Source organism: Citrus clementina, unplaced genomic scaffold (genome assembly GCF_000493195.1).
Source record: "Citrus clementina cultivar Clemenules unplaced genomic scaffold, Citrus_clementina_v1.0 scaffold_4, whole genome shotgun sequence".
Taxonomy (NCBI): Eukaryota; Viridiplantae; Streptophyta; class Magnoliopsida; order Sapindales; family Rutaceae; genus Citrus; species Citrus x clementina.
Window position 1 is genome coordinate 12,156,278 of NW_006262274.1, and position 61,775 is coordinate 12,218,052.

The following is a 61,775-nucleotide window of genomic DNA, read 5'->3' on the forward strand; positions in this document are numbered from 1 at the left end:
CAGCAAAACAAGTAGCACAAGATAATTTAAATGCAACAACTAAACAAGCTATGAATACTCCAACATCTACTTTAAGTCGATAACTATGAATATTGCTTCGGTTCCTACTCCCTTGCATGCATGACTTTCACGTCCTGTATGCCCATGTCACACGTCTAGACCCCATCTTTCATTCTTGGAATTTGGTTTTGTCACCCTTGTTATCTTTCATGGGTCTTCAGCCTCATTATAATCACTTTTATAAAGCTAGAGTGTCCAGTAATACAATTCTTGTCTTTCATCGGCTCGCTTAACCATAAAGTTGTTCTTGTAGTTCGTTTATACAAAACATCTATTGAAGCCCAGAATTGCCTTTCTAAACTTTATGCCATTCTTTTGTTCTCCAGAACTATGGGATTGGCAGAGCAACTTACTCTTATTAACAGAGGCTCCCAACCTGTCACTGACTATCTTACCATTGCTGATGAATTGGGTTTAATTGGAACCCCAGTTCCAAATCAATATCTTATCACCTATTCTCTTAATGGTGTGGCAACTGAATTCAAAGAAGTTGTAACTGCAACATGGGCATAAGATATTGTGATTAGTTTCAATGAACTTCATGAAAAACTTGTTGAATATGAGCCTTTTCTCAAACATGAACAGCTTCACTCTAGTTGAAATCTTGGCAATATTACAGCCAATGCTAGCCGTTTTACCCTTGAGAAATGGAAACAAAGCCAACAAAAAAATTTCCATAATAATGAGGGAAATCAAGGCCAGCATCCTCTTAATTGAGGCAATAATCAGGGAAAAAACTTTAACAACTAAAATTCAGGCAACCAGCATTCAGACAAAAATTACCAATGTGGTTTGTCAATTTTGTGAGAAACGGGACCATATTGCTCAACAATATAATTCTATTAAGAAGTTGTTCTACCACTCTTTAGCATCCACTGCCAATCCGACCACCATCAATAATTCCTCACCTAATTGGCTTTTAGATACATGAGCATCTCACCATGTCACATCTAAACTCAATAATTTATATCTTTCACCATTCAAACCTTTTTTCTTAATAAATATAAATACAAAATTTATACTTGCATATAAGAAAGGCAAGGAAAACTATGCATGAGAAAAAAAGGTGCAATTACTTATTTTCAATTTTTTTCTTGAATTATGTTTTATGTTTGTGTCATGTTAAGCCCACATTGGCATTTATTATATCTGCATATAGATTGGTGTTAGCAACTTAAATTGCACCAATCAACTTAAGTGGTAACCTAAACTTTCATAAATAAATAAAACAAAAATTAACTTATTAAAAATCTCAAACTAATAGGTGTAGCTTACACATATTCACCGATGAATTGAAAAATGATAACTTGTTTGTTATGCACACATATGTATATTGAGTTATTACTATTGTTATTCTTTTGTAAAGAAGCATTTGAAATTCTAGTTAAGCAACCCAAGAGGGGGTGAATTGTATTTATAAAAGTTATTAAGCAATAAGTTTAAAATTCAATACAAATTTATGCTACAAACTTAAAATAACATATTTAATAACAAATAAATTTAAAGGAGATAAGGGAAAGAGAATCGAACACATAATTTTTATGTTGTTCTGTAACATCTCCCTACGCCCATGCCTCTAAGCTAATCGAGCTTAAGAATTTTACTATTTAAGCCTTTACAACCCGTGGCTTGAAGATGCTTACAATTGACTTCCAAGATGTTAATAAAACCTTTACAATCTGAGATGATCTCTTATCCCTTTTCCAAAATATTTCCCACACTTACAATCACGCAATTTTGATATTGAAATTAAGATTACATAGATTTTCCCTCACATGATGTATATGTTTACAAATTAAAGCTCAAAGTGTGATTTTATGAAAGAATAAATAAGTTTGAACTCAATATAGTTTGAATATGTAAAAGCAAGCTCAATAACAATTGTTGAAATTCGCCTAAAATTGAATTTGATTGAACCTTTATAGTTGCAGAAGAAAACTAGTCTTTGTTGACATTCTAGCATAATCAGATCATTATTAACAGAAGTCGAATTGTTGTTTTGACTTTGTGCAAGTTACTATTATGTAGAATTTTAAATTGTCATATCACCATTCCAAGATGCTAGTTAGCCATTTATTTCCAGAGAGTTCACTGGTTAAAGTCGACTTGCTGCTTGTACGTAAAGACTTGTTGTTTGATTCTAAAAGCTCACCTATTCAAAGTCCGGCTTGCTGTTTTCAAATAACAATTTGTTGTTTTCAAATAAATTCATTTTTGGAATTTATCGATTAGCCATTTACTTATAAACGGTTAACCATTATTTTTCCATAACCTATTAATAACTCATACATACAATATTTGTTTGTTGTTTCAAGATCAATGATTATCCGTTTGTTTTCAGAAACTTAAACTGATCCAAAACATCATACGGCCTAAGAAATTATCCAAAATTAAAGACTTCAACATTTTTAACCTATGAAACATATGGTTTGTTATTGATAAGATTCATTCGTTAATGCCAAAAGATCAGCTAATAGATTATCACTTGTTAATGCCCAAAGATCAGCCAACAAATCATCAATTATATCTTCAATCAATAAAATCATCTCATTACTAACATCACAAGTTGCTTATATCAAAGACTCTTTGACAAGCTCTCAAACGGTCACAATATCCCATAAATTAATCACTTTAATAGAAGATTTCTAAACTTCTGTAATTATGTCTTTTCCTAGTTAATACTTTCTCTTTGTATATAAATTAGAATTGTAATCATCACCAACCAAGGTGAGTAATAACATATTTCTTTTGTAATTGTCTTGCATATTACCTTTTTTATGGTAGCAAAGCTAGCTATGACTAACACCCTTCAAATTGAGCCCAAACATACCATCCAATCTTTCCACCAATGCTCTAGCCTAATATCTATCAAGCTTTCTATGAATAATTTTCTTCTCTGAAGGTCACAAGTGCTTCCTCTCATAAGGAACCTTGGCCTTTCCATGAATAATTTTCTTCTCTGGAGGTCATAAGTGCTTCCTCTCATAAGGAGCCTTGGCCTTGAACATCATAGTCATGATGAGGCAGTTCCACCGAAGATGATAAATATAGATGGAAAAGAGGGTAGTAATCTTGAATTCTTTTTCTTGGAAAAATAATGATAGATTACTTATGACATGGTTGAGAGGGATGATGTGTGAAGATGTTCTAAGTTTGATTGTTGGAAGAGAAACTTCTAATAAAGTTTGGCTATTTATTGAAGAGCAAATTTTGCTAGCTACCAAAGAGCGAGAATGATGGCTTAAAGATAGCCTCTACTCAATGAAAAAGGCAACATACCCATTAAGGAATTTCTAAGGAAATTCAAGAACCTTAGTGATAACTTTGCTACCATAGCAAAACCAATCCCAAACGATGACAAGGTTTTCTAGGTTGTTAAAGCTCTTGATCCAAAATATGCCAATTTTAAAATGGCAATGCTTGTTAAACCACTACTGCACACTTTTAAGCAATTCATTCTTGCTCTTCAAAATCATGACCAAACTATTATTTGTTCACAAAGAGGAAAGAAAACCCATTTTGAACCATAATCAAGCCTTCTTTAGACAAAGAGGGAAAGCCCGAAATCAAAGGGAAGACAGACACATAGGCCATGGCAGAGGTTTACAACAAAATAATGGACCCAAAAATGTTCAAGTCAACGCTCAAAGTAACAGGGAGCATCAAACATGACAGAAAAACAACATTGAAACCAAAAAAAAAAACAGCAGAATGTGATTTATTGTCAAATCTATGGTAAGAAAGGTCACTCAGCTGTTGTTTGTTGGGATAGGCATGAGTATTATAAGGATGAGGTTCCACAAGCCTTTACAACGATCAACTTGGACCAAACAGACGATCAAATTTACATTGACTTAGGGGCAACCTCTCATATAATCAACAATCCAGGTAAATTAAAGACAATCATTCCTTACAAAGGCCATGATAAAATCTTTGTAGGAAATGGACAAGGTTTTCAAATATCTCATATTGGTAATACTTCTTTAAAAACTAATTATGAAGATTTACATTTGAAAAACATTCTTGTGGTTCAAAAAAAATTTTTAAAAAAATCTCCTATCAATTGGACAACTTGCTAATAATTCTCAATGTTCTTTTGTGCTTAATGGTGATGGTTTTTTTGTAAAGAACAAACAGAACCAAGTGGTAGCAAGGGGCATAAAAAAGGCAACCTATATGCACTGGATGAAGTAAATGAAGCAGCTCTAAGCGCAGTAAGAGGGAATGTTGCAAAATTAAATTTGTGGCATATGAGACTTGGCCATCCAAGTACTAAAGTCCTACAAACCCTCCATGATAATAGGAAAATCAATATTTCCAAATGGACAAAGATACCCAAAATTTGTGCATCTTGTCAATTAGGAAAGAGTTGTAAAATTCCTTTTTCTCCTTATAATAAAATCTCAGCTTTTCCTTTGCATAAGATACACTATGATCTATTGGATCCAGCCCCAATTAACTCTAATCAAAATTTTAGATTTTATGCATTATTTATAAATGAACATACAAGATTTTCTTAGTTATTCCCATTATAATGAAAAGCTAACTTCTTTGATTGTTTCATACGATTTCAAAGACATGTGGAAACACAATTTGAAAGAAAGATTAAATTGTTTCAATGCGATGAAAGGGGAGAATTTTCCTCTAGTGCTTTTATAAAGCATCTTGATGATTGCTGCATCATATGACAAATGTCATGCCCATACACTTCAGAGCAAAATGGAGTTTATTGAGTGTTAGAAAATGCATATTTATAAAGGAGAAAACCGTCATTTTACATTTCAAGTCTTACTAACAACTCTTACTTTTATGTATTTAACCTTCTTGTGATTTAATTACGTATATTTTATTTTAATTAAGTATTTTATGTATTTTAGGGGCATCATGGTCATTTCACAATAAACGAGAGATCAGACGGCAAAACAGACATCACTTTTAAACTCAGGACGATCGAAAACCTTAGGAGGAGCATAAAAGGAAAAAAAGTACTATTCACATGTACGGTACTATTCACGTGTTAGGTACTATCTACGTTACTGTTCATGACACTGTTCACATAGACGGATCGATAACGTAGCATTGACCGATGATGTGACATTGACTGATGAGGTGTCACAATCCTGTTGGGCTAAAATTCTTATGTACTGTTGATGGTGGCGTGGCAGCATATCTGTGGACGAAAAATCTCGCATACGGTACATGCATCACACAAGATTATTTTCAACAAAACTGTGTCACTGTTCAACCCGGGTCAAACCATGTTACTGTTCATCCACGTGGTCAAACCGCGTACTGTTGACTGATGACGTGGCGCAATCCTGAGCGTCCAAACTGTTTTTAATCCGATGGCAATGATTTACTCTATGTATCTATAAAAAGGGGGCCTCTCCCCCCTAATTTGATATCTCTGAATCCATTTTTGGACTCTGTTTTCTGTAATTCCCTCTCCATCTTGTATTTTCTTCGTATTTTAATAAATTCCCATTTTGCCCTTAGTTCAAGTATGAGTGGCTAATTTTCTTTCAAGCTTGGGTTAAAGGTGAAGTCTCAACATGTGTCATGGGCTTTATTTGGTAAATTTATTTTCTCTTCCCCTCTAGTTTTTGTGGATGTTTTGACTTCTCGTCGACAAATAATAATAATCTTGTTTAGTACCGCCTTGGTTTCACCGGCTCCCTAATACAAGGTTATTATTATTTGGCACGATAAGCCCTTAGCACCATATTGATTAGAGTGTGGTTCATGAGGTGTGGATTCCCCCCTCATGATTTAATTAGCATTAATAAGGATTATTTAGCCCATGATGCATGTTGATACGGATCCAGATACCCAAGTACGTCAATTTAATAGATTTTCACTTCAATTTATTCTTGCCATCTTAATTCGAATTTTAGGATAATCCAAATCATTTTCACCACAAATCCAACCACCCATTTAGAAAATTAATTCAACACACAATTAAAATCCACCTCCTCGTGGGATCGACACTCGTCACCATTGATCTACACTACAATATATTCGTGCACTTGCGAGTTTAATAAAATTTGCACAATAAGTTTTTGGCGCCGCTGCCGGGGAGGTAAGTAATTTTAATTCATAGAATTAATTTTTGTGAATAATTTCTTTTAATTGTTTTCTTGTAATTTTTTTTTATTAAAAAAAAGTGAATCTACATTTAAAGGTTAGTATTTCTTTTCTTTTTCTCTTCTTTAAAATTCTGTAATTTATTTTTCAATTTATTTTTCTTTATAATTTTTTTTTTGTTTATCTTATTAATTTATTTTTAGTTAATTTATTTCATGTATTTATTTTTGTGTATTTTTATAGTAAGGTTGTAATAGCACAATAAGGTTAATATCGTAATTTCTCCCTCTTTTTTATTTTTATTTGTTTTGTTCACATCTTTATTTTTATTTTATTTGTTTTGCATGCATGGTCGAAGGTCATTATTACATAATCTTGAACCTATAGACCTTGAACTTGAGAAAACACTTCGCACACACAAACAAGTTAAAAATAAAATGGATTTACAACCACAGGAGATGCCATTTAAGGACTGCTTCAGTCCTTTAGCTAATTTGAGCACATCATGCATAAGATACCCAAATGTAGCTGATAGGAGTTTTGAACTAAAACCTAGTGTGCTAAATTGTCTCCCAACATTCTATGGCCTAGAAAATGAGGACCCATATAATCATCTGAATGATTTTCATGCTATTTGTCAAACATTTAAATATGAGAATTTTTCAGATGATGATGTAAAACTTAGACTATTTCCATTTTCTTTAAAGGATAGAGCTCGTTCATGGCTTAATACATTACCTGCTAATAGCATTTCATCATGGGAACAAAATTTTTGAATAAATATTTCCCAGTGCATAAAACCAATGCTATTCCAGGGAAATCTCAGAGTTTACCCAAAGAGATGACGAGCAGTTTTTTGAAACATGGGAGCGATTCAATGGGCTACTCTTGAAGTGTCCACATCATGGGTACGAGAAATGGCACCAATGCCAATACTTTTTGGAGGGATTATTGCCGAATGTGCAAGAATGGCTAATGGCAACAAGTGGAAAAGAGCTAATGTCAAAAAGTGCATCAGAGATTTAGGAATTCTTCCAGTGACAAGCGGATAATTCCCAACAACGGAGTCGATCACTCAGGAATACTAGAAGAATTAAGGGAGTAAATGAGGTTCAAATTGGCGAGTCAACTTCGGGAATCAAAGAAGTCAAGGAGATGGTTGAAGGTCTTGCTCGACAAATAGCATCGTTATCGACTGCTAAATCAACATAACCACATGACCATGACTCATACTCAGATCAAGCCAATGCCATAGGTGTAATGAGAAAGCCATCAAATTACAACCCATACTCCAACATATATAACCCTGGATGGAGAGACCACCCAAATTTTTCATTGTCTCAAGGATTCCAAAAAAATGGACCAGCAGCTCCAGCTCCACCAATGCAACCAATTCCTTAAATTCCTCAAGCCTCTCAGCCCCCATTTAGACCATACAATCAGAATCAAAACTACTCTTAACCCAGACCATGGGAGGATTCATTCCAGAATTTCAAGAATGTTACTCACTCCACGATTGAGCAACAGAATCGCACACGAAATGAGTTGAGAGCAGGCTTTAATTCACAAGCCCAATCAGTTTTAAGCCTTGAGAAGATGGTGGGACAACTGGCTTCTTCAGTTCAGACCTTGGCAATGACCGTTGAGAAAGGTAAGTTTCCAAGTCAACCAGTGCCTAATCCTAAACGAGTACATGAAGCAAGTACCAGTTCACCACAGCAGCATGGAGAAGTCAAAGCAGTCATGATCTTGCGAAAAGGAAAAGAAGTCGACAACAAAGTGGAGATGCTGGTGACAAAAGAAAATCAAATTGTACCTGTGAATGTTGAGGACTCATCACCGGAGGAGAAAGAAGAAACCAACCCATGAGAACACGTTCCCAAAGCTCCATTCCCCAGAGGTTAGCTAAAGGCAAGAAGGGAAAATCTACAGGTGAGATTCTTGAAATCTTCAAACAGGTAAGTGTTAACATCCCTTTGCTTGATGCTATTAAACAAGTTCCATCTTATGCCAAGTTTCTTAAAGACCTTTGCACTAAAAACAGAAACATTCATGTTCAAAAGAAGGCATTTTTAACATAAAACGTTAGTTCTATACTCCAACACAAAATTCCTCTAAAATGCAAAGATTCAGGTTCCCCCACTATCACATGTAGCATAGGGAACCATACAATTGAGAATGCTTTGTTGGATTGAGGAGCTAGTGTAAATTTGTTGCCTTACTCTATTTTCGTGAAACTTGGATTGGGAGAATTACACCCAACTCCAGTGGTGTTACAACTTGTAAATCGGTCCACGAAAATACCTCGTGGTATTGTGGAAGATGTGCTTATCCAGGTAGACAAGTTCTATTTTCCTGTTGATTTCATTGTAATTGACACTCAACCAATACAGGATTCAAGGAAGCACATCCTCATTATTCTAGGCTGACCTTTCTTGGCAACTGCGGATGCTCACATTCAATGCAGGACTGGAAATATGCAGTTGTCCTTCGGCAACATGACTATGGAGCTGAACATCTTCAACATTGCCAAACAACCTCACAATGCAGATGATGAAATTGTTGATGTAGATTTAATTGAAGCATTAGTTGATGACACTTTTGTTTCAAACCTTAGTGATGATCCTTTAGAAATATGTTTAACTCACTTTGGTTTTGATTTTGATATTGATAGATCAGTCGATGAGGTCAACGCTCTACTTGACTCAGCACCATCCATGGACATTGATAAATGGAAGTTAAGAGTTGAACAACTAGCACCATCAGAGAAGAAACTCATCCCATCATCAGAATCACCACCGAAACTCGAGCTCAAACCATTACCCAACACATTGGAATATACATTTTTGGGAGAAGAAAATACTATGCCGGTAATCATCTCATCATCCCTAAATGACGAACAAAAAGGTAAGTTGTTGGATGTTTTAAAAGAGCACAAATAAGCATTAGGATGGACCATAGCAGACATAAAAGGTATAAACCCAGTAGACTGCATGCATTACATTCACCTTGATGAAAATGCTAAACCTACTAGAGAAATGCAACGTCGGTTAAATCCTAACATGAAAGAAGTTATTAGAACTGAAGTCCTTAAGCTATTAGACGCAGGTATCATTTACCCAATTTCTGATAGTTCATGGGTCAGTCCTGTACAAGTTGTCCCCAAAAAGTCAGGAGTCACAGTAGTTACGAATGCTGATAATGAATTGATACCCAATAGAGTGACTACAGGATGGCGTGTATGCATTGATTATAGAAAGTTGAATTCTGTCACACGTAAAGACCATTTTCCTTTACCATTTATTGATCAAATGCTTGATAGATTAGCAGGCCATGAATTATATTGCTTTCTAGATTGATACTCAGGATACAATCAGATTCCTATAGCACCAAAAGATCAAGAGAAAATTACTTTCACTTGCCCTTTTGGCACATTTGCATATAGGAGAATGACATTTGGATTATGTAATGCACCTGTTACATTTCAACGATGCATGTTGAGCATTTTTTCTGATATGGTTGAACGATTCATTGAAGTCTTTATTGATGACTTTTCTATCTTTAGTGACTCGTTTGATCAATGTTTACATCATTTAACACTAGTTCTGCAGAGATATATCGAGAAGAACTTAGTCTTAAATTGGGAGAAGTGCCATTTTATGGTAAAACAAGGTATTGTTCTCGGTCACATCATTTCGAATAAAGGTATTGAGGTTGACAAAGCCAAGGTAGATCTCATTTCTAATCTTCCTCCACCCAAAACAGTCAGAGAAGTAAGATCTTTCCTTGGGCATACTGGTTTCTATAGATGTTTCATAAAGATTTTAGCAAAGTTTCTAGACCCTTATGCAATTTACTTGCTAAGGATGTACCTTTTATCTTTGATGATTCATGTCTTGTGGCATTTGAAAAACTAAAGCAGTTGTTGACATTATCAGCCATCATTCAGCCCCCAAACTGGAGCTTACCATTTGAGCTCATATGTGATGCATCTGATTATGCAGTAGGAGCAGTTTTAGGATAAAGAGTTGATCGAATTCCCCATGTTATTTACTATGCTAGTATGACATTAAATGATGCACAGTTGAACTATTCAACTACTGAAAAAGAAATGCTAGCAGTAGTGTTTGCATTGGAAAAATTTTGATCTTATCTCATTGGCTGTAAAATAATTGTATTCACAGATCATGTTGCTCTTAAATATCTTCTCACAAAGAAAGATGCAAAAGCTAGACTAATTCGTTGGGTGTTACTTTTATAGGAATTTGACTTGGAATTCAAAGATAAGAAAGGCACAGAAAATGTTGTGGCGGACCATCTCTCTCGTCTCCATTTTGACACAATTACAGAGCCATTAATATTGAATGAGTCATTTCCAGATGAACAATTAATGAGTGTTAATTATCTTGTTATAGGTCAACTTCCAGAGCACTGGACCAAGCAAGATAAGGCTAAATTCTTTGCAGAAATAAACAATTTCTTTTGGGATGACCCGTATTTGTTCAAGTATTGTGCAGACCAAATTGTTAGACGATGTGTCCCAGAAAGTGAAATTCAGAATATCCTTTCATTCTGCCATGAACAAGCTTGTGGAGGCCATTTCAGTGCTAAGAAAACAGCGACTAAAGTTTTACAATGTGGTTTCTATTGGCCAATTATATTTCAAGATGCTTACACTTTCTGTTCTTCATGTGATAGGTGTCAACGAATGAGGAGCATTACACGAAAGAATATGATGCCACTAAATCTATTTTTAGTGGTTGAGATTTTTGACGTATGGGGTATCGACTTCATGGGACCCTTTCCCCCGTCTTTTGGCCATCAATACATATTGGTTGCTGTTTACTACGTATCGAAATGGATAAAAGCAATTCCATGCAGAACCAATAATTACAAGGTGGTGATAGAATTTTTGAAAATCAACATTGTTTCGCACTTTGGATTCCCTCGAGCAATAATCAGTGATGGTGGTGCCTACTTTTGTAACAAAGCATTCAAGTCTCTTTTGACAAAGTATTCAATCACTCACAAAGTGGCGACCCCATATCATTCGCAAACCAGTGGCCAAGTTGAAATCTCCAATCGAGAAATAAAGTACATATTAGAAAAGACGGTGAGGCCAGACAGAAAAGATTGGTCATTAAGACTTGATGATGCATTATGGGCATATAGAACGGCTTTCAAGACCCCGATTGGGATGTCACTCTACAGGCTAGTGTATGGAAAAGCTTGCCACCTACCTGTGGAACTTGAGCATTGTGCATATTGGGCAATCAAGAAATTCAACTTTGACATGCAGCAAGCCAGCTCAGAAGAAGATTACAACTGGCAGAACTTGAAGAAATTCACAATGACGCATACGAAAATGTCAAGATTTACAAGCAACGAATGAAAGTCTTCCATGACAAGCAAATTATGAGAAAATCTTTCATTCCAGATCAGAAAGTACTTTTATTCAATTCTCGCTTGCACCTATTCCCAGGTAAGTTACGCTCTCGTTGGTCTGGCCAATTTATTGTACATACTGTTTTTCCATATGGGACAATTGAAATTAAGGACCCAAAGAACGGTGTCACGTTTAAAGTTAATGGTCAAAGATTAAAGCCATATCTAGAGTACCAACCACATGAAGAAGACACCGACATAAATTTGAGTGACCCACCAGATTTGAATTGAATTTTTTTTTCTTTTCGGTGATTTGATATTTTTTTTCTTTATATTATTCTTTTGCTAATTGAAATTATTTTTTGCATAAGTGTGTTTGTTTAACTATTAAGTTTTCTTTTATCATTTTTAATCATGAGTACCATACTTAGACCATTCCTCCTGAACATTCTTAAACCACTTCAACGTGTCAAAACTCATCTAAAAAGGCAGATTCAATTTTGTAAAATACAACGCATTTGGGCTCTACAACCACCAGAGTTAGTAGCCTATGTTGAGAATCTAGAAAGCCAACTCAGAGATATTGAGATAAGTATTTACGACATCCAGTTGGAGCTTGAGGTAAATTCAATAAGAGGACGATTTTAATTTTCTTTGTGTGTTTTAATTTATTTTTCTATTTGTGTGCTTTAGTTTGTTACCCCGGTGAAGTGGCGGATAACGGTACTCCGTGACAATCAAGTCGGTTACTTCAGTTTCCCATAATAACTGATATTCTGAGGTGAAAGTATGGACAAAAACGACATTCTAGCAAAGCTTCACAAGCGATTCCCTTCACTTCCTCAGAATGCCCTCCTTACGATCTATAAAGCTCGGTCCGAACGCATGCGATTACTCACGAGAAATAACATACATGCTGACATCCGTTGGTTAATCGAGGCTAAAGTACGATCGGCAGGTGAGTTACCTCCAAAATTTATTGCATACATGCCTGGTTGTGGTAAAGGAAATTATGCAAGAAAACGACGAGCTCGAAGAATTTTTGTTGCTTGTCATAAGTGTGCCAGAATGAGTTGCAATAAAAACTCATGTTCTTTAGGAATGGTGTCTGATAACAGGGAAGATAAGATTCAATTCATTAGGGATGGCTTGAATAAGGAGTCATTGGATGATATCCTTTTGTCTCTTGAAACGCATCCCAGTGGATATGTGCAAGGAGCGATTCTCCAGTTATGGCCATTATTCCAGAAAGAGCATGCACGATATAGTCTCGGGAATCTAACTATAAACGACCTTGTTTGCCAGTTTATAAGAAAACTGGATAGGAAGCCTATCATCAACCCATAGAGGGCGTTCAAGCCGTTTCTGGACGTAAAACCAGAGGAAGATGTGAGCCACAGTCGCAACTACCTGTAAATATCTTTTTACTTTACTGTTATTTTATTTCACTATTGTTTTATTATGTGCATTATTGTCTTTAATAATTTTATTACTGTTTGCTTTTTCCTTTTTATTGTTTCCTTTTTAACTCGCGAGCCACGTGCTTTACGCGCTATTTAACACTGACATGTTACCTCATACACAACTGTAACCCACTGTCACCAAGACTCTTAAATGTGATTTTTTTTGTCAAGCACTCACAAATTATTTTTTGAGAAGTATCTCAATGGCAGCTACTCCAAATAGACAATCCAAGAACATTTGTGTGCTTTCTGGATTTAACTATGGTAAACATAAAGAGTTCGTTGAGGCAACCATCGATCTTGGTCGAAGTATAGCAGAGAGAAAATTACACTTGGTGTATGGAGGAGGTAACCGAGGGTTATCAAAAATGGTCTCAGAAGCAGCTTTTGTCAAAGGAAGTCAAGTGTTATGCATCATCCCAAGAGTCCTAAAACCATTGGGTAGTTCGTCTGACTCATCAACTGGAGAAGAGTTAGTTGTCTCAGGTATGCAAGAAAGAATAACTGAAATGCTTAATCATGTTGATGCTTTTATTTTCCTTCCAGGAGATCTTGCAACACTAGAGGCACTTATCACACTAGCATCTTGGGCCCATCTGTACATCCACCAGAACCCCATCGGTTTGTTAAATGTCAATAACTTTTATGATGGCTTTATCGCATTTCTTAACCATGCAATAAAAAACTATTTCATTCCCTCTAATGCGAAAAAACTCTTTATTTGTGCTCACACTGCTAATGAGCTACTTGATCTGTTACAAGCTTATAGACCGGAGCCAGACCCCTGGACCTTTGTGTTGGAGCATCCAAATAATGATGGTAACAGTAGCCGCAGTAAGAAGTACAAATTAGATTTAACTTTCCGCCTGTAAATATTTTCTTCTGTGTTGCACCACCTAGGTGATGTCTTCTAAACTCTACTTCTTTCCTTTAAAACATTGAGGACAATATTTTGTTCTGGTTGGGGGGAGGGAATAGTCGACAATTGTGGAATCTTGGTTAAGTTTTTACTGATTTTTTGTTGTAGAAACTAACTGTTGCTAACGTTTTGTGTTGAAGATTGCTGAATATGGAGTGTAGTGACTCTATAAATGCATTTTCATCGTTTGAAAAAATAATAATAATAAAAAAATAAAAAAAATTAAAAAAAAATTCAAACATTTTCTTTTTCTTTATTAAGTTTTTATGTTCATTTTTTTTCTTCTTTCTCCTCTATAAATATACATTTTCAAACTTTTGAGCCTTTAAAAAAAATAAAATCAAATAACGTTTTCTTTTTAAGTGTAACTTTTCTAATTAGTTTTTCTGCATCATTTTCACATTTCTGCATGCATATTTTCCTTTCACGTTTAGAATAGGTTGGGGTGTAGAATGTTGTTTAAAAAAAAAAATTAGTGTGATTTATTTTAACATTGAATGACATGATTAATTTCAAATTTTAGTATTTGTATTATCTTTGGTCTTAAGTGATGTTACATTATGTTTGCTACTCTCCATGTTGATGTCGGAGACAAATATGAGTTGCTTAAAGGAATGAACATGTCATAATAAGTACCAAGTGAGTTTTTGAGCCTATCATTTTTCTTGGAGAGTAACCCTTTTGCCCATTCTTTATACAGCTTAGCAGTTTATTATTGTATACACGATCTCTAGATTTCTTTTAAATTAACCCTTAAAAAAATGTAAAATTAAAAAAAAAAAAATGTGTGTTGCTACATTTGGAGGCCCATCTAACTAGTAGATATGGAAGGTTATTTAGAGCCCTAAAAGACGATGGAAATGTCATTTTTGATCCGTTTGAGCCTTTCTAGCTATCATTTTTGTGAAATATCCATAGTTAACCATTTTGAGCCTTTAAAAAAAACCTTTTATTTGTTAAACTTATCATCTTGACCCACTCCGATTTGGAGTATTACCCGATATCTTACAAGTTCCATCACCTATTTATGTTTGAGAAAAATGTAAATAATTATTTTACATTTTGAGCTTATGCCAAACAAAAGCACAAAAAAAAAATTGTTGTTTCAAAACAAAATAAAAAAAGAAAAAAATAAATAACAATAACAGGTGAAATCCACCTTGCAACTTTCAAAAAAAACAAAAATTTCTCTGCATTTTTCTCGAACATACACTTTGTTTTCCTTATTTCCCTTCTTTGTTAACCATGTCCCTAGCCAACGTTACATCCTAATAAAAGTCCTTCTTGATTTTAGGGAACTATAATCTGAAGTAGAAGCTAGTTATATGGGCTAAAAAGATGTAGTGGTGCATAATAAAAAAATTAAATAAATAAATAAAAGAAAAAGAAAATAAATAAATAAATAAATTGGGTTGACTAGCATTTTTGTTTGACTTGAGATCGTATTATTTCTAAGCTGAGGGCATATTTATTTCATCTTGGTGAGAGCATGTGATATCACTTCTTTATTATTTTCTCTCTTAATTACCATTCATTGGAGTGACTATTTTTATTGGTTTTAATTTCTTTGTGAGAATGTCACTACTTCTAGTGAGATTTTGGGGTTTGACATGTCATTCTTGAAAGTACCTATAACAAAGTCTACTGGGCTGATTCATGTGGATGGTTGATGTGGGTGTGATGTTGCTTTAGACTGGAGATAATGCTTATACTTTTATTTGATTGCTATCATTAATCTGATCGAATAAACACGAGTGTTTCTAAAAAAAAAAATCATTTTGAATTTGAATTTTATTTTCGCTTCAATTGCTAGGGACTAGCAATAAGCTGGTCGGGGGGTGTGTTGAGTGTTAGAAAATGCATATTTATAAAGGAGAAAACCGTCATTTTACATTTCAAGTCTTACTAATAACTCTTACTTTTATGTATTTAACCTTCTTGTGATTTAATTACGTGTGTTTTATTTTAATTAAGTATTTTATGTATTTTAGGGGCATCATGGTCATTTCACAATAAACGAGAGATCAGACGGCAAAACGGACATCACTTTTGAACTCAAGACGGTCGAAAACCTTAGGAGGAGCATGAAAGGGAAAATGACACTATTCACGTGTACGGTACTGTCTACGTTACTGTTCATGACACTGTTCACATAGACGGATCGATGACGTGGCATTGACCGATGATGTGGCATTGACTGATGAGGTGTCACAATCCTGTTGGGCTAAAATTCTTATGTACTGTTAATGGTGATGTGGCAGCATATCAATGGACGAAAAATCTCGCGTACGGTACATGCATCACATAGGATTATTTTCAACCAAACAGCGACACTGTTCAACTCGGGTCAAACCATGTTACTGTTCATCCGCGTGGTCAAACCGCGTACTGTTGACTGATGATGTGGCGCAATCCTGAGCGTCCAAACTGTTTTTAATCCGATGGCCATGATTTACTCCATGTATCTATAAAAAGGGGGCCTCTCCCCCCTAATTTGATATCTCTGAATCCATTTTTGGACTCTATTTTATGTAATTCCTTCTCCATCTTGTATTTTCTACGTATTTTAATAAATTTTCATTTTGCCCCTAGTTCAATTATGAGTAGCTAATTTTCTTTCAAGCTTGGGTTAAAGGTGAAGTCTCAACATGTGTCATGGGCTTTATTTGGTAAATTTATTTTCTCTTCCCCTCTAGTTTTTGTGGATGTTTTGACTTCTCGTCGACAAATAATAATAATCTTGTTTAGTACCGTCTTGGTTTCACCGGCTCCCTAATACAAGGTTATTATTATTTGGCACGATAAGCCCTTAGCACCATATTGATTAAAGTGTGGTTCATGAGGTGTGGATTCCCCCCTCATGATTGAATTGGCATTAATAAGGATTATTTAGCCCATGATGCATGTTGATACGGATCCAGATACCCAAGTACGTCAATTTAATAGATTTTCACTTCAATTTATTATTGCCATCTTAATTCGAATTTTAGGATAATCTAAATCATTTTCACCACAAATCCAACCACCCATTTAGAAAATTAATTTTACACACAATTAAAATCCACCTCCTCGTGGGATCAACACTCGTCACCATTGATCTACACTACAATAGATTCGTGCACTTGTGAGTTCAATAAAATTTGCACAACAGAGTTGCTGAGAGAAAACATAGGCATATTGTCGAAACAGCCTTAGCTCTCATGTTTCATGCCTTACTTCCACTCAAACTTTGAGCAGATAGTTTTTTAACCGCAACTTACTTGAAAAATAGGATGTCGTTGTGTACACTAGGTATGACAAGTCCATATGAAATACTCTTTAAAAGGACTCCTTATTGTACTGGAATTAAAGTCATTGGGTGCAGATATTTTCCTTATTTAAGGAACAATAACAAGACAAAATTTGATGGAAAAACTTTTCCATGTGTTTTTATAGGTTATAGTTCCTTTCATAAAAGGATATAGATGCTTAAAACCCATGACTAAAAGAGTCTATATTTCTTAGCATGTCATTTTTTATTAAACGATTTTTTCATTTTCTAACAAAGATAAGTTTGTTGAATGCATGCAGGAACCAAGTCAACTTACAACGCTTCCATTTTATGATGAATGGCTAAGTTGTCCCGACTCAATGGAAACCCACGATGTTGTGAATCCTACTTTTAGTCAAAAGCTATGTCCATCTTTGAAATCATAAGAAGAACACATGATGCCCACTCAAATGCAAATTCCTTTATCCGACCATGACACCCATGTTATTTACACACAAGCTACATTAGAGAAATAATAGAAAGATACTACTATTGTAGAAGAACAAAGCAATAACAACTCGATTGCCTCATTAAATAAATCATTTTCAGAAGAAAAGAACAGCAACACTGCCACTTCATCTACCAAAGTGACCAACTCAGATAAAATTCAAATCGAGAACTCGTTATCAATCGACTTGACCAGCTTAGATAGAACCCAGGCCGAGGATCTATTTTCAAAAACTCAGCAGAATTATCCTGATATCTTTGGAAATTTATTAATCGATTTTTTAAGTAACACTGAAATCAACCAACCACCTTATTGACATATCAGGTAATCCAACAGTTGATCTCACATGACCACAACAATTACAAACAAATCCATCATCATCTTAAAATACTCACTCCATGATAACCCGACAAAAAGCCAAAAACAATCCTAACCGAGCATTACAAGCCTTTCAAAACCAACCAACTGAGCCAAAATATTTAAAATCTTCCCTCAAGAATCCCATATGGGTCACGGCAATGCAAAAAGAAATTAAGGCTTGGCTTGACAATAATACTTGGAATCTTGTTCCTCATCCTGCTAACAATAATGTGGTAGGATCAAAATGGGTTTACTGGATCAAATACAAAGAAGATGGGATGATCGATAGATACAAGGCACGTCTCGTGGCCAAGGGATTCACACAAATCTCAAGAGTGGATTTTGATAAGACCTTCAGTCCCCTCGTAAAACCAACCACTATTCGACTGGTTATGGCAATTGCAATGAGTTCAAAATGGCCAATGAAGCAATTAGACGTCAAGAATGCTTTTCTTCATGACAAATTAAAAGAAACAGTGTACATGGACTAGCCCTCGGGTTTCAAAAATCATATCCTTCTATCCTTTATCTGTAAACTAAACAAGTCCATATATCGGTTCAAGCAAGCTCCACGCGTCTGGTCTGAATATTTTCTAAAGCATTGTTTAAACTAGGCTTTGTTAGTAGTAAAGCTGATTCATCTTTGTTTATTTTACAGGACAAAGGAATACTCATTCTACTATTGATAAATGTAGATGATGTTATAATAACAAGAAATAACTCTTCTGCTATTCAATCGATCATCTCAACATTAAGTACAAATCTTGTATTAAAAAACCTTGGGACAATCCGGTATTTTCTTAGGATAGAAATCAAATACTTCCATAATTGGGTATTTTTATCTCAAACTAAGTATACACAAGATTTACTATCAAAGGCCAAGATGCTTGATTGTACTCTTATGGCAACACCCGTGGCTATAAGAACAACTAAAAATCTTAAAGACAGGTAACCTATGAATGCTACAAAATATTGAGACCTAGTGGTAGCTTACAATATTTGACCTTTACAAGGCCGGATATAACATATGCTGTAAATAAAGTATGCCAACGCTTCAATGATCCAATCAAGTCAGACTTCAAAGCAATAAAAAGGATCCTTCAAAATCTCAGGGGATCATTAAACTGGGGATGGCAATGGGGCGGGGTGGGGGTGGGGGTGGGGATGCCTACCCCATTCCCCACCCCATTAAAAATTTTTGCCTCCATTCCCCACCCCATTCCCTAATAAATTTAGTGGGTTGGGGATGGGGAATTCCCACGTGGGGAATGATTCCTCCATCCCCACCCCATTCCCCATTTACTTATTTTATACTAAATTTAAAAATATGATTTCAGTAAATTAAAAATTAAAGACTTAAAATAAAATCATCATCATATTATAAAGTATTTAAATTTTTTTAAAAATCTCTAAAAGTTTGAAACAATATCTTAAACTGATATTAAAAGTGAAAAATATTTAAAGAAAGCAGCACCTTAAAAGAGAAAATAAAATATAATAATATTTTAAAATTAAAAAATATTGTAGGATTTTCTTTTACTCATATCATGTTTATATTACATAAAAATTAAAAAATATTAATTGACATTATAGTTGATAAAATAAAAATTATTAACATATTTATGTATAATGGGGATTGGGGTGGGGGTGGGGTGGGGAGTGCAATACTAAACCCCACCCCGTTAACAATTTGGGGGTTATTTTTCTCCCACTCCCCACCTTATTCTCCAAAAATTATTAAAAATTTTTCCCATTTGGGGTGGGGCTCCATGGGGCCCCAAACCCGTGGAGGATTTTGCCATCCCTACATTAAACTATGGCATTCGTTTTTTGGAACATCACTTTATGAATTTAAGATCACTAATGCAATTATAGTATTAAATCATGAAATTTAATAGTTTTCATAGTCATTATACTATTAAAACGCTTGGTTTAATAGTCTTTCTAAACTTTAACAAATCCATAATCTTAAATTCGAACATTTCTTTATGAATTTAGACAAAAATGATATCTTTACTTCACATTTATTAAATCCTACTTGTCATGAATATGCAATTCTTATTATTGTAAAAAAAAAAATTGATAACAAAATTAATGGATAAATGATAATGTTGTCACTGTCTCTAATAATTTACCTGAGATAAAATAAGCCATTCATAAAGAGAATAGTATTTTAAGCAATGAAAAGTAATATATTTCTAATGACAGATAAACTACTAGGCCTACATGATCAAGCTTCTAGTAACATCCAAATCGCAACTTGATCTTTAATCGTAATAATAACGCGGACTTGAGGAGTTTTTTTTGGTCTTGTTTTCAATAATATACTTCATTTGCGTATAATGTGGAATCGTTGTTGAAACCGATGTTGCAATTACCTTTACTTATTTCGTTTGCTCAAGTTTTCTAAAAATTTTAATCTGATTTCCTTGCTTCTCAAAGAGTCGGCATTTTACTTCAAAATAAATTATTACACTACTATAGCAAAACACTTCCATAGTGATGCTCTATATAAGAGTAACTTCTATTCAGTTATAAAAAATCATGATCCTAATTTGAGTTAGTTATATAGAAGAATAAACTTCAAATCATAATAAGTAATAATATTTTTATATCTCGTCTTAAAAAACTTACCTGCACAAAATAATAATTTTTTGTATCTTACAAAACATATAACCTAATTTTTTTTAATTATATCTATCTCTGTTATCAATGTCTATATATTAAATTTGACATGCTCTATTAATTAATTGTTAATGCAGTGCATATTTTACTTTTATATCACTTACACTAAGGAGAATTAAGTCAAAGCAATAATCTTTATAACTGCACCTCTATTGAGTTATAACAATCTCATAACAATAAAATTAATTTAGTCCCAACATTATGACCATAGTAACATTTTACTATATAAAAATAAATAATGAAATGAGATAGGCGAGTCCAAATCTGACATTTCAACTAGAGTATGAAGATTGTAATAACTTCAAATCTATAATTCAACTCCAGATTGTAACTCAATACCTAAACTTTAAAATTTTGGCAAAAATACACGAACCACATCATCAAAAAGGTGATAATTTTGGTTCGTCAAGTCAAAAGCTTTGAAACAAGGCATTATAAGCCGAATCCTGAATCCGACGCCACGAGTTATAGGAGTCATCCCGAAGACAAATGAAGGGTAAAAGCTCATTTATTTCTTATATTTTAAGATTAGTATCCATTTAGTCCCTATATTTTTAAAAATATCTCGAAACATCCATGCCGTTAAAGTATTGATACCCCTACCGTTACTTTTTATTTCTTTTGACTTACTTTTATAATATTACCCTTTTATAATTTTTTTTGGTTGGACATTAATAAAAAGAAAATAATTAGATTTCTAATTTAACCCTAAAAATAAAAAAATTATATTAGGTTTTTAATTGTCAAAAATTAAATTGTTACTTTTTATTTCTTTTAGCTTACTTTTACAATATTTCCCTTTTATAATAAATTTTTTATTTGGACATTAATAAAAAGAAAATAATTAAATTACCAATTTAACCCTAAAAAATAAAAAAATTATATTAATTTTTAATTGTCAAAAATTGTATGCAAACTATCAAGTGTGCAAATGGTGCTTGCAAAAAAATTAATATAATTTTTTTATTTTCTAAGGTGAAATTGGTAATTTAATTTTTTTTATTAATGTCCAAACAAAAAATTATTATAAAAAGGGTATTATTGTAAAAGTAAGCCAAAAGAAATAAAAAGTAACAGTAGATGTATCAATACTTTAACGGCAGAGATGTTTCGAGGCATTTTAAAAAATATAAGGACTAAACGGACACTAATATTAAAATATAAAGATTAAATGAGCTTTTACCCACAAATGAATGGTGTGCTCATCATCCACAACACCCACGAGATTATTCCTAGGTGTGCTAGTTGAGAGTAGAGCTAGTGACAATGATTAATATAACTTTTTTACTCATCTTTTTTTCAATAATTAAATTCACAAATCTACTCGCACTTATATCCAGAGATTAATTAGAAAAAAAGATAATTAACATAATGTTATGTTTTGTTTGAAAACTAACAATTTCTTTTTATTTGCAAATCATCTGATCGCTTTAAGAATGATGTAAGCATGTATCTCAATGCTAGATTGAAAATATGCTCAGAGTAATATTTTTTTTAATACATTTGCATATATAATTACTTGTAAAAGACTTCAATCATTTCTCTGACGAATACAATTGACGTATTGTTATTAGTGGTGCTTTTTTTTTTAATCTTATTTGACAAAGTGTCAGCAAATTACTATGAGACAAGTTATTACATTATTATAAGAAAAAACAAATAACGTTGAAATGAAGCAAAAGAGTCCAAATTCGACACATTTCGACTAGAATACAAAGACCGTAATTGGAGGAAAGTGGAGGTTTATAATAGTTTAGAGGTATTTTGAGAATAATTAAATTATTAGTGGCAACTAAAATTAACCTAAATACTTTTCCTTTCAGGTTTTAGAAACAAAAACGCTACGATTTTGATTAAAAGTTGACAAAAAAAATTTATTTTTAAATCATGTAATCACTTTAAGAATGAGATTATGTAATACCTACTATCGTTGCTACACTAAAAATATAATTACTTTTGTTATGTTTTTAATCCAATTATACAATTCAGGTAAAACTATGCCAAAAACCTAAATCACTCAATCAAGATTCAAACAAACGAACCCTACTCAAGAATTGAACCAAAGAACAGCAAGAACAGAAGTAAAACTCCGAATCAAAGAACCTCTACTTTTCAAAGTCGTAGGAAAAAATGAAAAATATTATGAAAGAAGCTTAAAGAATTTGCCAGACCAAATACTATGTTAATTAAAAAGTTATAAAAGAAGTGATATTAGATCACAAATTGAGATCATGTTACGGTGTAACTATGGCACCGTATCACAATTGCATCTAACCGTTGGATGTAGTTAAATTAATGGGATCCACTGACATCCAACGGCTAGATGCAACTGTGGCACGGTGCCACAGTTGTGCCTAACGTTTGCCCCGCAAATTGACATTGGGTATCTAAATCTTTTAGGCTTAAAAGACACAAACAAAAAGCCCAAATTATAAAAAAACAACGGTAAGAGGAGGAAGTATATGATACATTAGAGGTAATATAATTAAGGTTCCGGCTAAGTTGGATCATCACCAATTTGGGGTCAATTAACCACAGCCGTTGGATCCTTATTTATTTTTTAACCGTTGAGATTATTAATACAAATTATAGGTGACTGGGTAAAACGGTTTAATTCAAAATTAAAATATCTTTACAATTTAATTAAACTTTTTATCTTCTTCTTCCTCGTCTTCTTCATACTTTCTTTATCAAGTCTATCAACATCCAGTTGAATTTTAACACGTGATTCATCCTCTAAATCCTCTGCATTCATCAAACTTTGATCCAAAATAGAATCTATCGACTTAAAAAACTTACTCCGTCTCTCGTTAACACTTTGAGGATATCTAGCCTAGATTTCAAATTGTGAATAAAACGAACAATGTTGGTCATTTCAACATTAGAACTACAGCCGCCATATTTCGCGCAATTAGAACTACAGCCCTCAGAACAATCCAAATCACAATCAGACACATAAGAGATCTCTTCACGGGTATCAAAGAATTGTTCATCTTCCTCTTTGTTAGACACAGCCGCCATATTTCGCGCAATTAAAGCTCAACCCATTGACTTAATCAAAATATTTATAAACAGGTGAACTATCAATCAATTCACAAACTTTCCAGTTAAATAACACAAATATTATGGTTAATTCAAGAAGAAAAACAATCCAATATATAAAATCAATCAACATATGCAGATCTTACAACAAATTAAACAACTCACAAGAATGATAAAACCAAAAAATTAACAACCGCATTTAGCTAAAATTACTAAGAAAATCGAACAAAAAACAAAACAAGCAAGTGATTTGCTGACCAGGGTCAACATAAAATTCTAGTCAAGCCCCTGCACCATAAATGTTAAGAGGATTCATTTCCACTTCTGAAATAACCTCTCCCTTACAAAAGAAAGCCCCTGAGTTCCCACTTGAAAAGGCAAATTCATGGCTGCACTGCAATTGAATAAAAATATATTTAAAATAAAATAAACTAGATGAAGAAAGTACGAAGAACATGAGGAAGAAGAAGATAAAAAATTTAATTAAATTATAAAGATATTTTAATTTTGAATTAAACTATTTTACTCGATCACATATCATTTGTATCAATAATCTCAACCGTTGAAAAATAACGCAGAGATCCAACGGCTGCAGTCAGTTGATTATAAGGCCGAGCCATTAATTAATTAATACAAATGTAACATGCATAATTAAATTTAACATAAATATATTAATTTTTTAAAATAAACAAATATATCCCACAACATTTTTTGCTTTATTACATGACTGATAGTACTTTCTATGTATTGTAGAATTCCTTCGGTGGGCGGTAGCTTTAATCAACTTCCGAAGCCGAAAGCATTTCCGTTGCTTCCAAAACAAAAGTGATTCCTTCTGCGGCGGAGAGACAGAGAGAGAAACGTATACAGTGAAAAGAAAAATGGAGGCTGAATTGAAAGATATGATCGACGATCTCGAATCTCTGAAGCGATCGTTACCTGACTCTTCTCTTCACGCTTCAATCAATAAGGTAATTTCAATATATCAATTTGGATCTACCATTTTTTTACTTTTTATTTTTTATTTTTTACAATGTAATTCACAATTATGAGCTGAATTTGATTCACGATCAATATTTATTCATCAACTGATTATTCCGTTTATCTTCGGTTCGTATAGTTTGCTGTCAATTGCAATGTATCTTGCGTTATGTAAAATTCGAAATTGAGTGTTTTAATTTTAAAAATGAACAAATAATTAATAATATTTATATGCAAATTTCGTGTTTTTTTGGTTCTTCAAGTTATACGAAAGGCTGCTTACAGTGATTAACATGATTTTTATGTGTTTTGCAGCTGGAATTGCGTGTCGAAAATCTCACAAAGATGGCAATGTCTGCAACTGCTCGGCGTTCAAAAGTCAAGGTTTTTGCTCTTACATCCCTGTCTTGCTTTTTTTCTTTTTTCTTTTTTCTTTTTTGACTGTTTGTATGATGGTTGGAAGAAGTTTATATTCTGAGACGTGTAGAGTGATGTTGGTGGCAGGATATGAGTTCTGAAGTGGTGGATAGCAACCCCTACAGCAGGCTTATGGCACTTCAAAGAATGGGTATTGTGGAGAACTATGAGCGAATACGGGAGTTCTCAGTTGCCATAGTTGTCTGTATTTATCTCCTCTTCCTTCTTAGTTCATTTTTTTCTTCAATTCATGATACATATTGTTGCATTTGATTTCTTTTTTTCTTTTTAGTTTCCCATTCCATGGTTATGCTATCCTTCATTATGTGTTGTCTGCTGAATTCTGATGTACTTTCTATTGGTAATCTTCATGAAATTATAGGGGGTTGGTGGTGTTGGGAGTGTTGCAGCTGAAATGCTCACAAGGTGTGGCATAGGTCGTCTTTTGTTGTATGATTATGACAAAGTGGAGTTAGCCAATATGAATAGGCTATTTTTTCGTCCAGAGCAGGTGTTGATTTACATATTTTTTTATACTCTTATATGCTGTGTATTTAAAGCTATTGTCAATATTGTCATTGTGCAGACCAGAAATTATTTATTTTTAGTCATATGACAATCTTGGGTTAAACTCTGTTAGTTTGATTACATTTCTAGGTTGGTATGACAAAAACCGATGCAGCTGTTCAGACCCTTGCAGACATTAATCCTGATGTTGTTCTTGAAGGTAATTTTTTTACAGTAATTTTATTTTTTGCTGTTCAACGGTCTTGAAAATTGATAATTTTCTAGAGTTTTAGTCCTCTATAATTTTGAGGGATTAACGACTATTTGTCTTCGCTTAGTTTCAGTGATTCATTGGTGTTTATGAGAAATAAATGTGTGGACTATTTCCTTTAACATATTGAGACAAAAGCTTTTAGGTGGGGAGAGGAGGGCATATAAATGTACCCGTAGATATAGATTCAGTGTGTGTAAATAGGAGAGTGTACTAGGAAAATTGTTTTATATTAATACACTTGTTTTTGGTCCTTGAAAGCTTATCTGAAATCTTTTCCTGTGTAGAAACTTATGCTGACCTGTTCATTTTGTTTTTAGAGCTTCACCCTAAACATTACGACTGTGCAAGGGTTTGAAACCTTTATGTCAAGTTTAAGAAACAAATCATTTCGCCCTAGTAAAGAAGGTAGCGGAGTGGATCTGGTTTTAAGCTGCGTGGATAACTATGAAGCAAGAATGGCTGTAAACCAGGTAAGGATGTTTGGTGTTTGATTATATTTAGAATTTTAGACATTCTTAGTTTTTGAAATAGTTTTTATATCTGAAATTATTATGGATGTGCAGGCTTGCAATGAGTTGAATCAAACATGGATGGAGTCTGGTAAGCAAAGTAGTTCTTGCATCGTTTTCCTTTAATTTAATTGCTAGTGAAGTCACTGCATCTTGTATGTGTGTATGCACGTCTGCTAAGTATCTTAAAGTTTTGCTGATTGGCAAACATGATGTTTTGAAAAGATTTATATTTTCTTCTCAAATGATTTATACATAGATTTCTTTGTACATTCACTTTTATTAAAATTGCCGGATTACAGTGTTTGATTTTACTGCATGATGTTTGTACATGTGGAGTGCATAGTATAACATTCATTCATTGAATATCTGGAATTCTATCACAACCAGTTAAGCTGATGCATTATAGCTGGACTTATTGGCAACCATTCAGCCTGAAACTAATTGTTTTGAGATTTAATCATTTTCTGCATGTCACGAGTTATTGAAAACCATTTTGTATTGATTCCTATAGCAAAAAGAACAAAAAATAATTTTGAAGTGATTCCCTCCACTGAAGCTCTTTGAACTCAACTTATGATATGGGCAGTTATAACCTTTGGCTTAGTTATTGATAATTTTATCCAAATTTTTATTGTAGGGTCACTTTCTGTGCATCTGTCTGCATGTGGGTAGTTGAATTTTGTCTTCTTCTCATTCTATTTATTTGGAGTTCAATGATCTTTTACATTTAGGTTTTCTTTGTAAAAGGTGGATTTTCTTGTATGCATAATTTGTACTCGACTTGTACCCCTTCAACATATGTCAATGAATTTGATCAATTTACTTACCCAAAAAGAATTCTGAGCAGGTGTGTCTGAGGATGCTGTTTCAGGGCATATACAGCTGCTAATTCCTGGAGAAACTGCTTGTTTTGCGTGTGCACCTCCCTTGGTACTTTTTTTTTTAAATTAAACTGAATTTAGGAGATTGTGGAGCCAATTTTGATTTACTATCAATAAACCTTTTTTTAGTTGAGAAATTTCCAAAGCCTGTATATATTCTGTGGTTGTTGCACTAAATCATATGAGTTCCAAAACTGTAAAATGGTCATCTGCTGTAATTAGGAATGTGAAATAAAAACATGGGATTATACTCTTTTTACAGGTTGTAGCATCTGGAGTTGATGAACGAACACTCAAGCGTGAGGGAGTGTGTGCTGCATCTTTACCTACTACCATGGTAATTTTTACATTCTTCCACCTTCTTTGGCTGCTTTCTTCTGCGCAGGAATTTGCACTATTCTGACTGGTTGTGGGCGGGTTATTTTAAGCAACCAGACAATTTTATCATTTGGAGTCAAATGAACTTGTTTGTGTTACTATTCTAATTGTTTGATTATTTACTATTGAAAATATCTATAATAATGTTAATGTTTTTCCAGCATTACATTTTGATCAAATTTAGTAATGTTACTAAGGGCATCTCTAATGTAACACTAAACCTAACACCAAACCACCTTTTACACTATTTTTGGTGTAAAATGCTTCTCCAATGTAACACCAAAATGGTGTTATGAATAGTATTGCACCAAATATGGTGCAACACTATTCATTTGGTGCTAGGGAAAAAAAGTCTCAAATATCTTTATTACTTTTTCTTATTTACATATATGTCCTATTTTATATAATATTTTAAGTTATTATTATTATTTTTGTTATTATTTTAATTTCATTTTTTAATTTTTGAATATTATACTAATATTTTAAATAAAAAATATTCAACACAAAAATTAATAATAAAAATAAAATGCCAATAACATTAATTACTAGATTACATATTACAAAATTAAAAATACAAAATTAAATTAACACAAATTAAAAAAACAACAATTAATGATTGGATGCAAGCCCCAATACCAACCGTTGATATGAGGGTAGATGAGAATACTAGATTTTAAGAATTTCTTGCTCGACACAAACAAATCAAGGATAAAGAGGCTCACATTGCACTCCGAAATGCACTAATTGATCATTTATGAGATGAATTTAGTAATTCGAATAACTAGAGTATTATTATTGTTATTGTATTTTTCTATATTAATGTAATGTTTAATTTTCATAATGTACTAATTTAGTTAATTAAATGCAAATTTAATAATTTTCTATATTTTTTTTGTTAATCGATATAAAATTACTTATTACTTAAGTATCTATATTAATAGTAATATTTATTGTGTTAATTGAATTAATTCTTGAGAATTAAAAGAATAAAAAGAAGAATATTCTTTTTGGCGTATAATTTGGTGTAAATGGGTTGGAGATGAAATAGTAATTTGGTGTGAAAAAGGTACATTTTTGGTGTTGGTGTTACACCAAAATAGTGTTAAGCATTGGAGATGGCCTAACGTACTATGTTCTTATTATCTCATGACTTGCATTGAATTTTTCAGGGAGTTGTTGCTGGTCTACTAGTTCAAAATACACTTAAATATTTGCTAAAATTTGGTCAAGTTTCCTCGTACTTGGTAAGTCCTACATTAACTTGTCTTTCTCTATGCATCCATACCAGAAGCCTTTTCCAATTCCTCTTGCAGTTGACAACTTGACACGGCTCTAATTGGGTTTAATGATCATGTATGTTATATGCGGTCCTGAAAATAGTAACTATGTATTAATTATGCTTAGTTTTGTACATTTTAGCTTTATTTCTTGTTGACAGGGATACAATTCTCTTAAAGATTATTTTCCAACAATGGCAATGAAGCCAAATCCCCAATGCTCAAATGCTGCATGTCTGGAACGACAGGTATCATAAGCAAATGAAGCATTGATTTAGCTGAGGTTGATCTTATAAATCTACATATCCAGGTCATTTGTTTTCTGCATATATAACAAGAAATGTAATTTACATTGCAGAAAGAATGTATTCTGGCAAAGCCAGCAAGGGATGCTGCAGCTAAAGCCAAGATGGAGGCTGAAGCATCATCAGCTACAGAATGTTCTCTTCATGCTGATAATGAATGGAACATAAGGTATAGCTTTATTTCAATATTAACTTTCCAACTTATGAAAGTTGGAAATTAACGTGTCTTTTCTTTGCTGATATATCTGGAGCTCATATAAATTATGTAAAAGAGGGAGAGGTTGACTTTTTCAATAGGATTGAATTGTAAACTACAAACACTTTCTTTTTGGGGATGAAACTGCAAGTTTTGTGACAAAGTATTATCATCTAGTTCACCAAGTTGACTGATGTCTATGTTTTTTCAGTGTTGTAGATGATAGCAATCCAGATAGTGTAGAAGCCACAAGTGCAGGTACGCTTTATTTTTTATCCTCTTAAATGATTAAAAACGCAGATGCCTTTACGGTTTAGGTTTGCGTAGTTGCTTCTGAATTTGGTAAATAGCCTTGTAATTTTCATTTAAAAAGACTCTTTTCCGTGATCTTTCTTAATATCACAAACGCTAATGTAGAAGGTGCTTGGCAAAATCTTTCTTGATTGACTTCGCTTATATGTAGTAATAGATCTCTCTCTTTCCCTTCCCCCCTCCCCTCCCCCAAAACAACAAATGTATCAATCAAAAAGGGTGCTTTCTATGAAAATTTTCAAAATACGAAATCAGTATGGTAAAAGTGGCTGGCATATAACCAAGGCCCCTTCACCATTTGTCAAACCTGTTTACCACTGCAAGCAGAAACTCGATAATTGTTTTCTAGTTAGGTTGAAGAATACAGCACTTATTTTGCTTTTGTGGATTTCTAGTTGCTTAAAAAATCCAAGAGTATGACTCCACAGCCTGGTCAGAAGAACTTTTAGATATTCAAAATTAATTCATCGATATAATTGAATAGTAGAAGCAAATGCCTGTGACCTTAAGCTGGCTTTATGTTCCTGTACAATTTTATGCTTCCAGTTCAGTATTTCACTAAATTGCAGATAAGTGGTTATCGAAATTCAAGTTTCAGTTTACTTTCTTTTGTCGGCTTAGCAACCTCAAACAGTACGTCTGTTAATCTATCAGTTGTCCACCTTTCCTAATCTTCCTTTTTTGTTCAGATGCTCTTCCGGAAGGTCTTACTCACGAGCTACCAAACGCGGATGATTTTAAAAAGTCTCCAGCTCCTGGACCAACAGATACTTCAATTGATGACCTCGATCTTCTCCGAAAGCAACTTGAAGCCCTCAATGCCGATTGACATTGTACTCTAGCCCATTTAAGGGATTCCAGGTTTCGGTTCAATCTAGTCGAGGGCATGCAATCTAACTGTGTTTCAGTGTCTTAACCTCATTTTGGTTTCACCATTTACTTGTACAAATGGGGAGCGGCCAACCCCAAATTTTGTGCTTGTTAAAACATAGAAACCTGCAGCATGTTTCGGGTTTTGATCATTCTTAAATTTCCGTTGTTTTATTTATGCTAGAAAATTATACACCAATAAAAAATATTCATTCCCATTGATCGTTGAATTAATGAACTAGAAGTATGGTATTGTTGGACCAAAAATAAAATAAGTCTAATAAGGCCCATATAATAAATTTCCTCCCAATCAAACCCACAAAGTGATGGACAAATGACCTAGAATGATCTTTCTAAGTAATAAGATTTCAAAGCCCAAAAGGAGCCAAGGTCCTAGATTCCTATCCTAAGACAAATCACCTAGGATAAATCAACTAGGTGGCAAGGATTTAAAGTCCAAAACGTGCTGGTTCTAGGCTCTTATCCTAGGACAAACCTACTAAGTGTGAAGGCTCTTATGATCCCAAGGTCTTAGTAAAAATAACCTAAGGATAGAACATTTCTTCCTCTAATTTATAGATTTCCATCTTAGGATGATTCATTGATGATTCAAATTTTCATCCTAGGATGATTCTTTCCATACTTGGATAATTTATTTCCATCCTAAGATGATTTATTGATAATTCAAATTTCCATCCTAGGATGAAATCATCCTAAGGATAAAATTTAAGGAAAGTCATCCTAGGATGAAATCCTCCTAAGGATAAAATTTAAGGAAAGTCATCCTAGAATGAAATCCTCCTAAGGATAAAATCTAAGGAAATTTTCCTTAAAGAAAATCATCTTAGGATAAAATCCTTCTAATGATAAAATCTAAGGAAACTTTCCTTAAAGAAAATCATCCTAGGATGAAATCCTCCTAAGGATAAAATTTAAGGAAAAATCCTCCTAAGGATAAAATATAAGGAAAATTTCCTTAAAGAAAACCATCCTAGGATGAAATCATCCTAAGGATAAAATTTAAGGAAAGTCATCCTAGGATGAAATCCTTCTGAGGATAAAATCTAAGGAAACTTTCCTTAAAGAAAATCATCCTAGAATGAAATCCTCCTAAGGATAAAATTTAAGGAAAAATCATCCTAAGGATAAAATTTAAGGAAAGTCATCCTAGGATGAAATCCTCCTAAGGATAAAATTTAAGGAAAGTCATCCTAGGATGAAATCCTCCTAAGGATAAAATCTAAGGAAACTTTCCTTAAAGAAAATCATCCTAGGATGAAATCCTCCTAAGGATAAAATTTAAGGAAAAATCCTCCTAAGGATAAAATATAAGGAAAATTTCATTAAAGAAAATCATCCTAGGATGAAATCATCCTAAGGATAAAATTTAAGGAAAGTCATCCTAGGATGAAATCCTCCTAAGGATAAAATCTAAGGAAACTTTCCTTAAATAAAATCATCTTAGGATAAAATCCTTCTAATGATAAAATCTAAGGAAACTTTCCTTAAGGAAAATCATCCTAGGATAAAATCCTCCTAATGATAAAATTTAAGGAAAATTCCTCCTAAGGATGAAATTCTTGGAGAAAATCCTCTTAAAGATATTAAAAATAGTAATAAGAAAGTCTAAATTTTTTATTTATTTAAAAATTTTAGACTTGGGGGGCAACTGTTGGACCAAAAATAAAATAAGTCTAATAAGGCCCATCTAATAAATTTCCTCCCAATCAAGCCCACGAAGTGATGGACAAATGACCTAGAATGATCCTTCTAAGTAATAAGATTTCAAAGCCCAAAAGGAGCCAAGGTCCTAGATTCCTATCCTAAGACAAATCACCTAGGATAAATCAACTAGGTGGCAAGGATTTAAAGTCCAAAACGTGCTGAGGTTCTAGGCTCTTATCCTAGGACAAACCTACTAAGTGTGAAGGCTCTTATGATCCCAAGGTTTTAGTAAAAATAACCTAAGGATAGAACATTTCTTCCTCTAATTTGTAGATTTCCATCTTAGGATGATTCATTGATGATTCAAATTTCCATCCTATGATGATTCTTTCCATACTTGGATAATTTATTCCATCCTAAGATGATTTATTGATAATTCAAATTTTCCATCCTAGGATGAAATCATCCTAAGGATAAAATTTAAGGAAAGTCATCCTAGGATGAAATCCTCCTAAGGATAAAATTTAAGGAAAGTCATCCTAGAATGAAATCCTCCTAAGGATAAAATCTAAGGAAATTTTCCTTAAAGAAAATCATCTTAGGATAAAATCCTTCTAATGATAAAATCTAAGGAAACTTTCCTTAAAGAAAATCATCCTAGGATGAAATCCTCCTAAGGATAAAATTTAAGGAAAAATCCTCCTAAGGATAAAATATAAGGAAAATTTCCTTAAAGAAAACCATCCTAGGATGAAATCATCCTAAGGATAAAATTTAAGGAAAGTCATCCTAGGATGAAATCCTTCTGAGGATAAAATCTAAGGAAACTTTCCTTAAAGAAAATCATCCTAGAATGAAATCCTCCTAAGGATAAAATTTAAGGAAAAATCATCCTAAGGATAAAATTTAAGGAAAGTCATCCTAGGATGAAATCCTCCTAAGGATAAAATCTAAGGAAACTTTCCTTAAAGAAAACCATCCTAGGATGAAATCATCCTAAGGATAAAATTTAAGGAAAGTCATCCTAGGATGAAATCCTTCTGAGGATAAAATCTAAAGAAACTTTCCTTAAAGAAAATCATCCTAGAATGAAATCCTCCTAAGGATAAAATTTAAGGAAAAATCATCCTAAGGATAAAATTTAAGGAAAGTCATCCTAGGATGAAATCCTCCTAAGGATAAAATTTAAGGAAAGTCATCCTAGGATGAAATCCTCCTAAGGATAAAATCTAAGGAAACTTTCCTTAAAGAAAATCATCCTAGGATGAAATCCTCCTAAGGATAAAATATAAGGAAAATTTCATTAAAGAAAATCATACTATGATGAAATCATCCTAAGGATAAAATTTAAGGAAAGTCATCCTAGGATGAAATCCTCCTAAGGATAAAATCTAAGGAAACTTTCCTTAAAAAAAATCATCTTAGGATAAAATCCTTTTAATGATAAAATCTAAGGAAACTTTCCTTAAGGAAAATCATCCTAGGATAAAATCCTCCTAAGGATAAAATTTAAGGAAAATTCCTCCTAAGGATGAAATTCTTGGAGAAAATCCTCTTAAAGATATTAAAAAATAGTAATAAGAAAGTCTAAATTTTTTATTTATTTAAAAATTTTAGACTTGGGGGGGCAACTGTTGGACCAAAAATAAAATAAGTCTAATAAGGCCCATCTAATAAATTTCCTCCCAATCAAGCCCACGAAGTGATGGACAAATGACCTAGAATGACCTTTCTAAGTAATAAGATTTCAAAGCCCAAAAGGAGCCAAGGTCCTAGATTCCTATCCTAAGACAAATCACCTAAGATAAATCAACTAGGTGGCAAGGATTTAAAGTCCAAAACGTGCTGAGGTTCTAGGCTCTTATCCTAGGACAAACCTACTAAGTGTGAAGGCTCTTATGATCCCAAGGTCTTAGTAAAAATAACCTAAGAATAGAACATTTCTTCCTCTAATTTGTAGACAAGTTTGTATATCCATGTGTCAATCCACATGGGCTCTAGAGGACAAGTATTGCCAAATGTCACAAGAACAATGACATTTGTCATCGAAATAACTAGGACCCAAGTCAAATCAGTTTGGTCGATAAATATGTCTTTCATTCTCATCAAAAGGTAAGACAAAAAAGAGACTCAAAAGGGGAAAATGCAAACTTTCTCCCTCTAATCTTTCTCTTTCTAAATTCATATTTCCAAAAGTCCGATGACTGACTTGACCGTCGGAGGGTTTACGCCGGCAAAGCCGGCCCTTTGATAATTTTCTTGTGTTTGTAGAGTATCACAAGACAAGGACCTTCTGATTGCCTAAGGAAGTGGACTCAGAAGAGTATATACAAAGGCCCATAAAGATCAGCCCAAAGAACGAACTCACCATCATAAGTTGGGACAAAATTTGCACCAACAGGTATGATAACATTGGACCCATTTAAATAATGTAAGTATTACAACTCATTTATCCAATAACTCGAATAACATCTAAGTTTTAGGATTTCCGGCTAAAATCAATAAAAACTAAAAATAAGAATGTTTATCAATAAAAATTAAAAACATAAAATGACAGACAAATAAACCTCCAAGTAGTGACTTTTAAAAGATACAAATAACTCTTAAAAGAAAATGACACAAAAAGAACAAAGGGTGGAATTGAGTAGTCGGTTGCATCTTACAATTGCCAGGTTTGAAGTGTACTCACAGTTACAGATACACGTGCAACAAATACGGTATATGTTACAAGGAACAAGCTTCATTAATTCCAGTATGAAGTAAGAACAGATATCAAGTAAGAATCTACCGCTCCTCGAACGTAATTAAAATTTGTCTCATCTGTGGTTGATGCTTCCTGACCTAGAAGAAGTGTAAATTTACAATAAATACCAAGTTGGAACAATCACATTAATATAAGTTTATGTGTCCAAAATGACACAGGTAGGATAAGTTATTGAAATTAACACAATTCAAGCATTATACATTCAGGATCCATGACAGTCCAGCTTTCACCACATAATGCCACATGTAGCATGTTACTTCAGATTGATGATAAGACCAACAAATGATTAACTCTGATTATAAATTAAACAGCCACTTCTTCAAAACCAGACCAAGCTGATTATACTCAGGTGTCAAGAAGCCAGGAGATAAGTTTTCGAAGAAAAGCCAATATCAATGCCTTACCTTAACACCAGCCATTGATAGTAGTTTGTGTGAAGCAATGTATGCAACGTCTGAATTATTTAGCCTCTTCTCCACAAAATAAATGACTTCAGAGACACCAGACTGCAAGACAGAAGTATAGCTAAATCCATACAGCACCGAAGTGTGGACAACAAGGAATAATATGCAAAGGGTCAGTTCTGAACAATTTTACAATTTTGCTTTAAAGAACTGCCAACTGTTAATCTTTGAAATAGTGACAAAGAAGAGAATGGACAACAAACCTGAATAATTATCTTGGCACACTCATTGCATGGGAACATGGTTACATAAAGCCTCTGCAAAGATGTAGTTGAAGTGGTAAGACCATCAAAAAGGGGGGAATCAACCAAAATAGTTGTGTTCTTGCTAAGGAAATTCAAAATACTAGACATGCCAGCGAAAAAAAAATGACAAGGAATGTCTACAACGAACCTGTCCAGCAGCTGATGCGTGGTTCGTGTTTAGTATGGCATTAACTTCAGCATGACAAACATAACTGCAGCAGACGATTGAATATATAAGAAACCATACAGAGGAATTGCTAGATCATAAAATCATGGACAATCAAAAACACAGGAAAAGTTATAGAATCCATATTGGTTTATAATGTAAAACTGCTTACTATAGAAAAGTTATTGATGAGGTCACAAACCGCTGTTGGTTGGAGAGGCAGGGAAGAGGATTTTAGCAGTAGAAGGTTGAAATCAGAAAGTGGAGAGATGAGAGCAGAACACTTACGGATATTTTGTCTCCAAAGGATCCCCTATTTTGGATTTCTGAAACAGAAAGGACAAATTTGCAGTTCGCAATTTCTAACTGAAGAAAAGTATTTTAGTTCCATAACTATACTTGGAACTCATTAATATGAAATACCAACCTTTGCCCATGGAAGCTTGTCATCTGAACAACCCCTTGGAAACCCATTATAGCCAATGCCTAGCCAAAGGAAAATAATCTGAGTCACACGCCATAATAAATGGGACTACCATTCAATTATCATTAGAACCTATAATATTGCAGAGGGAAAACTGGCCCTAGAGTCAAAGGCAATCAATATATCGGGATTCTTTGAAGGTCTAGCTTGCAGGCATTGCACATACAACTTCCATTATTAATCAACTAAAGATAAGTGAGCTCATAGCACATGCATACAGGTTCAATGCAAAAGTTGCTGTAAATCCTTCCAAAATACATAATGGATAAAAAAAAGAAAGCAGCTTCACAGCGAAGGTATCAATGATTGCTACTCGATTTTATTATAAAGTGTTTTATTTCTGCACAAACCACCAATCCAGTCAAATAATGCCTAGCCCCGAACATGAGAACTCACAAAATAATATGACATAGGTATATAATGCATTACTCATCGTTCTATTCCCCCTTTCACTTGAAATAATATGTTGACTTGCCATGCAAAGAAAGATGGATAATTTACTAATGATGCAAAGAATTAAAATACAATTTTGCAGGCAAAGGACTCACCAAGAATTATGCCATCTTGACTCACCAAGCATGCTCCAACCTACAGCACAGTCGAAAGCCCACATCAGTCCAAAATTAACACTTCAAAAATCGAAATTATAAATTCCCAATATGAAATATTAATGGGTAAAACCAAGGATCCACATTAATAGTAAAGTAGTGAAAATATGACCTGCCTGTTAGGGTCTTTGGACCTTTCAGCCGATAAAAATGCAATTGCCATAAAATAATCATCCCATGACAAGTATCTGCTCTAAAATCAAATCAAATTAAGAAAAATAACAAATTAGTAATTAAACCCAACACTTTTGAAAAAAAATAAAGTTCGTAAATTTACTAACCCTTTGCGTTTTGAGGGATCAAAAGGGCTCCTGGAAGAAACTACTTTGGAAGCCACGACACCGTTTTGGGATTGGGATGAATCGATTCGAGAGAGGAGCTTTTTAGGGTTAGAGGAGAAGAAGAAACGAAAAGCAACTGCAGAAGCTAACGCTCCAAGGACAGCGGCTGTTGAAACCAGAGTTAGCTCTCGTGAGTTCATGGAGTTTCAAAGCCGCCCGAGAAATATCGGAATCGGAGAAAATCTGCTGGAAATTTTATTAATCGCCCTCCATCCTTTGGAGCCAATTGCGCCCGGTACACCTCCATACTTCAAAAATTATCTCAATACCCTAAAATCTATTTTTGCCGAAATTTTCATCGATACCCTTTCAAAACGGATAGGAAATTACTAAGTTATCCTCATTTTAAAACATTTCAACTCAACGGACAGCACCTCTCCCTTCTCTACTGAAGCAAACAAACACTCATCTGCTGCAATTCCCTCAATTATCAAACTCAAACAAACAAACACTGCAATTCCCTCACTGACATCACCTCTACTGAAACAAACATTCATTCTCCATATATGGTAAATCGAACTTCAACACGAGCAAACTAAGCCTGAGAAGGAGAAGCTGCCACAACTGAGAAAGTGAAGCATAGTTCGTCACTACATAATCGCCGGAGAGAGTTGATCATTTACTGCAAAATTGTCAGAATGTAACTAGTTGAGACAAGTAATTCCATGTAATTAGTTTTCTTGTTACTATTCAAGGGAAAAAAATAAAAAGTTAGGGTTTTATATTGAAAAAATAGATTAATTAGTTGTGGGTCTCTCATAACATGTTCGAAAACAAATTTCTAGTTGTTTTGCTGCATGCAAATTGTGAAAAATTAATGGATTGTGCTGATTATAATTTTGTTATGTAATATAAGATTTGGTCGTGTAAGGTTATGTAAGATTCAAGGTTGTGTTTTACACGACCTTCATGTATTGCACGATTACACGACCTTCATGTATTGCACGATTACACGACCTTCATGTATTACACGTTTACACGACCTTCATGTATTGCATGTTTATACGACCTTCATGTATTATACAATTATACGATCTTCTTGTATTACACAATTACACGACCTTCAATTCCACATTTTGTTTCTTGTCAATAGAATCTGCATATTACATTTAGTTTAATTAGGCTCACAATAAATTGGAATTGTACATATACCTTTACCTTGTGAAATGTCATTAGTTAGAGAGATTCTTAATTTCCAATTATAAGTCATGGTAAGTCATGATATGTCTAGTTATGAGTGAAAATATTTTATCACTGCGAATGGTGTTTTTATGTGTATAACATTACATTAATTTCCTATAGCTGATATTTTTTTTCTTAATTGATTTCATGGATTAATTATATGCAAGCATTCCTCATGTATGCTTGTATGCTTGGCCAGAGGAAGAAAGCACTTTGAAGATAAAAAAAAAAAAAGAAAAAAACTTTTTAAATGGCTGTAATATGTTTAATTGCGACTTTAAAATTACACGAATTTTCCATTAATCATTAGATTAATTTAGTTCTTTAAAGACTTAATTTGTGCTAAGAATTTATATTTGCTGCTATGCAGAAAATGTCAATGAAAATTATTAAAAAAAGAAGTGAAATTAAATTGGAATTTAAAAAAATTCCAAATTATCATTGGTTTGAATTGTAACTGGTGGCATAGGATCAGATGTCTTAAGTTTGAACTTCATTGTGATTTTGAATTCCGAAGTATCTATATCAATAACTTCAGCTATCTTCTCCACCAATGCGGCATATGTTGTCGATCGTGGTATCATTATCCCTTTAGCCTTTGAACTTTTGAACTTATACTCGTCATTTTGTTTAATTCATTCACCATTGAAGAGAATAGACACGCGTACCAAAACCATATCTGATAATACAATAAAAACAATAATATTAAATTTCATATACAAGTAACTACACGACCTACATGACCTACACGACTTACACGACTATATTTCTTACATGACCTACACGACTATATTTCTTACATGACCTACACGACTTACACGACTATATTACTTACACGACTAACTATATGACGTACACGGTATCAAAAGAATGCACGACTCGAAATATTTTCGCCATAAATAAGTTATATTGCTGAAAAATATAATTAAACAACCTACATTGCATATATTTCTACGTATAAGAAAAAATGGTGAAAATAAAATATTGTAATGTGAGGAAAATTTCTAAATTTTCCTAAAAATTAAAAAATTTAAAACCCAACAACATTAACATACCTTATTGGGTTGTTTAATAAGCAATGCACCTTTAAAGAAAGAGTGGGTGTTAAAGAAATGAATACATAATTGTATTTGTGTAAGAAGTTATGAGAGATTTTGAGAGATTCTAAGAGATTTTGAAAGAATCGGCAGCAAAAATAGATTTAAGTGAAAGAAATGAGGAAAGAAATATGAAGACAATTCATTGAGTGCATTTGATGCATTCATTAAGGGTATTTCCGACTTTGCTCACATTTGTTAGGGTATCCATGAAAACCAAAAAGGGAGGGGGTATTTAAATAATTTTAAAACTATTAAAGGGTATTTAATTAAAAACCCCCATCCTTTGGGAGAAAGAGCGGGAAAATGACGTGGAAAGAGATGGAAGTACGTACACGCGTGGAAAGAGCGCGTGGTCCTTCTAATTGGCAGTGAAATACACCCTTGAAAATACTTTCGAAAAAAAAAAAAAACCTTCAATTAAACTTTTAGGCATAATTGGACGCTAGACATAATTGAATTGGATAGGATTATACAATATCATAGTTAGCTTTGTATTGTATTCACCATAATACATAATTAAATTAGGTTGTAAACTAAATTTTTTTTCTTTTTTAATATTTCGTCAACATCTGACAAGATACAAACTAACTAGCAATATCAATTATTAGAATGAAAGGATCAATGTAAAAAAGAGAACGACACCAAATCCCTTGCAGAGAATTGAGACCCTTGTGATTTGTTGGTGACTATCTCCTCTGAGCAGCCAAACAGCTTGTGATGCTCAACAAATAGCTTAGAAGCAGTAGCTGAATCTTCAAAATTACTGGTGTCAACTTCTTGCTTTTTATTAAGTGCTTTATGACAATGTCATTTGTCACACTACGTATCAATTCATACCGATTTATATCCATACAACAAATGGCTCTCATTTCTAGTGGCTTTATAGTATCAATCTACACCAAACACAAACTTTTCTTTCAAAAAATTCATATTGGATATTGCATCAGACGAAGCTCTATGGTATGATTGTAAGTTGTAACTATTTAGTTCTATTCTAAATTCGGCAGATGCAGCTGAGTATAAACCAACATTTGCCTGGCTGGTTGGCGAGTTGCAGGAATTTATAAAATTCTTTGTGGCAAGCTCTACGACCTCCCTAAGATAATTTTGGCATTTCTCGATTTGAAGATGAGAAAATCTGAGGGCTGATTGATCAGCTCTTCCGTGCTTCTTTGGAAGATCAACTGTAACTTTATGAACCACCTCCCGACTGCTGCCACATAATTTCCCAATAAGATTTCCATTCCCTCCGTAATGATATATCCATACTTGTCATTGTTAGAAAATAATCAATTGATTGTTTAAAGACATAGATTCTTGAGATGGTAGAATTTGTTTTTCTCAAATAATTTCTTAAACAGAGAGTTTTCCAATATTGTCTTCTTTTGTTGTGTCTTAAACAAAGTTAGGAAAGAGATCCCGATTAATGTAATAACACCTATGAAAATATCAACATATTCCTCTTGAAAGACAAAGTCTCTAACTATATTTCCCTCGCAAACTCAACGTCCTCAACAAATCTGGCATTTCTCAACTTGAAAATCGACTCAGTCATGGGATCATAAAACTTGTATCTCCTGAATCTTTCATAGTATCCAATAAAATAGTAATTTATCATACTTAAGTCCAAATATCTAGCGTCATCTTAGCTGGACATCCACAAACTTGCAAGTGTTTTAGGCTAAGCTTCTTGCTAATCATCCAAAGTTTGTAAGGGGTTATGAGAGTTGCTTTAGTTAGAACCTTGTTAAAGATATATGTTGCAATCTTAAACGCTTCTCCTTAGAGTGAACCTAGAAAAGTAGAATGACAAATCATACTCCTCGTCATATCCTTAAGTGTCCCGTTTTGTCTTTCAACAACACCATTCATATTAGATGAACGTGGCGTAAAATACTGCAAGATGATACAACATTCCTCTAAAAACTTAGCAAAATAGTTCTAGACGTTGTTCGTGAACTCTCATATCTACCATAATAGTCACTATGACGACCAAATTTGACCTTTTTGCAAATAGTACGAGACGTTGGTTCTCAACTTTAGTCTTTTAATTTTTGAACATATCCAACAACTATAACTTTTCATGGAGGATATATACGAAGCTATATCTAAAAAAAATCATCTATGAATGTTACAAAATACTATTGATTATTCCAAGTAACTATAGGAAATGGCCCACAAATACCCATATGTATGAGTTCCAAGACTTCCAAAGTCTTGTTGGCTTCAAATCTCTTTTTATTAGTTTGTTTTCCTTTTATACAATTAAATAAACATAAAAAAATCTATAAAATCTAAGAGGTCTAGAATTTCATCTAACACAAATCTCTCTTTTTTCCATTTAGAGATATAACCTAATCTTTTGTAACAGCCAAAATTTTATTGGTTAATTTTCTCTTTATATCTTCTGTACTCAATTCCAGGTATTTATAAAATGAAGTAATTGTATCAAGTAAATAAATATTACCATAACCTCACAAAGAACCAAAGCCAATTAATTTTGAATTATGAAACAAACAAAATTTTTCATTCCTAAATAAACAAGAAAAACTAGATTTATGTAAAAGTAGAAATAAAAATCAAATTTTGTCTAAAAGACGATGCAATAAATTTTTTATCAAGATCTAAATACAATCCAGTCTTTAATAATAATCCAAATTTTCTATTACTTCAACTTCAACTGCTTGCCATTGCCAACATGGATGTGTGTTTTACCATCACTTGGCTTTCAACAATTCAAGTAACCCAGTATAGACAGTTAGACACACTGGTGCGGATTCTTGCACCAAAATATATTTACCACGTGCATCTAAGTACCCAAGTTAAACTAACCTCTGAGTAAACCAAATTAAGAAGCATACTTTTTCTTAGTACGCCATGGTGATACTTGGTGTAATGCTTTTTTTTATGCCCTTTGGCTCTACAAAAGAAATAACAAATGCTTTCTGAACCACTCAGTCTCTTTTGATGTTTCTTTGCATTGTTGTATTTACAGCTTCCTTATTCCTCTTCTGTTTATTTCCCTTGTCTTTGTCCTTAGAAGTTGAGGCTAATGAAGCACTTTATGTCTCATCTTGTTTCAGCCTTTCCTGAACGCAGTGTGATATGAATTCATTCAGAGACCAAGTCTATTTCTAACAGTTATAGCTCACCTTAAACTAGTTAAATTGTGTTGGCAAGAATCCTAAAACCAAATGTACCAGCAAGTCCTCAAAAAATTTGAGCTTAAATGTTCGCAATTGGAAGCAAAATGAGACATCTCCATAATGTACTCTTTGATATTACTTTAGCCCTTATATCTCATTAAAATTAGACTTGTTAAAAGCGAACCTATTTTAACATTTTCGTTCTTGAAAAATCTTTTTACAGTGTCTGCGGGGAATTCCTTAACTACAATTATCTTGTCAGACATAGAACCCTTAAATGCTCCAGAATGACTTTCTTCACGATCATCATACACATTCAGTTTCATTTCTCCCACTTTTATGTATCCTTCTTGTCATCAGATATACTCTCATCCGTAAGAAGTGAGGGACAATTAACGTTGAAAGTAAAGGCAAGATCCATGATTGTTAGAACTATTAAAAGGTTATCCTCCTTGACATGAAGTTAAAGTCATTCAGTGTAAGAATAGAATTGATTTTGACAATAATATTACTATGGGTCGTAGTTGAATTAGGAAACAACAAACAAACAAACAAAATAAGCTCATATAAGTCTCAAAAACAAAAACAAATTCAAATAAAAATAAACCACATCTCAAGACACTGGACACTCTATTAACATTTCATCTTTGGAAAAAATATCACCCTGTAAATCTTGGTGTAGTAATCAAACGCTAATCTACATTTGACTAGTTTGGTAAGCAGCAGTTGTCTATGAAAGTGCTTCAGTAACTAAGAGAGTGCTGCACAGGAGATTCAAATTTGATTAGTTCATTAAACAAAATGAAATCTCAGTATTCAAATTCGATTGGATTATTAAACGAATATTTGGTTGATTTGTTTAATTCATTTAGTAAAATTAATGAACGAATCAAATTGAATACGAATTCATTTACAAAATATAATTAATAAAAAAATTAAGCAAAATAAAATATAAAAAACCACAAATTTAACATCCTACAAAACACAAACTTGTTATCATTTATAATTACTACATAAGTCTGCAAACTTTAAAATTTTTTCATATATATTTAAGGATAAAGAAGTAATTTAATTAAACAAATAATAAACGAATTTTAAATGAATGAATCAAATTCTTTCTTTTATGACCTATATCTTAAATGAATCGTAAATGAATAAACAAATCAATGTCCTCAAACTCACACTTGATTTGTTTAATTAGCGAATCAAATCGAATTCACCCATTTATTAATAAATTATTTTTTTCAAATCCAAATCCACTTAATTCACATCAAATTAAATCGAATAAATGAATCCTGACCCAAATTGCTATCCCTATATGCAAGTGAGAAAAAGTTGTTCATCCCAAATATATAAGAAGACAACAAAATGAAATGTAAAATTTTTAAAGTGTTGAAACTTTCTGTCTTTAAAAGCATAACACTTGAATGACACCAGCTTTTTTTTTTAATAATTACAAAAATAAAAGTATTTGGTTAATTGGAATTTTGCAAATAAAAAGATTTTAGGGATATTAAAAAATAAATAAATCAATTTTAAACCAATGTCGATTAAACCCATGACTGATGCTTGTTATGTTTTATAAATGACTAAAAAAATAAAAATTGAACATGACATGTTTCTAACAATAATAAATGACATAAATATACGAGTCACAAAAATGTCATAATAGCTTGACAAAAATATATTAGTATGATGATACTACCATGGCAAATCGATATGTATCATAAATTTTTTATCATAAAGATGCATTTTTTAGTATAGTGTAAAATCAAATAATAATCACACATTTATTACTACAGGTGCACCTACAGTTCTGTTAAATATGGACCTTCCTTTGGACTTATCAGTATTCATATAAATTACATACAAACAACCATTTATATTCCAAAACAAATTAATTTCCACAAGAGAGGTTATTTTAGCAACATGTCACTTCAATTAATTCATCTAAAAATATATATAAATATTCCAATATTTGAATTAAAAAAAGAATTTGTTAGAGTCAATGGTCAATGATCAATTGTTGACTAGGTCAGGGCTGGATCAGATTGGTCAACCCAACCCGGATCCTAAACTAGCCTCTTCTCTTCAAACGCTGCTTTCTAAATTGTGGCCCAATGACGTGCCTTGTCCGACCGAAACCCATTCCCTTTTTTCCTTTCTTAATAGCCGTACTTTTACTCAAGTTGCTACCACCTCCTTGCTTTCTAGAACTGCCATTTTCCAGGTTAAGGTCGTAGCAATCGTCAGCTACAAATCTTAGAAATCGAATTTCTCAAATCTTCAAAACTGAATCACTAAAATTTTGTAACCCTTTATTCTATAAAACAATCACCAATTGTTCAATTCATAATGATTCAACATGAAGAGGCTTTTATACCAATTATTAAAAAATAATCCTTTTGTGAAAATCATCATCTAGAATCCAAGAACATTCATTTTGTATCATCAAGAATCAATAATGAAATGTATAGAAGAATACCTAAATTCATTACTGAACAATCGCTTATAGGAGCCGTTCACTTTATCTTCTAAATCAATATGTTTTCCTAGAAAAAAAATTTAACCTTCTCTCTGCACTCTATTTGATTATGGGATATTAAAAAATATATATAATGTTACATGTGACTTGGAGACCATAACCACTTATATAAACAATTTTCGAGTTATCTTTTGGTATTTCTATTTTAGCCTGTCATAAAAATAAAAATTACCCTTAAGTTTCTACACATTAAAGGCCCATACCCTATTTGATATATTAAAGATGAAATTACAAAAATCCTTAATAGATCATTTTTAATTAGGTTTAACCTTGTATGGTAGTTCGCAACATAATTATTCACATATAAGACTAACTTTATATTAAAGATCCAATAGTCATCACATTCGAGAAAACAATTGATAGCTTTCTACACAAAATATAAATTGTTACAAATGTGTAAAGAATAGGAATGACAAAACTTCTCATGGGGACAGGGCCCCTTAGGAATTTTCCCCTTTTGGGGAGGGTTTGAAAACAATTTTATACCCATTATTTTATTCAGGAAAGGGACAAACATGAGCTCGAATCCCCTCCCCTCCCAAATTCCCTATTTTCCAATTTTGATTTTAATTTTAATTTTAATTTTTAGAAATAGTAATGAATAAATTATAAAATATTAAATATTAGTATAAATAAAAAATATCAAAATATTTATAGAAATATATTATGAAAATTTTTGGCCCAGTTAACAAATTATAATTTTGAATTACTATTTGACCAGGTTTTATTCAAAAGGCCTTGGGCCAATTTTTTTTTTTTAAACTTTTATCTAATAAAACAAAAACTAAAGCAAAAGTCAAAGTAATAACATCCAAACTTTATTGAGATATTTTATAAAACTTTATTTTTATTTAAATTTTTTATTTTAATAGATTAAACCAAATTTGGGAACTAAAAAAATATTGATTATTTAGGATTTTTTGAGATTAGGGGCCCTTGGAATCCCCTTTTCTTATTTGAGGAGGGGATGGGGATCTCTTCAAGCAATTCTAATGGATACGGGGAGGGGATAGAGACATATGCAAAATATTGAGGATCGGTATGAGAATATCAATCCCCTCCCCTACCCTTCCCATTGCCATTCCTAGTAGAGAAGAACTTATGGTTTATAAGGCAAAAGATCATAAACAAACTTCTTACCCCCTTCTTCAATTATTTATGTTCCGGGAAACAGGACAAGTCCATTGCTGAGAACATTTTTGTAAATCTTGAGCCTTGACTGAGCAAAATTGATCGTTGCTTGAACAAATTGGTAACTCAATCTCTTCTTAATCTTTGCAGAATTCGGATATCCTCCCCGAGCATCTTGGTACCTCAATGTTCAAGTCAATCTCCTTGACTGTTGTGCCATTGCAATATATGAAAAACTAGGAAATAGTAAACATGTGCATAATCAGAACTTACATCTATAACATGTTGATTTCTATCTCATTATAATAAAAACTATTACGATATAAAATTTTTATACAATGTTCTGAACATCTATAGAGAACACTAATAAAATATTCTGAACATCTATCAAACATCATTTCTTTTGGAGAAGAAGCTAAGGCATAAAAAGAATGCATACCTGTTTTAGTTTGAAAGATAGCAATACACTAAGGCATATATCATATATCTAGAAAGCACTACCAATAGCGTATGCCAAGTAGATTTTACTATAAATTGGAAATCTTCAACCACAAATGCTTGTTAACAAATTTCTGTATGTATAGACACTATAATGCTTGACCAGTAGACTAGATTGAACCAATTACTTGGATAAATCAATTACTGCTAAAATGGAATAGTAATCAATTAACTGAAAATAATTCAATTCCACGTAGCTACAAAGAAACTCATATGTCTAGATCAAGATGACATTTTCATGAGATTGATAAAAATTAGGATTATTATCATTTTAATACTTCAAAATTTGTAAATATTAAATGACTACAAGAAGAATTATTCTGTATCATTTTTAATATTATAATTTTGTAAAACCTTTTATTTTACTACTTTTTTGATAGGACAGTTAGTTGACCAATTGATTGGTAAAATACTAATTTTATCATATATGGTAAAATACACAAATAAAGATATCGAATAATAGATATAAAATGATTTTATGCACTTAAATTGTTAAATAATAGTTTTAATCATGAATTTATCAAAAATCCAAGATTTATTACAACTATAAAAGTAATGAGTTCAAAAAATACCCGCAGAATAATCTATTCTAAAAAAAGAACTTAAAATAGAAGTGTTGATTCTATAGATAAGATTTAAGTGTTTATTTTTTCCAGAATATATTGTGTGTTTTTTTCTTAATAAAAATAGCCAGGAGTATTTTTATCAATTCACAACTTTAGGGTTATTCATAAATTCATGGTTAAATTTATTACTTAACAATTTAAGGGCGTAACATAAGTCTTAATCTACTATTTGATACCTCTATTTGTGTATTTTACCATAAAAGGTAAAATTGATATTTTACAAGTTAACTAATTGGTCAACCAACTATTTTAACAAAAAAATAGTAAATGAAAGATTTTACATAATTATATTAATAAAATTATAGGAAACAATATTTATTATAGTCATTTGATACCTTGCAATTCTTAAAGTAGTGCAACAATAATAACCCTAGAAATTAAATCTAATGCGAAATTTGTTATGAGGCAGCATACGAGTAATTGTTGAGTCTTATGTGATAAACAAACAACCCTGGCTTACAGCGGTTATATGTATAAACTGTAGAGATTTCATTAGAAAGTAAAGATCAAACAATCAAAGCTAATGAACAAATTACTCATATTAAATTTCAAAAGGTACCAAATGATAAATTAAATTAGCTGGAATGGAAAGTAGACCAAATCAAACAACTAGAAAAGTCATAAATCAATTTGAATCCATCTTCCAGGCAAACGATACTAATTTGTGGGTTCAATCCACTTCATAAGATAAACAATTATCAACAAGATACACATTTACAAACCTTAAAACTGTGTTTTATAATAAACTAGATTGACCACTAAAAATAGATGTGTGCCATTATGGAATTTAAACGATACCTACCTAAAAGACCTCAAAGTTGTGCAAAAGACAAAGCACGAGACGATGACTCTGTTATCACCCTCGGTCAAACCATTTCCTTGCTCGGGCAAAGTTTCATTTGCTTAATTAAAAGAAGAGTTCTCGAGATTGCAGTCGGATAAAGCAGCGGTGATTCAAAGGCAGAAAAATAAACCAATAAATCCAAAGCAATAAAATCAACCACAAGAGACATATTTTTACGTGGAAAATCCAAAGTAAGAAAAACTACAGGACATTTGTCCGATATAATCTTCCACTATATTAATGAGATTACAACACAAATCCTTCTCTAGATAATACTAGAAGCTACCAACATGAAGAATTTTAATATTATTGGCTTACAGTAACAGCTTAATAGTTATCTCTCTAACAAGTAAGTATCTCAAATAATAGCCAATGAGAAGATAAAATAAAAATCAAGATCAGTAGGATTGTAGAGGACAATGCCAGGAACTTACCCTCAAAATTTGGGAGAAAACGAAGTTAATTTCGCCTTCTGATCGCCTAATTAAAGATTGAAAATTTTACCCCTAAATTATAATAACCAGCCGCTGTCTTTCTCTCTCTCCTTTTTTTTGTCCACTCATCCTTTTTGCGATTCCAAATAGGCTACACTTGCTTTTAAAACCAAATTACATGGCAATTTTCATCCAAGTTCAAAGCTTAATATTAATTGCACATCAAGCAAGCCTTTTTTATCTTTGGGCTTTTGGGCCCCAAATGAGATAAACTCAACAACCCTCCAGATCATTTGAGGGATACCGCCAAGCCCACTTTCTGTATACTGTTTTTCAGCTTCTCTTTGGGCAATGGCTTTGTCATCATATCTGACCAATTCTCCATTGTGTGTATCTTCTTAAGCTGCAATAATTTCTTCTTAAGCTGCAATAATTTCTTCTCAAGCACGTCTCGTATCCAATGATATCTCACATTAATATGCTTAGATTTCGAATGGTATGTCGAATTCTTTACCAAGTGAATGGCACTCTGACTATCACGGTACACAAAAAAGTTGTCTTACTTCACACCCAACTCTTGTAAGAAATTTTTCTTCCACAATGTTTATTTACAACCTTCAGTGATTGCAATATACTCTTCTTCAATAGTAAACATGGCAATACACTGCTGAAGTCTGGACTGCCATGAGACTGCTCCCCCTACAAAGGTAAACAAATATCCTAATAGAAACTTTCTGAAATCAACATCCATTGTCATATCTACATCTGTGCACACTTGTAATACATGTTTATCACTACCAAAACATAAACATGCCTTGGAAGTGCCTCTGAGGTATTTGAGAAACCACTTTATCGCTGCCAAGTGATCTTTGCCTGGATTGGAGAGAAACTGGCTGACTACACCAACTGCGTGAGCAATATCTGGTCTTGTACAAACTATATCATTCATCAAATTTCCAACTGCTGAAGCATAAGAAACTCCTTTCATCTTTTGCTTCTCTTTCTCACTTATAGGACAATACTTGCAACTAAGCTTGAAATGAACTACAAGTGGAGAACAAACAGATTTTGCCTTACTCATGTTAAATATTTCAAGAACCCTTTCAACATATGCTTCTTGAGATAACCATAACTTCTCAACTTTTCTATGGCCGAAAATCTTCATGCCAGGAATCTGTTTTGTTGGTCCAAGTCCTTCATTATAAAAGACTTGCTAAGCTCTCTCTTGAGATTGTCAATCCTACTAGCATCATGCCCAACAATCAACATGTCATCCACATAAAGCAGAATAATAATAAAATCATTATCACCAAACTTCTTCATAAAAATACAATGGTCGCACAAAGTCTTGCTAAAACCATGATTTTTCATGAAAGAATCAAACTTCTTGTACCATTGCCTTGGTGCTAGTTTCAGCTGATAAAAATTATTCTTCAACTTGCACACAAGTTCTTATTTTCTTTTGACACTGAACCTTTCAAGTTGCTCCATGTATATTTCCTTCTCTAAGTCACCATGCAAGAAAGTTGTTCTTACATCAAGCTATTCAATCTCTAAATTCAAGCTAACTGCTAAACTCAGAACAACTCGGTTAGAAGACATCTTCACCACAGAAGAAAATATTTCTTCAAAATCAACACATTTCTCATAACCAAAACCCTTTACAACCAATCTAGCCTTGTACCGCTATTGTGAGTTATTGAGTTATTTTCAGTCTTCAACCTATAAACTCATTTGTTCTTCAGTGTCCTTTTTCCCTTAGGAAGCTTTACTAAGTCATAAGTGTGGTTCTCATTCAAGGATTTCATCTCCTCTTGCATAACTAACCCACTCATTTTTATATTGGTGAGACATGGCTTCTTACAAACATTCTAGCTTCCCTTCATTTGTAAGCATCACATACTCATGTGGAAGGTTACCGTTCTCTAGTGGATCTTCTCAATTTTGGCTCAACTAGTGGAGCAGGTGGTTCTAGAGGTGCTTGGTCAATTGGTTCTGTTGGACCATCATTATTATCCTCTCCAGCTTTCCCATGATTATCATGAACTGCAGGTGGAGAAATTGAAGTTAGAATAATAGGAATCTCTTGAGATGACTGAGATTCATTATTCTTCTCTGCATTACCAATTATTTGATCTTCAAAAAACATAACACTTTTACTCCTAATCAATTTTCTTGCCACTGGATCCCATAATCTGTATCCAAATTCTTCATGCCCATAGTATGAGAAAATGCATTCCTTGCCTTTATCATCAAGTTTCGATTTTTCATCTTTATGAATGTGAACATATGCTCTGCAACCAAACACTCTTAAGTATTTATAAAAAACATCTTTCTCAGTCCAAACTCTCTCAGGTACATTGCCATCTAATAGAGCTTAAGGATAAAGGTTAATCAAGTCAATTACAGTACTCATAGCCTCTGCCCAAAAAGATTTGGGAAGCTTGGCATAAAAAAGCATACACCTAACCCTTTCTTCAATTATTTTATTCATCCTTTCTGCAACACCATTCTACTATAGGGTCTTTAGTATAGCCTTTTCAAGTCTTATTCCATGGGATCTACAATACTGCTCAAATGGCCCTCTGTACTCACCACCATTATCTGTTCTAACACATTTTTTTTTTGTCTCTCTCTCAACATAAGCATAGAAGAACTTAAACATACCAAGCACTTTGTATTTAGATTTCAAAGCAAAACCCACACTTTTCTAGATCAATCATCAATAAAAGTCACAAAATAAAGTACATCTCCTATTGATCTACTTTGCATCATGCAAACATCAGTGTGAATGAAATCAAATATTTATGACATTCTAGATGGAGAAAAACTTTTAAAAGTTACTTTATGGGTCTTTCCAGTTAAGCAATAAACACAAGTCTTGAGGGACATACTTGCAAAGTTGAGTAGAAATCTTTTTCTGACAAGAGTTTCCAACTCTTTCTCACCAATGTAACCAAATTGTTTATGTCATATCCCAATATTAGAATCTTTTACAGCCACAATCACATCTTCTTTATTAATATTGGCTTTTAACACATAGAGTGTTTACTTTCCTCCCCTTAGCTAACACTAAAGAGTACCTTTGGTGAGCTTGCGTTTTCCTTCACCAAATTGGTTAATATAATCATCATCATTAAGCTTGCTTGTAGAAATTAAATTAAGGCAAATATCTGGTACATGTCTGACATCTTTAAGAAACAACTTACAACCAACGTTGGTTTCCAAGCAAATATCTCATATGCATATAATCTTTCATGCCCCTTCATTTCTCATCCGAACATGACCATAATCACCATTGACATAGGCTATGAAGTAATCACGATGTGCAGTAACATGAAACGAAGCACCCAAATCAATCACCCAATCACTGGTATGGCAAGTGAGATTTACTGAACTCTGATCATAAACAATACCCAAATCACCATAATTATGGCTATAGTATTCTCTTTGTCATTTTTATGAGCAACATTTTCTTTCGCCTGTTCTCTTTTTCACAATCTACATTCACTTTTAACATGACCCATTTTCTATCAATGAAAGCACTTCATATTTCCCCTCTGCGACTTAAATCTTCCTCTAGAGTTATCATTGTTTTGCTAGCGGGAATTTTTGCTTTGGCTTCTCCCCTGCCTTTCTTGCTTTTCTGAAACAAGTGCATCTGACTCAGAGTTATCATTGTTTTGCTAGCGGGAATTTTTGCTTTGGCTTCTCCCCTGCCTTTCTTGCTTTTCTGAAACAAGTGCATCTGACTCAGAGAGAACAACTTCAACACTCTTTCTTTTAAATTCTTTATTGCGCAGCCTATCTGTAACCATATTCAATGTTAATTTCCCATTTGGCGCTGAATTATTCACTAACACCATTAATGTCTCTCAACTGTTAGGCAAAGAATTAAGCAACAACAATGGTGGTACACACTCTGATCAATCTATGATCTAATAGTACCCACGGTCTTCTAGTTTAATTAAGCTCATTTCTTATTATCTAAATCAGTAGATTTGGTTTCTTTGCCTTCAGTGAGCTCATGTAAGTCTTTCATGTACAGCAAATCCTCAATTCTAGACTTCCAAATACCATAATTCTATGATTTTAATTTAATCATGCATGCCAAGGATTCCACCATCTCAACCACACAAGTAATAAAAACACAAAACCTGAAGCTCTGATATTATTCTGTTGGGAAATGGACTACCACAACTAATTGCAAATTAGGCAGAAACAAAACGTTTTTCCTATTTGTGTGATTAAAATAGAATGTGTACCATAAGTAAATAAGCAAAAAAATAAACCAATAAATTCAAAGCAATAAAACCAACTACAAGAGACACAAATTTTTATATGAAAAACCCAAAGTGGGAAAAACCACAAGACCGTTGTCCGATATAATCTTCCACTATATTAATGGGATTACAGTACAAATTATTCTCTAAATAATACTGGAGGCTACCAACATCAAGAATCTCAATATTCTTGATTCTTGGCTTACAGTAACAGCTTAATAATTGTCTCTCTAATAAGTGGGCATCTCAAATAATAGCCAATGAGAGGATAAAATAATAATCAAGACTAGTAAGATTGTAGAGGACGATAGTAGGAACTTACCCTCAAAATTTGGGAGAATACAGAGTTAATTTCGCCTTCTGATCACCCAATTAAAGATTGAAAATCTTACCCCTAAATTGTAATAACCAGTCACTATCTTTTTTCTCTCTCATCTTTTTCTTTCCACTCGTCCTTTTTGCGATTCCACAAATTAGGGCTGTAGCTTGCTTTTAAAGCCGAATTTCATGACAATTTTCATCCAAGTCCAAAATTTAATATTAATTGGACATCAAGTAAGCCTTTTTGGACTTTGGGATTTTGAGCCCCCAAATGAGATGGACCCAACAATAACAAGTGGGGGTTGAAGCGCCCTTAATGGGGATTGGATACATTTTTCTTTTGAATGAAAACTAATCGCGTGCTTGTGGAACCCTTTGTTCAGTACACTTACTGTGGATATTCTTGTAGAGCTTGGCCCTTTCCTTTCCCTAGTGCACTGCCATAGGTTTTGCTAGTCCTCCTCAAACCCAGTGTGATAGAATTCCTTTCAAATTTGAAGAAAAAATTAATTGAGTTTCTAATTAGCCTCGTAAATCTAACAAAACAATCCCTATTAGAATTTATAAAAAGAGCCTCCATAAATTCATAAACACAGTATAATTTTTAAACTTTAGGAAATGTTTAAATACATACTCTAGTTAAAAATATATAATAATAAAAGCTCACAATAACCCAAACGGATGGTTTTACAATTATTCAATTTAGTCTCTACTAAATCTACCTAAATAACTCCATAAACTCACAAACCCATAACATTTCAATTTTTACATTTTATTGTTATGTAACTTAGCCCTTAGTAAATCGTTTTTTGAATCTGCCACTATATGCAATATAGCATCTAGAGGTTTTTCTAGTAATGGCATTTCAAACAAACAATTGTTTCTCTTTTTTTATTTAAAGGAAAACAATAAAAGTATTTCAAAAAATAAAAGGAAAAAATAGAAATATTAAATGGACAGGGTTATTTGTGGTATTTAAGTAGTGGATTTGCAAAACATATTCAATTAAGGTAATGTTTGGTTTGAAGAAAGGAAAGGAGCGGAGAGGAGAAGAAAGAAATGGAAGGGAAGGGAGAAAAAAGGGGATGAGGAGAATAATGAAATTAAATTTCATTATTTAATTTAATATAAAATTTCATAGGAAAATGAATTAAAATTTTTTTGACAAATTTACCTTTTGCCTTAAATACTAAACTATCAATATTAGTGATTAAATATAATTTAATGTTAATACTAAACTTTCCTCAACTTATATAAACCATTTTTTCTTATGTCAGAATATCCTAAACAAATTCATGATATATTTAAAACTTAATTAATAGCAAGGATTAAGTATAGGTTGAGTAGAACATAACCTGTAAATTATAAATGCTTCAAAATTTTGACAATTAAAAAAAAATCAAAATATCAACATGACAAAAATGAGTATATCAAAATAATAATAAGTCTAAAATGAGTTAAATTCCATAAACAATAGTAAACTTAAAATGAGTGCATAAAAACAACAGTAAGGGTAAAATAGTACATCGACAAAACTAGACCTAAAATAAGTCATCCAAACAACAATAAGGCTAAAATTATTTAAATTTAGGAAGTCACTAAAATCTTTACAATATCTCGTGGGTAGTTGTGATCCCTTTTGTGATTGTATACCAACTTGAACTCCGTTAAACTATAGACAATAAATGGTAGAACCAAAAAATTAAAATTAAATAAAGTAATAAATAATAGAATTAATAGTAAAACCACATTAAAGGCCAAAATGAGGGACAAAAAGAAATCAAGAGAGAAAAGCAGTTAAATATTTGTAATTTTGCTGCTATGAAAAACCTCCAAGTTTGAACATCTATGCATGGAAATCTTTATGTGTGTGCGCGCGCATGTGCAATGATAATATTAATATTATAATATAATTATAAAATTAATATATAATTACTAGCACGCTCACAGAGAATTCTGAGCTATGAAAAGCTCAACCATAATTAATTAATCAAGTTTAGTTTAGTAAAAAAATAAAACAAAAATAACTCAACCATAGTTTTCTTAGTAACCAAACATAATCATAAACTCAAAAAATTAAAAAAAAATCAACATATCAATAAGTAAATAAATCTATAAAATCAAAAAATTTACCTACAAATTATGATGAATCGACGACAGCAGCTGATGAATCAATGACAACGAGCGTGAAAATGGGATGAAATCAAATAGGGGACTACTAGTTAGAAAGATATTACGAGCTAGGAAACATTTTAGGGTTCAGTTTTTAAATTTTAAACAAAAGTAAAATGAGAAATTTGAAAATGTTGTAGGGTTATAAATGACAATTTGGATATTTTTAAGTCATGGAAACATAATTCCTACCTTCTCAAAGAAGAATATGAATTCCTTAGTACAACAGATATTGATATTTTTTGGAGATTAATTTCTACTTAGTTCATTCCAACCAAACAAAAGAAAGCAAGCACGACCTAAATTTTTTACGGGGTGGATTAATCACTAGGATTGTTTTGCAAAAAGAGGGGGAATATCACCACCCTAACTTTATTTTTTCAATATTGCAAGATATCACAAAGTCAAATGATAATATGTAATAGTTTTGATATTTATAGTATACAACGCAACTCTTAATAATTGAAACTTTAAACTTGTGAAGTTGTTATTATAAATTTACTAGGTAAATAAAGCTGCTTAAAAATCACTCGATCATTCCCTTCGGACAATAACGAATGTCCTTGAGACAATTGTTATTGTAACTTAATTCGAAAGGTGATATAACACTACATTATATACTTTCATACTTTAAATCATTAGGCGATATTCTGTTGTAAAGATGTCGGCAATCTAAAAACATAATATATTAATATTTGTAAGATACAGCTAAAAAATTGCCAAAAATGCAAACATAGGTAAAGTAATTTCAATTCCTCTCTGTAAAAACGTGAGAGATTGATATGTTCATAAATTAAAAACAAATATATATTTTCAAAGAACTAGGGATGGGGAAAAAAAAAAAAAAGCTTGGGTCTGACTTAGTGCAACTCGGCTCGTCCATGCTTAACTAAAAAACATAAGTCCAAACTTGGGCACAATTCATAAATTTTAATTTATTAAAATTTTTAAGTTCACCTATTTTTATTACGAATGAAATTTTATTGTATAGATTTTTATAGATCTGACAATAAAATCTTGACAGTATTAAATTTGACTAATTTCAATGAATACTAAAAAAAGATGGTTGACGTTGTGTGGTTAGTAAAGGCAAAAACAACTAAGAACTAACATTGGGATTTTTTTATTTTTAATAATCAATAAAAATTATATTCATTTAATACAAATAATAATGTCAAATATTAGATCATAGGTTTACGCTTTCATATTACACCAAATTTGTTACAATATTAAATTTAAGACACTTGAATACTTACATTTACATGATAATCTATTTCAATTCATTCAATTTTATATGGTGCAGCTTAATAATGCAGAAAAAAAAATTATTTCTGATGTGATTTTTACCTTATTATTTAATTGTAAACTATTATTAATACGGGTAACATAAAATTATAAAATGGTAAGTACATGTAAGATATTTATTCAAATTGCAAAGACACACCTATATTACACCTGCCATGTGCACAGGAAACCCGACCCCCACACGTAGGATGAAGAGGAAACGTCTAAGATGAAGTGGGTCCCATAGATGAACGGTCCAAGTGGAAGAGTCAGTTTGCACAATGGTGGTCAGGCAAAGCAGTGTGCAATCCCACGTGCCAGTCTGGCTTGAGTGTGTGTGCTGCTGAGTGCTGAGTTAGAAAGCGAAGAGCTTTTTGCAACCGAGGGCCGACAAACTTAGGCCCTACCAATAAAGCAACAATCCCATCCCTAGAACCAAAAGGCTCCTTATAATTTTCTTAATACCCCCACACCCTTAACGCACGTGCGACTCTAATTATTACACGCCCACACTGCATCCTTCAATCCTCATCTTCCCAAAAAGAAAGAAAAAGGCGCTACTAGCAATTATATATCCACACACACAAAGAAAACAAATGCTTCAAACCAAACACAAACAAAACTAATTTGAGAAATTTTAGAATAATATATCTAATTAATGTATGTATGTTATATATATTTTAATTAAATATAATTATAAATTACATGAATATATACATTAACTGAATGTAGTATATTTGATATACTATACAATCTCTTCATATAAATTTTATAATATTTTATGATATGCAATCATTATTATTAGTTCCATAGGATTTATACCAATTTCTATTTTAGTTTCTTATTATTTCCTATTACCCATAGATTTGATATAAAATTTAAATCAAGAGAGGATTATGGTCCTACTTTTACTCTTTCAGAAGGAAATTTAGTCTCTTAAATATAATTTTAACAAAGCACTCTTTATTTGTAACCACTCTCAGAACAACAATATTAATCATACTCCAAATTACTTAATGCGGAAAATTAATTTAATTAATTTTCTTCCAAATATTGTTTAAATTAAATTCGATGAGTCAAAGGCAAGATATCCAGATTACGCGAATTGTGCGTACATAAAGCTAATTTACTAGGTTCCGCAAACTTATGTTTGTATATCAATCAAAAAGCTAATTTATGTAGACCTTTATTTTTAATAATGTATCTCTAATCAATTAACTGATTGTTTTTGTATATCTTTTGAAATTATTTATTACACCATTCTACCATCTAATTGAGGAATATAAAATCAATTTGGGATGAAGAATTGGGTTAATAATTAAGTGGAAAGAAAGTTTGTTGATTTTTTTTTTCATATTAAGAATTATATTACTGTGGTAAATTAGCCTAGCTAGCATGTATCATGGATGAAGAAAAAGAAGGTCGCAATGGTCATTTTATTGGCCTTCAAGTTGGTTTAGCTTAGGTGATTTTGCATGGGAAATATGGGTGTAGTGGTAATTTCACGTTGTATATGAGCTGTATATATATATATATATATGGGCAGAAGTGTGTGTCGCCCTATACATTCTCCTTCATTATTCATCACTACTCAGGTTTCCTTGCACTTGGTTGGATCAATTTCTTTTTTAATTTCCAATGGAAGAGGATCATCATCAGAAAGAATTGCAGCTGTTGCCTACTCGACATCCGACAGCTTCTTCTTCATCCAAATATCGATCAATGGTATCCGACGTGGTGGCGCCGTCATTAGACTTGCAACTATCAATCAGTGTAAGGCCAATCCATCACCATCAGATTCATCAGCCTACGGTTTTGAGCGGACAAATCTGCGACGTTGGTGATGAGACGAGCTGCATCGATGCGCTCAAATGGCAGGCGGCGGAGCAAATAAGACTGGCGGCTATTGAAAGGGCCTATGCGGAGAGGGTGAGGGAGCTTACAAAGAGGGAGATGGAGTTGGCTCAATCGGAGTTCACAAGAGCGAAGCAAATGTGGGAGAGGGCTAGAGAAGAGGTTGAAAAAGCTGAGAGAATGAAGGAAAGAGCCACCAGACGGATTGATTCTACGTGCATGGAGATCACTTGCCAGTCTTGCAGGCAAAGGTTTAGGCCTTGAAATCAATCAATAATCAAACATTGAAATGGCAAGGACACAATAAAAGTGGCTTAATGTCATGCATTTGCATGCCCTTTTGTTTTTAATATTAATTCCGATATGAAAATTATGTATCAATCTGCTATAGCAATTGATGCTGAGCTTTTTGTTGATGACATTTTGAGCACTCTCATGTATCTTGCGCACTCAAATATTAAATACTGTTGCTTCAGTGCTTGACACGAAATCAGTTAAACAATGAATCTTTATTTGAGTTTCTAAAGCTGATATTAGTAGCTATAAGTATTTGTTTGATTCTGTGTTCATTCGAAAAATAACAATAAGAAATATTAATTCAGTTCCAAAATCAACCTCTTTCCTGCAGCTTGCCGATCATTTTTAAATAAAAGTTTTGCTCCTAATAATTACAACACATGCCGGCGCGACAAGCCTTGATGTACGTAAGTATAAATGATGATTGGTACTAAGATATTAGTTTCTGGGAAAGTTCAAGTACATGAAAATTAATCAAATGTCAAAAACAACAATAAAGAAATTAAAAGCAAGCAGATTCACTGAATTTTCACCAATATGGAAAAGTTGCCAAGTTAGCAGCCGTGTCTGCGATATAATTTGATTCACGAGAAGTACTAGGCACTGTGTGGGCTTGGAAAAAATTAACCCAGCAGTTATGACACAGCCAAAAGTTCAGTTAACTGGAAGGCCTTACAAGCAAGACGTGCACACCGGAAAATTGTCCTTAATTAACTACACCACTTACTCAGACAATCACACAGGTGTTAATATATGATTTGGCCTTAAAGGAGTCAAAGTTGACACACCATTGATTGCCACTATACTCAAGTTCGGAACCTTGATATTGATAGAAAGGCAAATGAATCAGAACAAAAAGCAAGTAATTCATCAAAATCAAGACAGGATATATTTAGCTGTATCCACTTGTATTCAACCTCTTAACTTTTGCTTATCATAGACCAAACGCCCACTGTCTCTGTTCGCGATCCAACGCAGGCTAAAAAGAAAAGCGTTTAATTCGGATAGGTTCTATAAATATATATATATAAAATCATTAAATTGCGAACTAACTCTTTCATAGCACTATAAACGGTTTTTATAATTTTTTACAGTACCGTATAAGTATTTTATACAATATTGAAAAGGCACAATCGAGTTTACACTTTATAAAGTGCACGCGGACGTCTACATTTGAGAAGACTCGTACAAATCATATCTACTGTAGCTTCTCGTCTCATCAAACAAAAGCTAGCATCAATACGCAGCAGCTAACAGTGATACCGCTTTCAAGATGTCGCGAGAAAATGGAACTTAATAATTAGCTTGATTTGTCAGCAACCTCCAGACATTTTACTCAAATGCTGTTAATCTGTCAAAGACTTGGCTTCAATAATACACTCACTAGCCTGATTCTTTTCTGAAGGTCAAGACATAATCTAGTGGGGGCACAAAGTATCGTCAAGTTTCAAACACTAAGGCCCTCCTGAAAGCAACGTATGCATAAATACATATGCCTTAAGCATGGGAAGAAAAAATGAAAACAGGAAAAAAAAAAAATTCCTCATCATCAAATTAATTATTATAGCCTGATTGGTTTATTCATTCTTTTCCCGAGCTGCTAGAATCTTCTCAACTCATTAAACCTAATAATCAAGCACCAAAAAAGCATTTCCTTTTTTTCACTTTTGAACATCATATATCTGTGACATGTCTTACTTTTATCAAACTTAATTTTAAATATGTTATCTATGCGTGTGTGTATATCCACACACATATTTATGCCGATTATATAGACGCTGTCTTAATTTAATCAACTTTTAATTAGTGCTTATTGTTGAATAATCTTGACTGCATTAACTACTTAAACTGGAAAAAATTACAAATATTTTCTCCAGCTGGCAGGGAATAAGAATCTGCAACATATAGTGATTACATATATTGTAGAACAGCACCAACTAGAAGCAACTGTCTATTTATGATTATTTGCCTATTAAAAAAAAAAAAAAAAAGATCCCAATGTTGGAAATTTCATATGTATCTTCAAATTCTGATTACATAACGAAAAAAGCAGCTAGCTTACTGGGGATTATGTCCTACTTCTGTATAATATAGCCACTTAATCAATACTCATATAAATGGAGGAATTAATAGTTAGGTCGTTGTCTTTTATCTTGTATTAGGAAACAACAAAGAAATCCAAGAGCCCATCAACTCTTTCATAAAGTTGAAAAGCAATAAAAAGTTGTAGGACACACTTACTTGCCAAACCATCAAAGTTGCCATTATCACGAAACCTTAACATTTGTCTTTTCACATTTGTCGGCATATCATTGTGAAGATATACAATAAGTAAATATTTCATCTGATTTAGATATGGTATAATAAATAATAAATAATAATAACAATAATAATGCAGTAAGGTGAACTGTCAAGAAGAATCAAAGAAGCCCGAATTTAAAATTTAGGGGGCTAAAAATTATAGAAGTAAACATTTAGGGTCAAAATCTTAAAAGAGCAGGTAAAATATTGGGGTAATATATCAAGCTATTAAAGGTACGGGTCGCATTCATTAAAATGTCTAATATAGAGGCTAACATTTTAAATATTTAGTAAGTAAAAAAAAAAAAATAATAATAATAATAATAATAAAGGAGCCTACAGGCGCAAGACCCC

The 61,775-nt window shown here is 32.8% G+C and overlaps 3 protein-coding genes and 1 non-coding gene across 5 annotated transcripts; 2 read left to right on the plus strand and 2 right to left on the minus strand.

The window, feature by feature from the left end:
• Nucleotides 1-6,951: 6,951 nt before the first annotated feature.
• LOC112099348 lies at nt 6,952-7,055 on the minus strand. Its single transcript, XR_002906152.1, has one exon. It is a non-coding gene; the product is annotated as a small nucleolar RNA R71 (small nucleolar RNA).
• Nucleotides 7,056-24,452: 17,397 nt separating this feature from the next.
• On the plus strand, nt 24,453-30,848 carry LOC18044380 (ubiquitin-like modifier-activating enzyme 5). The gene is made up of 14 exons (XM_024186567.1): nt 24,453-24,727; nt 25,053-25,121; nt 25,242-25,355; nt 25,537-25,665; nt 25,812-25,878; nt 26,251-26,405; nt 26,499-26,535; nt 27,295-27,377; nt 27,591-27,665; nt 28,876-28,950; nt 29,145-29,231; nt 29,342-29,457; nt 29,696-29,742; nt 30,486-30,848. The coding sequence occupies exons 1-14, from the start codon at nt 24,638-24,640 to the stop codon at nt 30,623-30,625; spliced, it is 1,284 nt and encodes a 427-aa protein (XP_024042335.1). The 5' UTR covers nt 24,453-24,637; the 3' UTR covers nt 30,626-30,848.
• A 4,034-nt stretch (nt 30,849-34,882) lies between these two features.
• LOC18044381 (deoxycytidylate deaminase) lies at nt 34,883-38,050 on the minus strand. 2 transcript variants are annotated; one of them, XM_006436774.2, is made up of 9 exons: nt 37,344-38,050; nt 37,175-37,250; nt 37,003-37,042; nt 36,398-36,456; nt 36,259-36,296; nt 35,953-36,016; nt 35,763-35,816; nt 35,500-35,601; nt 34,883-35,172 (listed from the first exon to the last, which is right to left on the minus strand). In XM_006436774.2, the coding sequence occupies exons 1-9, from the start codon at nt 37,541-37,543 to the stop codon at nt 35,116-35,118; spliced, it is 690 nt and encodes a 229-aa protein (XP_006436837.1). In that variant the 5' UTR covers nt 37,544-38,050; the 3' UTR covers nt 34,883-35,115. The 2 variants fall into 2 exon arrangements, with proteins under 2 accessions (XP_006436837.1, XP_024041017.1); XM_024185249.1 differs by lacking the exon at nt 34,883-35,172 and having other exon boundaries at nt 35,506-35,620.
• A 20,487-nt stretch (nt 38,051-58,537) lies between these two features.
• Nucleotides 58,538-59,299, plus strand: LOC18044382 (protein SHOOT GRAVITROPISM 5). The gene has a single exon (XM_006436775.2). The coding sequence runs from the start codon at nt 58,608-58,610 to the stop codon at nt 59,085-59,087; it is 480 nt and encodes a 159-aa protein (XP_006436838.1). The 5' UTR covers nt 58,538-58,607; the 3' UTR covers nt 59,088-59,299.
• The last annotated feature ends 2,476 nt before the right edge of the window (nt 59,300-61,775 follow it).

Coding starts and splice junctions, on each gene's coding strand:
- LOC18044380 (XM_024186567.1), top strand. CDS start 24,638: ATGGAGGCTGAATTGAAAGATATGATCGACGATCTCGAATCTCTGAAG. Junction 24,728..25,052: donor TTCACGCTTCAATCAATAAG/GTAATTTCAATA, acceptor TGTGTTTTGCAG/CTGGAATTGCGTGTCGAAAA. Junction 29,458..29,695: donor GATAATGAATGGAACATAAG/GTATAGCTTTAT, acceptor ATGTTTTTTCAG/TGTTGTAGATGATAGCAATC.
- LOC18044381 (XM_006436774.2), bottom strand. CDS start 37,543: ATGAACTCACGAGAGCTAACTCTGGTTTCAACAGCCGCTGTCCTTGGA. Junction 37,251..37,343: donor GATCCCTCAAAACGCAAAGG/GTTAGTAAATTT, acceptor ATTTTAGAGCAG/ATACTTGTCATGGGATGATT. Junction 35,602..35,762: donor GTGCCAAGATAATTATTCAG/GTTTGTTGTCCA, acceptor TCTGTCTTGCAG/TCTGGTGTCTCTGAAGTCAT.
- LOC18044382 (XM_006436775.2), top strand. CDS start 58,608: ATGGAAGAGGATCATCATCAGAAAGAATTGCAGCTGTTGCCTACTCGA.